Source organism: Mytilus californianus, unplaced genomic scaffold (genome assembly GCF_021869535.1).
Source record: "Mytilus californianus isolate M0D057914Y unplaced genomic scaffold, xbMytCali1.0.p SCAF_8, whole genome shotgun sequence".
In the NCBI taxonomy this organism is placed as follows: Eukaryota; Metazoa; Mollusca; class Bivalvia; order Mytilida; family Mytilidae; genus Mytilus; species Mytilus californianus.
This window is the reverse complement of record NW_026262734.1, coordinates 36,539,634-36,607,256: the sequence shown is the minus strand read 5'-3', so window position 1 is coordinate 36,607,256 and position 67,623 is coordinate 36,539,634. Positions and strand designations below refer to the sequence as shown.

Sequence of the window (67,623 nt, the reverse complement as noted above, 5' to 3'; positions counted from 1 at the left end):
GTTGCATACCAATGCATATGCTTCATTTTATGGGCACTATAAATCATAACTTAGAAAGCAAAAAATGATCTATGTAGTCTAAAAGAGAACATTTTTCCACGTTTTTGCTATTTACTAAAAATCGGTTTCTAAAGCGGCAATTACATGTAGAACAATGGTTGCCAATCGGAAATATTGATTTAAGAATTAAAACAAAAATGTAGAATTCCTTATATAAACATGATATAAGCTTATTATTACCCTTGTACATTGTGTATATGAACAACACGTCTCAAAATGGTTAAGGAGGAAATAAAAATTAAAAAAATAAATCCTCCCACCCGCCCCATTTTTTTCAAAAATCTGGATGAAAATCTTCTTATTAATTTTAGTTGGCCTAATGGTATCATTGTTATCTTTGCCATATAAACAAATATACCTGGTAAAATTTGTTCATTAGAGGAAACTTTAATTACAAATATCTATTCACATTAAATTTAGATGATTTTTTTACCAATTTTTTAATTTTAAAAATAAATCAATTGTTTTTATTCTGTGGGATTCAAAATGTTTTGCCATTTATGATAATCTATTTATTTTGAATAGTCTGAAATACATTTCATGAAAATTTCAAATTCAAAATAAGGCCTCTACAGTGCATACTCCATCACAAATTGAGGTAATGTTAGTATTGATTCTGAGGTAAAGGAGTAGGGGCATTAAGGCCCAGTTTTGGCACAAGAAAATAAAATGTTTGACAACTTTTTCAAATTGGCACATAATGTTTGGAAATGCATTGAGTGAAGAAATATAAATGAAAAACATAAGATTGTTTATATGATGACGTCACAGTTACGTCATAATATGTACCGTTTTCATGAAAAAGATGAAAAATGCAGAATTTTCGCAATTTTTCATCGTTATTTCCATTACGGAAACATCGTGCGCAGCCAAGAAACAACAAAATAATTTAAGAGAAGCTTTATTATAACTATTGAAATAATCTCACCAAATATAAAGTTGTTTCTTGGGTGCGCACATACTTTGCCAATCTTAAATATACTTAGAATTTGATGAAAAACAAGGAAATTCAAGAAATTTTATAAAATATACAAATTTCGTCATGGTTTGTTGCCATGGTAGCTCGTTTAATGTGAAATTTGTTTTTATTTTCTGAAAACCTTGTACCTTAGTCTAGTTAGGACAAATTTAAGGATATGTATGATAACTTTTAAATTTGCAGTAATATTTGGGCCAAATAAGGGGCTTATTGCCCCTGCTCCTTTGTTGCATTTATTATTTTAATGCGGTCAACATATTGCTAGGTCATCATATTAGTGTGTCCAGCATATCGTGGATTCATGAACAGTAATGAGTGCAAATTAGCATAAATATGTGGTCAATTTATGCTGAGACTACATAATTTTTTATTTTGGTTATTATTATTATTATCCACAGTTGTTGTGCATCATAAATTTTTAGAAATGTCTTCTTATAACAGCATTTTAACAAAAACTTATATATAGATGTATTAAGATAAATTTAGTAACTTGTATTAGGACGTCAGCAAAAATTGATAAATAATATAGGCCTATTATGTATTCCATGGGACAGATTTTGTTTTAGTCCATTTTTGTATAAATGTTGCACCTTTATTTTATCTTTTTCTAGATTTTATATGTGGCTCCACTCCTCACCCATTGACATGCTGGTTAAAAAGTAAAGAACACTATATATATATGAATATTTCAGCAAATTATGGTGGCAAATCTGTTAATTTTTTTAGAATAGTCATAAATTTTGCCAAATTATGCAAAAAATATTGTTTTAACAAAAACCTTACAGCCTATATATAAGAACCACAGACAATACTTACAGACTGTATATAAGTACCACAGACAATACTAACAGACTGTATCTTAGAACCACAGACAATACTGACAGACCGAATGTAAGAACCAAAGACAATACTGACAGACTGTATGTAAGAACCAAAGACAATACTTACAGACTGTATTTAAGTACTTCAGACAATACTAAGATTGTTTTTAAGAACCACAGACAATACTTACAGACTGTATCTAGGAATCACAGACAATACTTACAGACTGAATCTAAGAACCAAAGACTATACTTACAGACTATATATAAGAACCACAGACAATACTTACAGACTGTATATAAGTACCACAGACAATACTAACAGACTGTATCTTAGAACCACAGACAATACTGACAGACCGAATGTAAGAACCAAAGACAATACTGACAGACTGTATGTAAGAACCAAAGACAATACTTACAGACTGTATCTAAGTACCTCAGACAATACTAACAGATTGTTTTTAAGAACCACAGACAATACTTACAGACTGTATCTAGGAATCACAGACAATACTTACAGACTGTACGTAAGAACCAAAGACAAAACTTACAGTCTATATATAAGAACCACAGACAATACTTACAGACCATATATAAGAACCACAGACAATACTTACAGACTGTATGTAAGAACCAAAGACAATACTTACAGACCATATATAAGTACCACAGACAATACTTACAGACCATATATAAGAACCACAGACAATACTTACATACCATATATAAGAACCACAGACAATACTTACAGACTGTATGTAAGAACCAAAGACAGTACTTACAGACTATATATAACAAGAGTGCACACGCTGAAATGTCTCACCTTTTTTACTAATCATTGATATTATGTTGATAGTCCTAAATATAAAGCTTTACTACAACTATCACATAAACTTAACATGATCCAAGAAAATGAGGTCAAGGTTATATAAACCAAACAAGAAAAACATGTACACCTTACAATCATTCAATACACTAAATATAGTTGACCTATTGCTTATAGTTTCTAAGATACAGACTTAACCAAGAAAACTAAACATTGACCAATGAACCATGAAAACGAGGTCAAGGTCAGATGAACCATGCCAGGCAGACATGTACAGCTTGCAATTCTTCCATACAACAAATATTGTTGACCTATTGCTTATAGCTTAAGAAAAACAGACCAAAACACAAAAACTTAACACTGAGCAATGAACCGTGAAAATGAGGTCAAGGTCAAATAAAACCTGCAGGACTGACATATAGATCATAAAATATTTCCATACACCAAATATAGTTGAACTATTGCATAAAGTATTAGATAAAAAGACCAAAACTCAAAAACTTAACTTTGAACACTGAACCATGAAAATGAGGTCAAGGTCAGATGACACCTGCAAGCTAGACATGTACATCTTACAATTATTCCATACACCAAATATAGTAGACCTATTGCATACATTTTAAGAAAAACAGACCAAAACACAAAAACTTAATTATAACCACTGAACCATGCAAATGAGGTCAAGGTCAGATGACACCTGCCAGTTGGACATGTACACCTTACAGTCCTTCCATACACCAAATATACTAGACTTATTGCTTATAGTATCCGAGATATGGACTTGACCACCAAAACTTAACCTTGTTCACTGATCCATGAAATGAGGTCGAGGTCAAGTGAAAACTGTCTGACAGGCATGAGGACCTTGCAAGGTACGCACATACCAAATATAGTTATCCTATTACTTATAATAAGAGAGAATTTAACATTACAAAAAATCTAAACTTTTTTTTCAAGTAGTAACTGAACCATGAAAATGAGGTCAAGGACATTGGACATGTGACTGACGGAAACTTCGTAACATGAGGCATCTATATACAAAGTATGAAGCATCCAGGTCTTCCACCTTCTAAAATATAAAGCTTCTAAGAAGCTAGCTAACGCCGCGGCCGCCGGATCACTATCCCTTTGTCGAGCTTTCTGCGACAAAAGTTGCAGGCTCGACAAAAACCACAGACAATACTGACAGACTGTATGTAAGAACCAAAGACAATACTTACAGACTGTATCTAAGTACCTAAGACAATACTAACAGACTTTTTTTAAGAACCACAGACAATACTTACTGGTTGTATCTAAAAACCACAGATAATACTTACAGACTGAATCTAAGAATCACAGACAATACTTACAGACTGTATCTAAGAACCACAGACAATAATGACAGACTGTATGTAAGAACCTTAGTCAATACTTACAGACTGTATCTAAGTACAACAGACAATACTAACAGACTGTATCTTAAAACCACAGACAATACTTACAGACTGTATCTAGGAACCACAGAAAATACTTACTGACTTTATCTAAGAACCACAGACAAAACTTACAGACTGAATCTAGGAACCACAGACAATACTTTCAGACTGTATCCAAGTACCACAGACAATACTTTCAAACTGTATCTAAGTACCACAGACACTACTTACAGGCTGTATTTAGGAACCACAGACAATACTGACAGAATGTATATTAGAAACTCAGACAATGCATACCAAGGTTTGCTGTGGGTAAATTATTTCAATTTGCCTTACATATTTTATCATCTATATTTCATAACTCATTGTCTCGTGTACATGCTTATATCTTTCATTATCTATATTTTACTGATTGTTTCATGTACATTTGCCTTATATCTTTCATAATCTATATTTAACTAAATTAGACTAATGCCTTTGTTTTTCTGCTTGTATAGGTACAGTAAAAGTACATTTCAAAGGCAAAACATCATATTTGACTTCTAAAAACACACAAGAGTGCACACACTGAAATGTCTCACCTGCTTTACTGACCTTTGATTTTATGAGTCTTATAGATTAAGGTTTCACTACAAGTATCACAGACAATTCACATTTTAGATAAATCCTGTCAGACACACATGCACACCTTACAATAATTCCATATACCAAATATAGTTGATCTATTGCTTATGTAGTACTTGAAAAAAAGACTAAAACACAAACAAGAGGCTCTCAAGAACCTGAATCGCTCACCTGTTTTTTTTTGCTTAAAATCTTTCCACAATGATAATTTTGCTTTTCAATATATATTAATGAGTGTAGTAAAAATTCCATTAAAATGTTCTTTGTATCTGTCATATCTTCAAAAGCGAAAAAAATGCATTTTACCCCCTATGTACCATTTTAGTCATATGTTTCTTGACGTACAAGGAAATAAAATAAAAAATTTATACTAGATATTCTGAAACTCATTCAGCCTATGTTTTGCTGAAATTGATTCAGCAGTTTTAAAGCAAGCAAACTAGATGAACAAATTCAGAAAAATTGTCTTTAAAGGGCAGTAACTCCTTAAGGGGTCAATTGAAAATTTTGGTCATTAAACTTTTTTGTAGATCTTATTTTGCTGAACATTTTTGCTGTTTACAGTTTATCTTTATTATTAATAATATTCAAGATAATAACTAAAAACTTCAAAATTTCCTTAAAATTACCAATTCAGTGGCAGCAACCCAACAATGGGTTGTTAGATTCATCTGAAAATTTCATGGCTGATAGAACTTGACCTAATGAACAATTTTACTTCCTATCAGATTTGCTCTAAATGCTTTAGTGTTTGAGATATAAGCCAACTAGAGGCTCTAAAGAGCCTGTGTCGCTCACCTTGGTCTATGTGCAAATTAAACAAAGGACACAGATGGATTCATGACAAAATTGTGTTTTGGTGATGGTGATGTGTTTGTAGATCTTACTTTACTGAACATTCTTGATGCTTACAATTATCTCTATCTATAATGAACTTGGCCCAGTAGTTTCAGTGGAAATTATTTTGTAAAAATTTACAAAAATTATGAAAATTGTTAAAAATTGATTATAAAGGGCAATAACTCCTTAAGGGGTCAATTGACCATTTTGGTCATCTTGACTTATTTGTAGGTCTTACTTTGCTGTACATTATTGCTGTTTACAGATTATCTCTATCTATAATAATATTCAAGATAATAACCAAAAGCTGAAAAAATTTCTAAAAATTACCAATTCAGGGGCAGCAACCCAACAACGGGTTGCCTGAATGGTCTGAAAATTTAAGGGCAGATAGATCTTGACCTAATGAACAGTTTTGTTTTTGAAAGATTTGCTCGAAATGCTTTGGGTTTAGATATATGAGTAAAAAACTGCATTTTACCCTATGTACTATTATTAGCCATGTCGGCCATCTTGGTTCGCAGGCGGGGCCATCAGACACAATTTTTAAACTACATACCCTAATGATGATTGTTTACAACTTTGGTTAAATTCATCTTAGTAGTTTCAGAGAAGATTTTTGTAAAAGATAACAAAAATTTACGAAAAATTGACTATATAAGGGCAATAACTCCTTAAGGGGTCAACTGCCCATTTTGGTCATGTTGACTTATTTGTAGAACTTACTTTGCTGAACATTATTGCTGTTTACAGTTTATCTCTATCTATAATAATATTCAAGATAATAACCAAATATGGCAAAATTTCCTTAAAATTACTAATTCAGGGGCAGCAACCTAACAACGGGTAGTCCAATTCATCTGAAAATTTGAGGGCAGATAGACCTTGACCTGATAAACATTTTTACCCAATGCCAGATTTGCTCTCAATGCTTTGGTTTCATAGATATAAGCCAAAATCTACATTTTACCCCTATGTTCTATTTTTAGCCATGGCGGCCATCTTGGTTGGTTGGCCTGGTCACCGGACACATTTTTTAAACTAGATACCCTAATGATGATTGTGGCCAAGTTTGGTTAAATTTGGCCCAGTAGTTTCAGAGGAGAAGATTTTTGTAAAAGTTTACGGACGACAGACGCCAAGTGATGAGAAAAGCTCACTTGGCCCTTTGGGCCAGGTGAGCTAATAACTGCATTTTACCCCTATGTTCAATTTTACCCATGGCGGTGGCGGCCATGTTTTTTGACGAAACAGAAAATAAAACATGGACTTTATTATAGATACCCTCAGAATCATTCAGCTTAAGTTTGGTTGGAATTGGTTTAATAGTTTCAGAGGAGAAGATTTTTTAAAGTAAGATAACATGATAAACAAATTGTGAAAAATTTTCCTCAAAATGCAATAACTCCTTAAGGGGTCAATTGACAATTTTGGTCATATCAACTTATTTGTAGATCTTACTTTGCTGAACATTTTTGCTGTTAAGTTTATCTTTATCATTAATAATATTCAAAATAATAACCAAAAACTGCAAAATTTCCTTAAAATTACCAATTTAGTGGCAGCAACCCAACAATGGGTTATCAGATTCATCTCAAAATTTCGAGGCTGATAGAACTTGACCTAATGAACACTTTTACCCCATGTCAGATTTGCTCTAAATGCTTTGGTTTTTGAGATAGAAGCCAAAAACTGCATTTTACCCCTATGTTCTATTTTTAGCCATGGCGGCCATGTTTTTAGACGAAACAAAAAATAAAACACAAACTTTATTCTAGATACCCTAAGGATCATTCAGCTAAAGTTTGGTAGGAATTGGTTCAGTAGTTTCAAAGGAGAAGATGTTTGAAATATTTTACACCAGACGGACGACGACGACGACAACAGACGACGACAACAGACGCCAAGTGATGGCAAAAGCTCACAGTTCCTTTGGAACAGTGAGCTAAAAACTTAACATTGACCAGTGAATCATGAAAATTAGATCAAGGTCAGATGAAACCTGCTGGACTGACATGTACCCCTTACAATCATTACATACACAACCTATAATTGACATAATGCTTCCAGTATTTTAGAAATGGATCAGATCACATAACTTTAACATAAAATGAGGTCAAGGTCAGAAGAACCCTGTCTGACTGAAATGTAGACATTGCAAGGAACCCATATACCAAATAAAGTTATCCTATTACTCATAGTATGTAAAAAATTCACATGACAAACATTGTTTTTCTTTAAGCAGATGCTGAACCATGAAAATGAGGCTGAGGACAATGGACATTTGACAGAGGGAAATTTCGTAACATATGGTATCTGCAGCATCTAGGTCTTCTAACTTTTGAAATATAAAGCTTTATACAGACAAAAACTGAAATGAAAGGTGTTTTAAGAAAAATGATCCTGTAACATGATAAAGCCATGTATCATAATTTAAAACCATTACATATTGCATAGACTGTATCTAAGAACCATAGAAACAGCATACACGCTGCATGTTTGAATATTGGAAAAATACATTCAGACTAGATCTTGGAACTAGACATAACATACTGAGAATATCTAAGAATCACTGACAATACATACATGTATACATGTAGACCCTTTCTAAGAAACCCACATAATTCACACAGATTGTACCCTGATCTAGTTTTACTTAGTTAAAATAGTAGTCATCATTTAATAAAAAATCATTTCAAACATGCTTAGCTACAATACTAAGTCCAATGCAGGCTTTATATTGCATTCCTTCTGTAAACAGGAAATGTGAATTTGAATATGACAGTACAACCCTCTTGAAGCAATTTTCTCTCTTGTTTTCTATCTTTTGCAGTTTTATTTTCTATATCATGCAAGTTATATTTAAACACCATATCTATTATTGGAACAGCTTTCCTTTTAATATACATATTGGATAAAAAATCAATCAAAAAATGTTTTAATTAGTTTTGTTCTTTATTATAAAACTTTTAATTTTTCTAAATTTGTTTATAGGTAAATGAATACATTACCATAAATACCTAAATAAAGTTTACACAACATTTAAAGAAAATTATCTATACATTAGTGACATGCATAAAGCACAAATTATATTTATCATGCATAATATTATGGTATAAAACAAAATAGACAAAAAAGTAACCAATTAAAAAATATAGAGCAAGAGGTCACTATGTGGTTTTGAGAGATTTTTTTTTTAATAGGAAGACTAATTCAATTGACATTTTAATCTTTTATAATTTATAGACCAAACACATTATTAACAAATTTACCATTTTCAAAAATTAATAATGCACAAGCAATTTATCTTAGAAAGAGACAATATTTAATGCATTTCCTTTTATACATTTAAATAATTGTAAATTAATAAATTGTGATTTTTTGACTTTCTGTCTTGTAACTCTTAGTCCTTTGACTTCTTTCTGTTTTTCAACACATAATGTCAACAATCAACGAGCATAAAATGTGAATAGTCAATTCCAGTTTAAATATTCATCATAATTTAAAGTAAAATAATTTGTAATAATGAAGTATTTAAAGTAAAATTATTTGCAATAATGAAGTATTAGCATATCATAATCATTATGTATGTTTTTCTGTATTTACAACATTTAAAAATCACATTGTGAGGTATATTAAACTAGATGATAAATGCATCCTCTATACAATGAAGAAAATCCCCAATGAAAAATGAGATTTAGAACTAACCTGAATTATACAAAAAGAATCACTGGTGTGACACTTTCCAAAGTTTTTTTGTATGGAGTCTTCATAATTTTTTTTTTAGAAATTTGTATTTAATGTATGCCAAGATTCTCTTATCTTTATTTAGAGAGGCATCCATAGTGGACAGTCCTTATGGTATATATATTTTTTTCAAAACTAAACATAATTGGGGCGGGGGGGATTTATACTACACATATCAAGAAGAAAAAAAACCAGTTCATACCTACAAAATATTAGGTATTCAAGAATGACATCTTAATATTAGGAAATAAAAAAATTAAAGAAAGTAGTTGTCAATGGTACTCAAGTAGGAAAAGGTATAAAAAAACATCTAACACATTTCTAATAAACTGCTTCGCTGAGCGCAGCTGGATACGCCCGCAGAGGTCCAACCCTGAACAGCTGGGGCAAAAATAGACACAATATTCAAGCTTGATACAGGTCTGAATTTGGATTGTAATTAAATATTTGACATATTATAGGTTTCTGAATAAATGTAGTCAAAGAACTTGAAATTGGTTATATGAATTAAATTTATATTCAATTAAAGATTTCTTGCTGTTGTGCAATACACTGTGCTGTTGAGCAATACTTAGTAAATCTTTTGTCAGACTATAAACAAACAATAACTTCTCAATGTTATATCAGAAATTTATAAAAACCTAAAGGGAGGTTATCTTAATAGATATAAATCAGTCATCAAAGTTTAATGAAAACTGCTATAAGCAGTTTAAGGATATTGTCCAAAAACTTGAAAATCACCCCTTTTTTATGAATAAAATCTTATAACTTGGAAACGTAAAATCTTAAATTTATAATAATCAAAAGGGAGCTTACAACAATAGATATAAACAATTTACCATAGATTCATAAAAAATGCTGAAAGCATTTTTGAGTTATTGTCAGAAAACTGGAAAATCCCCCTTTTTGTAATGAATAAAACCCCATAAATCAGAAACGTCTAGTCTAAAATTTATAAAAATCAAAAGGGAGCTCATGTCGATAGAAATAAACAATTCACCAAAGTTTCTTGCAAATTGGTGAAATTGTTTTTGAGTTATTGTCCAAAAACCGGAAAATTCCCCCTTTTTTAATGAATAAAACCCACAAAACTCGGAAACGGTAAATCCAAAATTTATAAAAAATGAAAGGGAGCTCACGTGAATAGATATAAACAATTCACCAAAGTTTCATGCATATTGGTTAAGGCATTTTTGAGTTAATGTCCGACATGTTGACTACGGACGGACGGACGGACAGACGGTCAATGGTATACCATAATACGTCCCGTAAACGGGCATATGAAAAGGAGAAATTATAAAACAGATATATCAGAACAATACATTTCCTGAATGTTACATTACTCTATCATAGTGGTAAAATATAAAACAAAAACTCAAAACTAAGTGCAATAAAACAAGTCTTCTCTGTTCTTTAAAATTGTTCTTGCCCTTCACTCTTTGACACTTGTATGGCAAGCACTAAGATTAGTCTTGATAAACCTAAAATGAAATGGCTTTCAAGTAAAATTCACAAAATCTGGTTCAATTATAGAAATAAACATTCATTCTAAATGAAAAAAAATAAGTTTAAACTGTTTTGATCACATTTCCACAAGATGACCTGGCTTTTCTTTTGATATATTAAACTCAATTTGGAATGGTGTCTTCGTTTCTGATCTTCCAGTTTGGACATGTTGCAAAAAATACCTTTTTTGGTTTAAAAATATTTTATCAAGTATAATTCATTATACGACTGGAACATCTTTAGCTTGAAAGGTAGATCAAACTATCAAAAAATTAAGTGTGATTAAGCGTATCTAAATTTTTTAGAAAAAAAAAACTATTAAAATCAAGGGCAGATAATTACATTGATTTGATAGGACAATTTGTTTTGTTTTTATGGGCGGATAGACAGACAGGGTGATACCTATTATTTAATCACCTCAAAAACTTTGTGGGGTGTATAATAAGATGGATAAAGTACAAGATTATATCATGGCAGGAGGTTTTAAACAATAATCTTCAATAGAATTAGCATACAGTACAGTGTAACAATTATATCAGAATTATTTATTTTTTTTTATTTTGGATCTGGAAAATTAAAACTGTACCAGTAAGGTCTCTTCTTATTTTGAAATTAAAGGGAAAAAAAACTAAAAAAAAAAATAATTTGAGAAGACAGTAAAAGTTGATTTTTTGTTCAGGTCTTTAAATAATTCAATTTCTGAATTGATCAAATGTTTAATTAATCCCATGGAAACTGTTTGTAGCAGCATGTCCAGTCTGCCTTACTTCACCAGAGTACTAACCAGATTTTCCATTGGTCAATAAAACATAAAATTTCCATGAAAATTATGGTAAAGATGAATTTAAACATTATCCAATACGCCTGAATTATTAAATGGGTTTTAATGAAGTTGTTAATAGATATAAGAAGTTGTGGTATGAGTGCCAATGAGTTAAGTTTATATGTCTCAAATTAAAAGTATTTTTTTCAGATCAAATAATCCTAAATAAATTTCAGTCTCAAACATAGCATTTTTTTGGGGTGATTGATACCATTGTAGGTCCTGGATTTCTTTCAACATCACCAAATAGCACCTGCTCGCTAAAACCTTCACTGTTGTTAAGGCAGATGTTCTTTTGGTTAAAATACTACTCTCAACTTCATTACACTCTGAAACAATATACACATAGATATATATTTATATTATTAGATACAGAACAGAGATAAAGAGTTTTCAGTTGCATTATATACACACTCTTTAACTTGATTGACTTAGTCAGATAAATGAAAAAAGGTAAAAAACTTGAAAAAATTACAATTTCAACAACTAAAGATTGCTTAAACATGTTAAAAGTACATTAATAGTGAATGATTAACTGCAATAATTTATATAATATAAAAAGAACTTTTTACAAACACAAATCACCATGTTTAAGATTTTTTTATATATTTATACATAAACTATATTCAAAAGTAAGACTTTTAAAGAGGCAGTATATGCAGAAATAGCACTTTTCTTGAAAGAAATCAAACCTATCAACATATTTGTTTGTGCAAATGTAAATACATGTAATGCCTATTTAAACTTAATTTAAAATTCAAGTCTGTTGTCAGATTGAAAATGGTGACAATAATGTATACAAAAATATTGTTATTTACTGTATCCAATTAAAAAAAAATATCATCTATTATACACTACCAAATGCTCTTTGTGTATCATTCTCATCACAGAAACTCCCCTGTTCCTCAACAGCATTTTCTTTATTTGGTATCTAATAAAAAGAAAAAGCAAATTATATTGAAATTGACCACTCACACTACATATATGATGTATTTAAAAATAAATGGGGAATGTGTCCATGGGACACAGATGGACACAGATGATGCCCCCGCTTGCACATCATATAAAGTTATAAAGGGACATAACTGAAGAACGGTAAAAGTGAACCATTTGGTTGAGGCAAACTAAAGTTAGAGAACAGAAGCCAATTAACTTTGGGACGTACCAACGGACAAGGGTAAAACTTAATGACCCCTCCACTACGGCGGGCATAAAAAAAGAATTAAATGCTTGTTGATACCTGTATGTCCTTTTATTCCACGGGTTCAAATTCACTTTAGGCAAAGGAAGGTCCAGCCTGACCTTTGACCAATTATACTTAAAGGTCAACCCGTCACGAGGGTAAAGAATGTAAGTAACCACATAAGTTCCCTTTCAGTATAGTTGCATATATTAAGATCATTTTAATACTAAATTTTCATATTTTTGCTCAATATGTTTTTGTAATTTTTTTAAACTGCAAATATATTAAAGTACATCGGGTGTAACTAACTACCGGTGGGAAGGTCCAAACCAGTAAATGGAAGGTCATGGACCTCGGACCAACACCAATTTGAACACCTGTTTTCTATAAATCTTCCCCAAGTTCAAATATAAATAACACCATACAGCAGAATTAAATCCATATTAATTAAAGATGTTTGCTAGTCAGGTTTTTAAATTATTGTCAGATTTTGGAATTCCTCTAGTTCTGTCCATTTGAAAACCAAAATTTATTTTTGCCACTTCACTCATTTTTCTTTTCATAAATCTTTATTATGCCGGAGAGAAGCCATTTGTAAAAATCTTATCAAATTCTTGTAATTTTAGCATCCTAGCATTTTGTAATAGTGTTTGTGAAGTAAGATTTGTCAATGATAAAGATATCATAATTCAAGAGAGAATTTTTCCCTGAAAATTTTCAATAGCTTATATCTCAAAAACAAGCATAAACAACAGAGTCCTTTAAGTATTTTAGCTCTTTTAGTTGTGAGTGAGTGAGTGAGTGAGTTTATTAATCTCCTATCAATATTTACCACTGTTCTGAAAAGCTTGATATTTTGAAACTGAGTAGAAAACATCCTTTAAGTAATTTACCATATTGTCAAATGGTGTGATGTATTCTGAATGTATATATAACTAACCTGAAATGACGAATCTCTGTCTGTCTGAATTCTGCCTACAAAATAAATGAAGGCATAAGAACATAAATTCTTATTTATTTTTTGCTTATAACAATCATATAATAGTGCACATTAAAGACCCATTGGTGGCCTTGGGCTGTTTTCTACTCTTTGGTTGAGTTGTTGTCTCTTTGACACATTACCCGTTTCCATTCTTTATTCTATGTTGATCATTTTATAAATGTGTCAAGCCTTAGAAAATTAAATCTATTTTCTCATGTTTATAGCATGTTGTCTATTTCTCACATTAAGAGATATTTCTTGAATTACACTGCAAGGAGTGAATAAAAAATTGCATGAATATGATTGACTGGGAAATGATGGTGTAACATTCCAATTGGTTATATGATAAAAAGTACATGTATCCATAGTTACCTATTCAATTGTGTAATACACGCTTTCTTTTTTTCAAATGTCATGTACACACTTTTTAAATATTTACAAGCATTTTCTTACGTGATAGTTATTGGTTATGAGTTGTTTTTCGGTTCAACGTCCTTGAGTCCTTGAGTTCTTTGAATCGCTAATCTATCAAATGTTTCATTTTTGTTTTGGGAAGATGCCGAGTGTTTGAATGAAGGCTGTAGTTTCATGTAATATATGACATTATCAATCAAACCTTTTTTTATTTTTTTAGTATGGCCAAAATAACATGATCTATCAAAAAGTCTTCTTTTAAGCACATCACTGGACAAACAGGACAATTAAAGGTGCTCTGCAACAATAATCACCATGAATTTAATTAAATGATCAACTATTGCATATATCCCATATCTCTGAACACAAAAAAGTTTCCTACTACGATGGCTTCAGTGAAAGTGGAAATATTAACACACATCTCTGAATACAAAAAAGTTTCATACTACGATGGCTTAATTCGGTGAAAGTGGAAATATATACCAAGAATAGCATTAAACAAGAACTCTGAACTAAAAAAATAACATACTTTAATATGTAATGCTTTGCATTATGAATTGGGCAGAAATGTTTAAAATAAATAAAATGTGTACCTTTTCTTCTTTCTTCATCACACACATTTTCTTCGTAGGCTGCATTGATATGGGTTCAAGCAGTTGCTTTTTTATGTGAGTCTATATTAAGTTAAAACAATCTATTACTATAAATCAGATTTTTCAGCATTAAGACAATAGTTTATGAGCAAACTATGATAATTGATGCTGAAGAACATTTTAATATTATCAAACCTGAAGTTAATATTACATAGTTAAATAAATGCATTCAAGATACATTGTAATGTAGTCCAAATATATTCTTTATATGATTTTGTCTTTTGGTTTTGAAGTAACACTATTAATGGATGGAAATGCAGAGATCTGATATATTTATGCAGTTCAATATATATATTTATATATATCAGCACAAGTCATTAAATATATGTTAGACTCAGATTGACGTCCGGTCTCTAATCGACGTCCAAATTTGACGTCACGTTCTAAAATCAGTGTCCAATATTTTAACCCTCTAATTGACGTCCAATGTGACGTTATGAATCACAAAAACGACGTCTGATCGATGAGAGTCTCCTCTCATCGCAATGTCTATAAATTTCATTGAATCATTTATTTTCAAATTGATCTTTGTTTATATTATCTGTATCTTTTTGTCTTTTTGTGAAAATAAATGAAAACAACACGTTATAAATTTAATGTGTACGAAGCACTTTTCTTGATTTACCTTCATCAAAAACTAGTAGCTTACCGAAACAATTACTGTTTTCTTTTATTGGTATCAAAACTAGAAGCTCTCAAGAGCCTGTTTCGCTCACCTGATTCTACTTTGGTTTTGGAAATCATGTTAAAATAGATTAAAATCATAACAGATACCCTAATAATGAGTGAGGCCAAATTTGGTTTAATATTGGCCCTGTAATTTAATAAAAAATCCTGGTGGCCATCTTGAACAGTAAATCAGCAACAAAGTAGCAACACTTCATCAGCACCTCATAAGAAACATTTATGCCATGTTTGGTTTCATTCCATTCAGTGCACCTCTAGAAGAAGCATTTGTATGTATTTCCAATAGGGTCTTATGTCAAAGGAAGTCCCCCCGCTGGCGGCCATCGTGGATGAAGGATCAACTTCAAAGTAACAACACTTAGTCGGCACCTCATAAGGAACATTCATGCCATGTTTGGTTTCAATCCATTCAGTGGTTCTCTAAAAGAAGACATTTGTATGTATTGTCCATAGGGTCCTTTGTTAAACACTGTTCCTAGCTGGTGGCCATCTTGGATCATGGATCGGCTTCAAAGTAACAACACTTGGTCAGCACTTCATAAGGAACATTCATGCCATGTTTGGTTTCATTCCATTCAGTGGTTCTCTAAAAGAAGTGGTTCTTTAAAAGAAGACATTTGTATGTATTTCCCATAGGGTCCAATGTTAAACTAAGTCCCCCGCTGGCGGCCATCTTGGATGATGGATCAACACTTGGTCAGCACCTCATAAGGAACATTCAAGCCATGTTTGGTTTCATTCCATTCAGTGGTTCTCTAAAAGAAGACATTTGTAAATATTTCCCATAGGGTCCTATGTTAAACTAAGTCCCCAGCAGGTGGCCATCTTGGATTATGGATCGGCTTCAAAGTAGCAACACTTGGTCAACACATCATAAGGAACATTCATGCCATGTTTGGTTTCATTCCATTCAGTGGTTCTCTAAAAGAAGACATTTGTATGTATTTCCCATAGGGTCCTATGTTAAACTAAGTCCCCCGCTGCGGCCATCTTGGATGATGGATCGGCTTCAAAGTAACAACACTTGGTCAGCACCTCATAAGAAACATTCATGCCATGTTTGGTTTCATTCCATTCTGTGGTTCTCTAGAAGAAGTTCAAAATGAAAAAAGTTAACGACGACGACAGACGCCAAGTGATGAGAAAAGCTCACTTGGTCCTTCGGGCTAGGTGAGCTAATAAAAGGACAAATTTAACATCAGAAAATGACAATAAGACGATCACAGACATCATTATTACTTTACATGTACATGCATAATAATATTTTGGTGAAAGACCTTCATATTCTTGACCTACGTTGTCGTTTTCTTTTATTGTTCATATAAACAAATACATGTGGGTATACATTGTACGACAATGAGACAACAACCCAAAGACAAAGATAATCAAAAGATATCTAGAGGGCAGTACATCTATACAGACTCAAACAATAGAAAGAATAAAAACGTACGGCAAATTGTTGAAAAGTATTATAATTTGGTTATATTTTTCAACAACCGTTTTGAGTTATAGGTTCAACCCACCTTTGATAAAGATGAGATTTCACTGCGACATGTCCATAAAACGGACGTCAATTAGAGAAGCCAAAAAATTGACGTGGATTTGAGAACAACAAAAAAGACGTCGATTAGAGGGACATAAAATTGGTCGTCGATTTGGAATGTTATTTTATTGTGACGTCAGATTTGGACGTCGATTTGAGGAACGGACATCAATTAGAGACTGGACGTCGATCTGAGTCTTACATATATACAACAATACCTGATAAAAACTATGTTCCAGTAAAGCTTTGTTTGGTAGGACTACAGCCACATCCTCTGTGACCCCAAATACTAGATCACTTGTCTTTACCCTGTATCTATTAAAAATGCACTATATTAAATATGAAATGAAAGTAACTAAAAAATTAAACAGTCTTAAACTAAAAGAAAAGGGATTTCAGTAGTTGTACAATCATTAAGTAATATTGTTGGTAGGTTTTAATTTTTTTCAGCTCATGTGTAAGTGAGTCCACTTCAAAATTATATCAATGGCCATTCATTATCTCTTTTTAGTTTTTTTTTGTATCAGTGCTGTATCAAATAGACACAATTCATAATCTCTCCATGCATTATAGTGACCAAAGCATAATACCGTGCAGTTACTTTTGTGCATGATGATTAGGTCAATTGCCTTGTTTCTAACGATCTTATTATTCTTTAAATACGGTTTTACTAAAAAAAGCTATAAAACCAGGTTAAATCCATAATTTCCTTCATAAAAAATGCCTGTACCAAGTCAGGAATATGACAGTTGTTTTCTGATTCGCTTCATGTATTTGAGCTTTTGATTTTGCCATTTGATAACAGACTTTACATTTTGATTTTTCCTCGGAGTTCAGTATTTTTGTTACTTTACTTTTTACATGTAACTTGCATATCTATCTTATCTAAATATCATTTAATTCCTCTTGAAAGAAGATGTATCATGTGTAATAGGGCCATGTTTCTAGATGTTCAAAACAATAACACCATGCATTCTTGTAAGAGATTTACCAGGAAAAAGTACAAACGGGTTCAGAAATACACATTTTAAGGTTTAATGGCAAAATAATTATCATTCTTATGTAGGTATCTTAAAATAAATATGTAGTTCCAACTCAAACACCTTTGTATTTTTTTTCTGCAGAAGCCCTTTGTAAAATTGTTAACAAATAAAATAATGCATAGTGGAGCAAAACAAAAGATAAACAAATAAAGAGTTATGCAACAATGACCAACCCTGTTTCATAAGTGCCACTTCTTCATCTGTGAGACTACATTAAGAATTAAGAATTTTAAGTTTTATTTTTTGGGGATTAATTATTTAACATTTGATATTTATGAATAAAAAATACAGCATTTATTTTCCATCATAGATTTTATAAACACTTTATTTTGGAAAATGTATATAACATTTATCATGCATGTACCTGGTATAAATCGAAAAGAAAATTTTGATTTCATTCATGTCAATGTTGGATTTATCAGCCAAATAAAAAAAAACATTAAATGTACAAAATACTATCTGATGTTCTGCTATGTTCTCCGGCCATCATTTATGGTATAATATTATTAATGACTATATATATATATATATATATATATACTATTATAAATGGCCATTTGTAGTCATACTATTCAAAATAATATGCTAACTGTTTTTTCTTTTTTTCTACCAATCTCAACTGAAGACACACTCCTCCTTTTGAATGTAGGGACTCCAATTGATTTCTTCATTTCCATACACTGTTATCAAAATTAAAAAAAAAATAACTTTATTAACCAATAACAAAAAATATGATATTTTTTAAAATATTAGCTTTTATTTTTGTGATATGTACACTTCACATAAAAACTGGATTTACAAATATAAAATGTGTGTTACCTGAATAAACTAGCACTTTGAGTCAACTCACACAAGGAAATCCCCCATCCAGCACTGCTATTTTTATATTTATTATAAATCTTTATTGCAATTAAGTTAAAAGTCGAGTTGCTTGAAAACGGGGAAAACTTTCTTAATTTTTTGGTGTACCTCTTTAACATTTTTGAATGATGATTCCTTTATTATTCCTTATAGAATTGTATAACAGTATTGTTGATTCTTTATGTTACAAAAATGTAATCTCTGCACAAAGTATGGTTATTTTCTGAAGAAACAGATAGCCTTTTGAAATACTGTGGATTCATTATTATTCGTTGGATACCAATTTCCGTGGATTTCGTGGGTACAGGTAAACCACGAAATTAAATGTTCAACGAATAACATATTTTCAATAAGGGTTTGTGAAGACTTTTGCAAAACCACGAAATCAAATATCCACGAAAATGCAAGTTTTTCCGCAATCCACGAAAATTGGTACCCACGAAAATAAGTGAATCCACAGTACAGCAGATGGCTTGTAGTTTAATTATTATTAAATTTCACAGCCAGCACCGTCATATTAAACGTAAAGGGAGATAGTAACTAAACTATAGTACATATATGTAAAAGACCCTTTCTGCAAATTTCGTTAAGAATGGGCTCTTTGGGGCAGCTGTAGAGGCAATATTTGTTCGGGCAATTTCCAAGTATATTTCATTTGTCTACATGATTTATTTTCTTACGCTTGATTTGTTCAGTACAGTATACATTTTGTCTTGTATCTACAGTGTATCCTGTTTTATTTTAGAAAATGAACAATGTGTCACTCTCATAAAAGAATTTTAAGCGTGCATGACTTTCCAACATATAGACTATTATAAATAAGTATCGCATAACTTTTTCAAATCCTGCAATCAAAATACCGGGACCCTTTCTCATGCAGTGTATAACTTAAGTTCGAGTACATCTACATGTATGCTGTTCATTAAATGTAAAGTAAATCTGAAAATTCTGTTTAAAAAATCAGACGACACGACCGTTTAAATATGTGACTGTTTATATATATATAATTCTTAAGAAATAGGAGAAATATAATATTTTTGTTTATGTATCTCCCAAAACTTTGTTTGTAGGGTGTATAAAAACAAAAAGTGACAGACATTCCTCCGGCATATTTTCCATTCATTCTTATAATATTAGACATTATTTTCATACCTTAATATCAAACGTGGTTTTAGTTTGGTCTGACCTGTTGCATGCACAGGAAGTCTCACCACTTCAGCATAGGTCATCTTTGATGAACTAGATGCTGTATGAGATGGTGAAGTTGCAACCCCAGTTATGCACAGTGTTCTAATGGGGGCTTCCATCAATTCCATTGGTACAACTTGCTTCAGGTTGGAATTCCCTAGAATTAAAATGCTTCTCAACCTTTTCTGAAGTTTGTAAATCATATCTAAATAAATAAAATCGGTATACAACAGTTTGTCGGATCCACCACAGATTTGGCAATTTTTTCCATTTAATAATAAAGGAGCATAAATACATGTAACTCAAGAACGGTTACAGTGACGGGAGTCAAATTCAAACTTGATCTGTGTTTTGTGGTAATAAGTAGTGTATAAGTTTTATAACATTTGTTAGGACAAACTTAAGTTAGAGACTAGAAAAGAAAGATTCAGCAATTTTTGCGTTAATAAAGGGGCATAACTCACGAACGGTCAAAGTGATGCCACTCAAATTCGAATAAATTGATCTGTGTTCTGTGAAAAAAATAATTGAGTGCAAATAAAGTAAGAAAATGGAAACCAATTTCTGTACAGACAGACATATGTATGGATGGACATCATGACAACAGTAAAAGTTAATGCCCCTTCAACTAGCAGTTGGGCATAACAAAAAAGTTATAATTATATTATTCATTCTGTCTAAGGATTCAGTTAATTTTCCAGATATTTTTTTTTAACTTCAATCTATTTATATAGTTTGATTGGTGATTCATTCAGTGGTAAAATAATAAAAAAATCACACCAGATACATCATCTCATACAGGAATAGATAATTGTCACTAAATACTTGTGGCAAACTATTTTTTTTAGACCAGATACATTATCCAATACGAAAATAGATTGTCACTAAATACTTAGCTCTGTAGAGAACAGATATAACGTAACAGTACCCAAATTGCACTGAGTACACAAATTGCACATATTCAACAAAAACAGCTGTGGAAATCTTACAAGTTTTCTTTAAGAATAAACACTTAGTATTTTTATGATTTGACATTACACATGTCTTTTAACATAGCTGAATATATTTAAATATACACAAAACGTTCACAGTAAATATCAACAGATGAAGCTTTCACTGGAAAAAGTAAATCTACGTAATCGTCGTCATGCGAAGTTCTCAAAAAGTCATCATTTCTTATTAAATGGATAGTAAGCATGGACTAATGTCAAATTGTTCTAAATATTTGAAGAAATGGAACAAAACATCTAGCTGTTATTCAATTCTTAAGGATGTGAGTTTAAGAATGGCCGGCTGGCCGATGCAATTTGGGTACTCCTCGTAATGGAATCCTGGATCGTTTGGAGGTCGGTTCATACTCATTTTTCAATGATTCAATATGGATTCAAAATTAAATAGGTGTAACTATATAGTAAACAAGTATACATCTACAAAATAAACACAGATTGGAAACTTTTGTCTGCATCATAAAAAAACGTAGGTGAAAAAACTGTCAAAATAGGTGCAATTTGGGTACCGTCATGTTAGTTCTTAAATGTCTTCTCTAATGAAGAATTTGTGCGTTAGCAGGTCCATGTATCTGTATCTTTATATTTTCTGCCAATCTGTATCTTGTTATATAGCTTCTGCCAATGTAGGCACACCTCTTCCGAGTAGTGTATTTAACAACATGAATAAAAATATCTTCCACCAATATCACTGTACATTATTTACATTCTTGACGATAAAATTGGGCTTAATGTCAATTTAGACTGCATCAACACTTTAAAATCTAAAATATCTATCTAAAGATATCACTGTTTAAGAGTAGACATCAATTAATCACTTAAGGGTTTATATAAAGTTATTATCTACTTCTACTTCAATATAGGCACACCTTCAGTATGATGCCATTTGATGGTGTTTTCAGTTTGGCAAGCCGCAATCCCGGTAAAGGTTTTTTTTTCTACACCGAACAAATTTTATTTGTTAATTCTAGAATTTGATTGCACTTTTATGTAAATATGACAATCTTGCAATAGGTACTAATATTAGCTGCCTGTTTTTTTTATATATAGCGTATTTCAAAAGAGAGAAAAAAAGAAACTTTGTTTTTGTTTACCTTTTCTACCTCACACGTAGAGAGCTAAAATAAAATATAAAACGGAATCAAAATCGGAATTCTTCCGGAGTAATCTCGTTTAATCAATCAATTTTTTAAATAAAATCTTTTTACACGTTGGCGTTTATGTTGTTTTCTCACTTTTGCAAGCATTTTATACACCGTTCAAGTTAATGTCTTTAATGAAATTGAAGGATACGGCGTTGCAAACAGCACTGTATGTAAAACCGAGTACATCTGGAAAACTTGTGTCGACTCGTTTAACATTTTCTAAAAATGATTTCATTACCCTCAATATCATTACCAGCTGATTACTATGACCAATCTGAATGTCATGTGAATATTTCTGTTTTGTTTCTTCTTTCAATGCTGTCTGTGCCTGACTAGTTGACGTTACTTCCTGAGTTGTGACGCCGATATTTCTAACTCACGGCTTATCATTTTTTACCCGAAAAGGATCAGACAGCAAAGCCCTTCTTTTACCTCTTCTCGTGTATTGTGTGACTGATTTGGAAATTTTTCCTTATGAAAATCATGTTGGTGCCATTCAACACGCAATTTTCTTTGAATCAAAACAACCCTTGTCATGATTTTTGATGTCCCCGAATTGAACATATTTTGTTATAACTACCAGCAGGTAACATCTATACTGTACAGTATAAAAGTATACTGTTGTTAGTGTTACTAGCAGACTAATTTTACTAATAGATTCCCACTAATAGTGGCTAATATTGCAGGATCGGGTGGCGAATCACATGACTTTGACATAATCAATAATATATTACAGTAAATACGAGCGAAAAATATCTTTATAAGTAAAGAATTGTCGCATAAAAATTAAATACACGGCCGGGTAATGGCAAAGTTCACGAAGTCTAGTCTGATTAATCATTTTACAAAAAAAAAAAAAAAAAGTTCATGCAAAGGGGGGGGGGGGCGTACGCCCTCTACGCCCCCCTCTGGATCCGCCACTGGGTAAATATTTTTTTTAAAGTTGTTATCTATCTATTACAGTTTTCAAGATAAATGGCAAAAAGGCAAACAAAATATTAATAAATAATTAGCAATTATAACTCTAATAAAAAGTCGACGGACGATTTCTGCTATGTTAAATTACTTGTAGATCTTGTCTTGCCGATCATTTTTGCTTTTAGTGTCCCTCTCGGTCTATAATAGTTTTCAAGATAATAGGCAAAAACGCAATTATTGGTAAAATTCTTAATTTTAGGACAATCACTCTAAGGCTATAAAAATTTGTCTGCGTGTTATGATGTAAACAGAAAATAGGTAGAGCTATAGTGGCCAAGTTTGGTTAAATTTGGTTCTGTAGTTTCAGGGGAGCAGATTTTTGTAAACGTTAACGGACAACAGACGACGACGACGACGACAGACGACGGACGCCAAGTTATGGAATAAGCAAGCACCAACAGGTTGAGTGGAGCTCAAAATCTAGACATTTGTTTAACTATTATAATAAGTAGCTTATTTCTCTCAGTCAGTGGTGGAGCTTTTATTCAAATTGAATTGCTGGTGCAACATAATCTATGTTATGTCAGGAACATGTATATACTGTTCCCAGGTTATGTGTTTAAATTGTCCAACACAATGACACACGTGCATTCGATACGCCAAATACAGTTGACATTTTGCTTATAGAAATTGACTAATAATCCATGAAATAAGGTCAAGGTCAATTAAGCCCTGCCAGACAGACATGCATACCTTAACATCATCCCTTACATCAAACATAGTTGACGTTTCGCTTATAGTATTCGAGAAACAGATGACAAGTTAAAGTTGACAAGTGAACCCTGAAATCGAGGAAAAGGTCAAATGAACCCCTATAGTAAGACGTGCAGACCTTACAGTCATTCAGTACACCGTCCAAATTAAGTTGTCATACTGCTTTACCATATTAAAAACTGACTTAACCATGAAAACTTAACGCTGATTCCTGAAATATGAAATGATGTCTTTGACAATGTCAGATGAACCTTATTTGGCGATCATGTAGACACTCAAGGACGTATAACTAACACTAATATACGTCCTTGAGACACTGCAATGATTCTATACAACAAATATGGTTATGCTTTTCCTAACAATAAGTGAGAAATCATGTGATCAGAAAAAAAGTTTGAGGCATACGTCTAGGACAACACATATACAACACAGACATTTCAGAATGTAAGGTTAACAAGACACGAAGTATCAGGGTGTTCTACCTACTGAAATATAAAGCTGTTTACAAATAGTTTATGGTGTCTCTAGAAGGATCTCCCATCCTGTGACTATTGTTGCAGGTTAAGACAAACAAATCTTAAAATAACCCCCCAAAAAAGGAAGAAAAAAGGAACAGAGTTCCAATGTCCCTTGCATTGAACATATTTTACCTATATAAGGGCAATAACTATAAAACTAATAATTTTTTTTTCTTAAACTTTTTATAAATATGCTGGAAAGCACTTACAATGCAATTTTCATATATTAATTAATATTTCCAAGGGGCACAACTCTTTTAAAAATAGTTGATTAGCTCTGATTTTCGAATTAGTCCTAGACATTGTTGAAATAAACCTTTGATATAAGTTTTAAAAAAATTGGCAAAAATTGTACACTTTAGAGTGCTTACAATACAATTTTCCACATAATTAATGATTCCAAGGGGCATAACTTTTTACAAATATTTGATTGGCACTAATTTTCAAACTCATCTGAGACATTGCTGACATAAATTTCTGATATAAATCTGAAAAGAATTGTACACATCATAGCGCTTACAAGTTACAAGGCTGAATGGAAGGACGGATGCACACACAGACTATGACAAGTTTTTCTGTGTCGCGAGGGAAGAACAAGAATATGTGTCCATAGGACACCATGCCCTGCTCACACGATCACATTTCCATGTTCAGTGAACCATAATATCATGGTAAAAACCCTGACTTGGCATACTGTAAACCAAACTATTTATGATACTTTCTTTCCTATATAGCCCTTTCTAGCTGACTTAGTAACTTAATGATGATATATTTTCGTGATTTTATAAGTTTGTTGATGTACTCATATGTGAGAAAATCTAAGTTAAATCTATTCATTACGATTTATATTTGCGTTATTTTTCTACTCGCCATAGCCACAAAAATAAATCGCTGACAAAAATTTGTAAGTTTAAAGTAATTATTAAACATTTAACTAAGTTTCATGTTTATGTGACCACAAACTACCTAAAACCAAAACTTTTACGTACCTTAAATACAAACTTTAACATAAAGGATGGATGAACTATGGACAGACGGAGCGACAGATGTACAGACAGGAAAACATTAATGCCCCTCTATTATTGTAGGCGGGGCATAAACACAGGAGAAATAAATTCTCCTTCTGTTTGCTTGCTAGTTATAGGTGCATTTCTCCAATCAATATATAGCTTTTGTACTGTTGTATTTTTATATAGTAACCCATGCACAACAGTAGAATCTATATTAAAATGTTGATAAGAAATATCACTTAACATGCTTGAATTCCAGGCTTATTGTTGATTAAATCAAATACAAACTTCGTAATTTTAATAAAAGATAAAGAATTGAATATGATATACAAAATATAGTAAAACAAATAATATCACAGTTCAAGTTGATACAGACCTTCTAAAATTCAAACTGACCATTATTCCGTGCGTTCATCGTGTATCGTGCGTGTTGCGTGCGTGTATCGTGCGTGTATCGTGCGTGTACCAATCGTTCGCTCATCATTCATCGTTCCGTGTATTTTCCGTGTAACGTGCGTGCATCGTGTATTCTTAATCGTGTATGGTGCGTGTATCGTGCGTGTATCGTGCGTTCATCAATCATTCATTCTTAACCGTGTATCGTGCGTTCGTCAATCGTGTATAACTGTGTACATCAGATAACGTGCATTTGTCAAACGTTCATCTCTAATCGGGTAACGTTCATTCATTGCGGTTTTTATATGATAGTCGGTTATAGAGCTCATCACAGCTTATATTTTATCTCACGGTTAAAGTGTATATATATGTTCCGACTTTAAATAAAATTTACATTCATACTTACTTTCTTGTGAACACTTAATTAACTTCAACGTACATAACGTTCATACAGATTCATGAATTTTTGTGTAAAATTTATTTATCATCTGTAAACATTTCGTGGTTATTCAGTGAATCTTGGCTGGGACTGACACATTTTAATATAATGATACATGTTCTACGTACAAACAATAACATGATAACATTTCTACGACAGTACAGTTAAAATTGGAATTTCTATTCAACTGAGCGAAATGGGCTTAAAAATATACTGTTGGCCAACTGTTATTTGTTAAAAAATATTCCGCCAATTAAATACAACAGTGCTTTTGCAAAATTTAGATGTGGGGTAGCTCCACTAAAAATAGAAACTGGAAAGTATGAAAGAAAAGAAGTCCACGAGATGACATGTGTTGTAGTTCTACTATTGAAGATGAACTTCATGTCATTTTAAAATGCCCATTATATGTAGATTTAAGACAAATTATGATACATTAAGCTAAACATTTTAATGAACATTTTAACCTTTAATTATCAGATAGCGAAAAATTTATATTTTTTTTTAATAACGGCAATGTTGCTGCTATAGTTGCCAAAAACATCAACAATATTTCATTGAAAAGAAACGTCATTTTATTTCCTAGTTCTCAAAGAAAAAATGTATTATTTTCATATAGTACACTCTCAGGTGGACAATGTTAATTTTAAATGTAAATGAGTAAATATATTGTGTCTTAAAAGTCTCTCATTATTATTTTTAAGATTGGTACATACAATGCAAATGTTTTAATGTTTTATGTTTATTTCTGTGATTCTCATTTTATTTTTGTATGTGGTGAGACTATAATAAAATATTGAATCAGTATTAACATGATTAATGTTCAACTTGAGTCATTTCTCCAATGTTGAACAATGCAAGATTATAATTCTTCGCTTATTTGGCAAATTCATATTCTACTAAATATTCAAACATTTAAGTTTTGATAAATACCATTACAAATATAATTTTTGTCTTCGTTTCTGATGGTCACGTGCAGGTAAGGTTATTCCATTGAGAAAATACAATATACAAGATTGTCGGGTAAATGTGGATTGCGGATTAAGATTTTAGATGTCAAACTTGAATTAACAAATTAAACTGAGGCGAATTTAACACGAATATGTATTTTCTCTTCAAAAGTGTTTTTATTCTCTGTTCTTTATTTTCATTTAAAATAAGCTAAATATGTTTTGTGGAAAATTGAATACAAATAAACATATGTATTTGAAGGCATTTTTTTAATTAAACAAGTATAAGATCACGCAAATATATCCCGTATTCCTTAAGAAGGATTTTAAATTGAGGAACTTTTTAAACTTGAAATTGTGTTTACGAGTTTAAGATATTCTTTTTTATTTAATTTTTTTTGATAAAATAGTTAAATATAGTATCATAACAAGTCTTTATTTAAATGGAATAAACATGGAACACTTTCACAGATTCACTTTTCATTGTGTTCATGGTTGCATATCAAGGACACCGTTTTTAATGTATGTCTAAAAGATTAATATCGGAAAAAATAATTCACAATAATACTTTGTATTAAAGAATGACGGATTATTTTACCATGGGGGTATTTTTTTTTCCGTTACTGGGGACATTTTTTTGTCCTTTATGAATCCATATGACAAATTTGACTCCAATAAGGATACATTTTTTCTTATAGAAAAATCGGTAGTTTTTATCCGATAAATTTTGTGTTCATCTTTATCGGATATAAAAGATTGAAAAATACAAACAATTAATTGAAGTTTCGTGTGCATCTATCACGATCCAGCAACTTTTGACTAGTATAAAGGGTTGCCTTGGTTTTATAGCTCAAAACGGTATCATTTGTTTTGCTTTACATTGGGTTAAATAATGAAATGTATGTTTCAGAAATTTACACAAGTTTGATTTCGGCTTTGACTCCCGGGGACACTGTCGTTTACAGTAAAAGACGAAAATCTACACATGTATGTTCTTATAAAAAAGAAGTTGTGGTATGATTGCCAATGTTCATCATTATATCATAATTATTGTACTCCCCCTAATAATGAATCTATAATATATGCCACTGGACGTTAAACGATCAACTATTAATTCATCCATCTTATCCTTTTAGTTTTGTGATAATTTGCATATCAAATACATGAAACAACAGGGGCGGATCCAGCCATTTTTTAAAGGGGGGTTCCCAACCCAGGGCAAAAAGGGGGGGGGGGGGGTTCCAACTATATGTCCCCATTCAAATGTATTGATCGTCCAAAAAAGGGGGGTTCCAACCCCCTGAACCCTCCCCCTGGATCCGTCACTGAACAACTGCAGAGTTTCACTAAAGTTAGAAGGCCGATATTATTGCACATATAAAACAGACATTAACATCGATCCCTACGTTTTGATCCCCTCACAAAACAACACTTTATAAATTTCATGCATCTATAACGCTTTTCTGGATTTACTTTCACTAGGAACGCTCAATGCTAAATATTTGAAAGCCAAAGAATGTATAAAATAGATAGGAGTGTATAGCTATATGACCAATAAAGGGCCTATACACATTCAAAACATAGAAATAAAGAAGGCCGTTAGTTTGCTCAATTGAATTGTTTCATATTTTTTTCATGTCGGGGCGGGGCCTTTGATAACCGACTTTACAGTTCCCGTATTTTTTCATTATTGAAGGTCGTATAGATATAACTGCTAGCATTCCTCTTGATTTGAACTTTCTTGAATAGTTGACTCACTAGCAATTATACCACATTTTCTTATTTTTACATAAGCCTGCAATCCATCAAAAGCCAATTTAGTCTGCTGTAGCTGAAACCTACGTTTCTTAAAAAAAATCCAAATTTATATACTAACAATTTAAGAAATGTTTGTCATAGATATAAGTATCAAAATATTTTAGCTATGAAGATGTGTAAACCCTTAAATAAACCCTATTTCTTTGGGCAATACCTACGGGAATTAAAATAATAAAAACCATTCTTAGAAAATCGGAATATATATGTGTGTATGACTCGGAGGTGCAATGGAGATCATAAAGTTTGATGGCCACGCGTGAAGTGCGCTGGTCTGCGCCGAAGTGCGATGAGCTGTTCGATGGTTTGTGATGGTTTATATAACGCGGGATACCTAGATTAAGTCTACAGATGTGTAATTATTATGAGCAGTATATTTGTTTCAATGTCAGTATATAAAGCATTTACTAGTGTTATTGTCTATGAATGTAATAGTTAAAGTTCCCGCGTACTAATTTAGAGATCGTCCTATTTGATGTTTTGCATGTGGAAATTATTCTTGCTTCAACATGTATCTTTACTTAATTTGTTCCTCTAATGAGATCATCATTTACCGTTATATAATCATAAGAATAGTTTCACGGTGGACCCGTATGTATTGAGGGAATGACACTTCATCGTACGTAAAAACAAATCTTTCGTATATTTCCCGTTTCACAGTCCTACATGTATATTGAATTTTACCCACAACTCAGAAAGTTGACCAGCGCGGGGTATGCTTAAACCTCTTATTCTAGATGTCAGGTAACTTACTCGTGTTTATGTTTGATTGCTGTCTGATTGACGAATATCCGTCATTTTATATATAACAAACAAATTTAAATTATATATATATATATATATAAAGAAAAGTTAAGTAGAATCCGTATGCTGGTAACATATAAGAAAATTAATAAAAGATAATAACGGTTTCAATTCATCACTTTTACTAGCGCTTTCACTGCTTTTACAGATCTTCAGGTAATATATGTATATTTAAATTTGTTTTTAGGGATGCATCCAGTTGCACCTTTTCATTTAAAATATATTTCCGTGAAGTAATCTCAAAAGATTACTCACTTCAATAAAAAATAAATAAGGGAAATGAAACCTCTTCTCGCATGTTGCACTTTGTGTAATTGTTCTCTTCGACAAAATACTGCCTTGAACTCAATTTTGGTATAAATATAAAGAAGCCACATTTGGTTCTTAAATGGATATTTTTTAAACACCTAAAGCTAGGTAAAGCCTATCTCTTGATATAGGCTCTAAAATTCGGCAACTTTTAGAGACCGACCGTGCTTGGGCTGTATAGCCAGTCAAGGTCGCTAAACTCTCATTATCCGTTTAGAGATTTTCTGAAAATACGATGGTTACTGTCTCATTAGAAACTAAAACCTTATCAAATATGGTACCTTCGGCTGTCATCTGCTCTTTTCGGGTTGTTGTCTCTTTGACATATTCATCATTTCCATCATCTCAATTTTAAAATAACTTAAAATATGATAAACAGTTGTCAGATCAATATTCATTTTACAAGCCAGTGCGTTGATACAGGTTATATTCTTCTGAATTATTATTACGTAATTATATAAGTCCCATGTCCAGGTAAAAATAACAATTTGTGGTTTGTATGTCAGGTGAAAGTGACAACGGGTGGTATGTATACTAAAATGTTTATCGTCTTTCATTATACATGAGGGTGTGGATGGGGGTTTATAGAATAGAAAATTATTGACCAAAAAATAAAGAATACAAAAAATAACCAGACAAATATATAGAAAAGAAAATGATGAGGTACTAGAATATATGGAATAAAGAATGTTCGACAAAAGGTATAACGATTAGAAAAAAATGCCTAAAATGATAGAATACAGAAATAATGAATCCCTATTCAGACCCTCATAATCTGACGATGACATTTAGCTTTAGGACAATTATGGGCATGTGATACAGTTTTAGAACCACAGTGGTTTTTTTTTTACAAAACTTCACATATACAGTATACAAGCTAATTTTTACAAAATCAATTCGTATATGTAATTAAAATTATATCTTCATGTGCTAAATTTAAAAGACAAATGGGTTTGAATTATTCGACATTAAAAAATTTTACTTATAACATTTCGGTTTCTTGGACATTTTTGTCCTTTGAACAGACATCCTTAACTTTTTTGTTTCAAGAGATAAAGATATGCGGATTTCGGTAAAGAGATTAGGAATATCTTCGTTATAAAAAGGAATATCTTCGTTATAAAATTGGGCTCTACATTTGTGTAACAATTCTTTGTTAATATTTAATTTTTGTGAAAAGAAATTGATACAAGAAGAAAAAACGGTATTTTTGTTGTATATTTATCTAGTTAAAAAAAAGTCGGTTATTTCTTCATAAAAGTTGCAAAGAATAATCTTCATACAGTATCAAGCAAAATGTCATGTCTAAAATGAGGGGGCCATAACTGATAACACTTTTTCCTTAAAAAAATGAAAAAATAATTATTTGGAAAAGAAAATAACCCAGATATTTAGATATATTAGAATAAAAATATTTTTTTGAATTTTTTAAAAATCATTTAATATTCATCGGTTTATGATTAAATGAAAAATATAGAAAACTGTTAAGTTGTTCTTAAGGAAGGAAAATAATGTTTGTCCCGAGAAAAAAGCCCCCCCCCCCTATAAATGATCATTAATTTACCTAAGTGGGGGCTTAAATTTGGAGACCGATCGCGAGGCCTGACTGCCATAAACAACAGATAACGAACAGCAAACAGTGGATACACCAATTGATATGTATGAAAGACAACGGCGGACACAAAATGATTGCACTGAATAATTTCAACTACCATTGAGATCGTTTTTTTTTTCAAATCTCCTTATCAAATTAGAAATGCATTTTAAAAAACCTTGGGATATCTTTTACAGTTTGGAATTGGAATTGGAATTAAAAATTGCATTTCCCAAAGAGTTTCAGGTAAAACCCCGAGAATCTCACCTCCTAGAAATTTGAAGTGCCAGGATGTTTGAAAATATATATGAATTTTATTACATACTTGAAATTGTATAAGGAATATAAAAAGATTCAGTATGTTTACTGTATAAACAAACAACAGACACCAAGTGATGGATACAATTGTGGCTTATATTGTTTAATTCATTTTTACTGAGAGCAAAATTTGATTGATTGATTATTCAGTGGTTGTTTAAACGTCCAGTGGCAAAAATTTCATGCATATTCAGGACGAAAAGTCGTTTCAGAAGTATATTATGAAGTATTTGGTATTACAAATGTTTAAATTTTCTCATTATTTGGTAAATTTCATTTTCTTAGCTATTTCTAATTAATTTGTACGAATCAGATTTTTCTGACAAATTATATATTTTGCTCTAAATTAACTCATACGATTCTGATAGTATAAGGAACATTGTAACTTAAGTAAGAAAAAAGAGATTATGATTGTTTAATCAGTTTTTATGTAAGTTCGCTCATGTCAGTCGGATCACTGATTTTCGGCAATATCAAGGAAAAACCGGCACGTTCCAAATATTGTTCAACTACTCATTTAATGGTGATTCTTTTTCTTTAAAAATTGGAATTTATGTAATAAAAATCTATCTATCTCTACCATAGTATGAAAACAGAGTACAAGTAACACGTCCTTTCTAGTCCTTAGTGGCATATTATAAGTCCTTAGCAGTGTTTAGACGTACAGGCAGAAAACAGTCGAAGGCCACCAATGGGTAGAAAATCCCGCACCGAAGGCGTTTTTCAGCTGGTCCCTAAACAAAAATGAATTTTAGTTGAGTGATAATGGACATCATACTAAACTTCGAAACACACAAACATTTCCTTAATTTCGGAACGTAAACATATGATAATTAATTAGTTAAGGTTACAAATTTAGGCAGATAAAAATAAGGGGGGGGGGGGGGGGGGGGGTCAATGCATTTGAATGGGGACATATGGTTAAAACCACCCCTTTTATCCTGGGTTGAGAACCCTCTTTTTAAAAATGGCTGGAATCGCCACTCTTTAAAACGTAGCAATTTATAAATTATTTATATTAAGTAGAATTATAAAATCGATGAGTTTTATAATTTGACAACACTCATTGATATTGGAAATACTATACTACAATTAATTTATTTAATACATGGAGTGTTTAGTAAAACTGTCCACCAATCAACACAGAAAGCGAGATATCTAAAATTTGTATACCCTTATAGATTTTCATTATCATACATCAATTTTAAATGCAATTCCAAATAAAATGGCTTTGAGAACCGTGTATTAAGCGCTTATCGTTCATTCGTCAATGAATTATTCACCGTGCGTGTATCGTGCGTGTATCGTGTGTTCATCATTCATCGTGCATCGTGCGTGTATCGCGCGTTCATCATTCATCATTCATTTTTCGTTAATCCTCCGTGTAACGCTCATCGCTCATCGTGCGTGTATCGTGTATCGTGCATTCACCGTGCGTGTATCGTGCATTCACTGTGCGTGTATCGTGCGTGCGTGTATCGTGCGTGTGGTCAGTTTGAATTTTAGAAGGTCTGTACAGTTCATAAACAATAATATGTCTGTTGGTCTTGTAAATTTTGGTATACTGTTAATTCAGAAATTATTGAGAGGTCTTTATTAATGCAATAATGCGATTGAGTGAGTATTGCAATAATAAGAACTTGCATTCTGATATCTGATACATATATCTGTATGCAGGTTTTCCTGGAATCGCAATAGTTAATCTCGCATTTTTGTCCACTTTTAAAAAATCGCAATAATAAATGCAAGCAATATATTCTGAATTTACAGTACCTAGAATGTTAACTTGTATATAAAAAAAGACATCTAGTTATAGTAGCTGCTTCAGTTAATGTGAGTAAGGTTTTCCTCAATAAAAGGTCCAACATTTTTTGGCAGATTTATAGAAATGTAGTTTATGAATGATGAAAGAAAGAAACAAAGTCATTCAAAGGTTTTACCATTCCCACACCAACATCTGGGTCCATACTAATAAAATCATTTATATTATTGTCACATTCTGAAATTAGAAAAAAACACAAAAAATATCAAAATCATATAACTTATTTAAAATCTGCAATGACTTTATATAATCCTCTTTTGGGACGCACAAGATTGTTTTACCAATTGCGTCACCTTCAATGACACAAAAAATACAAAATATTACAACATTAAAACTTGAGCTTCTAATTAATGTTATACATTCTTACAGCTAATTAGTGGCTCCAAGGAGCACAAATGCAATCATCTAGGTCTCTGAGGAATATCAAAGCCAATTTTCATGATTTTACATATATTAAGTATTTACAGAAAAAATGGACAAAGAAGAGCAAAAGCTCCTTCAACTGGTCAACTGATGATTTCAGCCATGTTGACTTGTTTGTAGATACTGTCTAGCTAATAATTTCTATAATTTAAAAGGTATAACTATAAGGAATCGACCAAAGATTTCATTCATATTGACTTATTTGTAGATCTTATTTTGCTGATCATTTATGCTGTTTACAGTTTCTCTCAATCTACTATAATTTCTGCAGAAGAAAAACACAAATGGGTTAAAATGGCATTAAAGGGCAATAACTACTATAAGAAGTGGACTGACCATTACAGTGGAACATTATTAAGTCGAAGTTGAAGGGACCAGACAAAAGTATTCGACTTATCCGAGGTTCGGCTCATCTAAGGTCGAGTGTGACATCAAAAATTTGGAATGCATGAAATACAGTGAGATTTGTGTAAACTAGAGTTTTTGAACACTGTGCATTTTTTTATATGACAATTATGATTGTGTATTCAAGCTATGATATAGATGCACGCAATGATTTCTGAATTTACAGTTTGAGTTCAGAATGGTTATCTAATTTCATTCTTACTTTAGTTTTTATTAAAAGGTTGTTGAGCTTTTGTTTTGTTTTGTTTTTTGCTCAACAGAAGCCATATTTACGAACTATTTTATCATGTCCTTTCTACAATTTACAATAAACTAGCTTTCATCATAACGCTTGTACATTTGTAATGGAAAGAGCCACTGTACCTTTGGTTTTAATACATTGATATGTTGGTGGAGGATGTAGGTAGTTTCCTTCCTCATTTAACATGTGACTCCTGTCTGATGCAAACGTCTGCATGTATATTGGTGCTGAGATTACTCGGAAAAATCTAAAGGTAAAAAAAAGATGTTTATTCTGTTAAACCTTTCTGACAGAAATATCACATAAATAGAGAAAAAGTAATAAAATATTCAAGGATCCACACCTGATGATTTCACAATGCATTTAATGCATGAAAAAAACTTGCACACTTGCTGTGTGAATCAATTTTTTTCTTGCACACTTGCTGTGTGAATCAATTTTTTTCTTGCACACTTCAAATGTTATAATGGAAATATGCTTTGGAATCAGGTGATTTGGATTTTACCACTGAATCATGTGGATTATTATTTTTTGCCAAAAAAATTAATTTAAAACTTAACATAAATGCACTTTATAAAACAATAGACTATTTTTCTATTACAGGCTTTTGACTCCGGAGTTTATATATTTTTTAAACAGGCTACCTACTCTGTGGTAGGACATACTTGTACTTGGTCAGGTAAGAGCAGCTTAAAGCTTTCAAGTGGTACAATTTTGGAGGAAATTAACTGTTTTATTTTTTCTATACACAACAAAATCATCGGAAAACAGTAAACTTTCCCACCAAATTACACCAATTGTATGTTTGATTTTACTTCTTTTGGTTTCTCTTACTTGACTGAGTACCAGGATGTCCTACCACAGAGTAGGTAACCTGTCGAAAAATTATATACTGCATAGTTCAAAAGTCAGTAATATGAAAATTGTCCATTAGGATGATTGTACAAGACTCAATGTCTTATGATAATAAAGTAACTTGTCCTAACATATCATAGGTCAAGGTAAAAAAATGCATATCTGACCAGCACATGCTTAAAATTTAGTAATTTCACAATTAGGTACCTAATAGGTAAATATTATGTGTCAGATATGACAGTGCAATGCACCTTGTTTATGTTGAAACACCAACACACAACATTATTCTCTATTCTTTATTTTTGTTGGTCTATTTTTCTGTAGTCTTGGGCTATTATTGTCTTTAGAGTAATCCCATCCAGACCCTCATTTATAGCTGTTATAAAATGTTTTAGAACATAACTTTTCTTAATTTGTTTCCAGTAAGTATGCTCTAAGTCAGTCAGGGGTACTACTTGTACAAGTTATTTTTATTTAGTTGAAGAAGTAAATAAAAATATACTTATATAAGTAAGTTTGTTATATTCATATTTTCTTAAAAGTTTGAATAATCTCCCCTTAATTTTCTCTAAAAATTTACTTGTATAAGTAATTTTTTTTTACAATCCCGAAAATTCTCAAGTTTTGGGATGTAAAAACATGCCTTAAACAATTTTTCTCTGGTTAGCTCATAATTTTTTATTAGAGTTCAATGTTTCATCTCATTAATTCAACAGAGAAACTAATTGCCCAAAGATCTTAAGTAATTGCGCAAGGTCTTCAAAAATTGCCCCTTGGAGGCTTGTAAATGAGCAGTGTTTAGAAGATCACAGACAAATTGAGATTTTCATTGTCCATGAAATTACACTTCAATGATTAGTAAAGACATCTGCAAAGGACAGACAAATAAAAATTCTATTAGAGCAAAGAAGCCCTGAGTAAATCAAGAAAAGAAGATAGTATGACTTTTTTACTTGTATAAGTAAAAAATTCTGAATGTCTAAGGGACATAACTTAGCCATTAAAATAATTTACCTATACAAGTAAATAAAATACACTTCTTACAAATTTACTTATATAAGTATATTAATATTTACTTCTTCAAGTAAATAAAAATAACTTGCACAAGTAGTACCCCTGACTGTAAGTATAACTACTGTATATTTTTGAATCAATTTTAAAATTTTAAATACATGAATATAAATAAAAGGAGATGTGGTATGAATGTTAATAAAACAACTAACCACAAGACATCAAATGATGAGGATGTTATCATTAAGTTTATGAGATACAAATCATGGAACTTGCATATCATCCACAAAACTAGATATAAATGAGGGTGTGGATGGGTGTTTACAGAATAGAGAAAAATGGACAAAAAAATAAAGAATAGAGAATAATGAAGTGCTAAAAAAATAAAGAATAGAGAATAATGAGGTGCTAAAATATAAAGCATAGAGAATAATAGGCAAAAAGTATAAAGAATGAGAAAAATGGCCTAAAAAATTAAAGAATACAGAAATGAAGGACCCCCCATCCAGACCCTCATAGATATGCAATATGCAGTATTCTTACCAAAATTTTTAATAATATCTTACATTGTCTTATATTGTACATACCTATGGAATTGTGGTTGTAAGGTTTGATTAGATCTTATTCCCTCTAAAAAGTATGTTTTGAAGTCACATGGGAATGGTAAGGACGTATCAAGGTCATATACTAATGACTCTTTCTCAGACTGTTTATATATAAATATCACATGGTAATCCTACAAAAAAATAACAGCATTAGTATTTAAACTCTTAATAAAGTATTCAATCTAAAAAAAAACATATTTAAAGTGAAGTTATGATAAAAAATAAGTGCAATATTAAAACAGACAACTGTCTTGTTGGTGTTCACTGTGAAATAGGGTGACTGGTGGTTGAAAGATGGATAGATGATGGCTGTTTAACGTCCAGTGGCAGATTAAATGCATATTCAGGACAAGAACATGATTATGTGATATGAAATATTAACCTGCTATGTATTAGACCGAAATGCTGAGCCAGATTTTTAACGTGCTAGTAATAATAATCACAATAAAACAGTCCTCAGGAAGATATGTCATCTTTATATAGCTGGACAAATTATTCTGACTCAGAGCTGACCAGTCTTTGCTCTCTCTGCTAATTTCGGAAAAGCAGTAAATACCAATTTTAAAGTTTTTGGTTTGACCTAGCTTGGGTTTGCACCCATGACCTCCCCCACTTCAGGCAAGCACGCTACCACCATTGACCACAAGACCACCAAGGCAGTTGATGGTTGTAAGGGGTGATAACAATCTTGTGTATATATAGGATCCTGTTATTAAGTACAGGCTATAGAACTTACAGAGAGATATTTCAGGACAATCACCTACAATTACTAGCATCCACTGAGAAAGTTCACTAGAAAGAGAAATATTTAACTGAATCATCTTATTTGCACTGTATGTGTTTTAGTTAGCAGCAATATATATTTCACAAGGATTCAGCTGAGCAAATTTGAGATAATTTTATAGTGAATTTGACTCTTATGACGATGAGATAAATTTATGGGTTTTATTATGTAAAATGGGAAATTTTTGGGAGGGGCTTATTATCCAAAATTAACAATGATTATCAAATTGTTAAACTATCCCTTTGACTTAACTTGGATAATAACAGATTATTGGTGTCTAACACTACTTTCACCACACTTGGCTACATCATGGTGGTGATTTTTTATTTGTTGAAGGAAGCCATAGTACTTAGATGGAATCGGGACTTTCAGCAGGATAACTTGCAATCCTAGTCAATGAAGATCTGAGTCAAACAGACCAAATGCCATGAGTGGGTTTCGAACTCACAACCTGATTAGTGCTGACAAGCTTGTGATCCCTATAGTGGAATTACTTATACCACTCAATTACTGAGGGCTAGCTACAGACTAAACATGATCTTTACAAAAGATCAAGATTAAGATCAGAAAAACGTCAAAATAGAACTTCACGAGCATATGAGGCCCTATTAAAGAATGGTATAGTTTAAACTCCAACAAAGAGGAATGAAATAAGATTTAAATTCTAGATAAGACATTTTTTTAAGGTGGTTCAAAGTAATATCCAACTAACCCATATCACAAGAGTATCTTCTCTTTGACTTGACTTCTGCTGCCATAATGGTATCTGTAAATAGTATATAAAAGAACACTAGTAATAACTTATATATACAGTAGCACTATAATTACTAATATTTTCATTTGGAATCTATTTTTCACACATATTAGCATCAGAAGTGGTTTACAAAGCTCTCTAAAACATACAAACATTGTTTTTTTTTATCATTATAAGTACCATTATTACATTTTTTAACTGTTTAAATTATAATTCATTTATTCATGCAGTAAAACGATTAAACCCACTGCAATTGTTTGCATCTGTCCTAAGTCAGGAATCTGATGTTCAGTAGTTGTCGTTTGTTGATGTGGTTCATAAGTGTTTCTCGTTTCTCATTTTTTATATAGATTAGACCGTTGGTTTTCCCGTTTGAATGGTTTTACACTAGTAATTTTTGGGGCCCTTTATAGCTTGCTGTTCGGTGTGAGCCAAGGCTCTGTGTTGAAGACCGTACTTTGACCTATAATGGTTTACTTTTATAAATTTTGACTTGGATGGAGAGTTGTCTCATTGGCACTCATACTGTTATAAGCTGCTTTGGAAAATTATTCACTTCTATTTTGAATTCACGATTGAATAAATTTTCTGATGATTTTTGTTTATTATGCCAAAATCAAGCTGGTTTCAGAGAAAGTTATTCAACTACAGATAACTTATTTGTTATTTAGGTCAGATTGGTTGAAATACGTTAAAGATACATTAGATAGATGTGGATACAGCAATATATGGTTGTCACAAGGAAATTTTAATCCTAAATGGTTGGGTATTAGTTTAAAACAAAGGTTATTTGATCAGTTTCAACAGAAATGAAGAGCAGATATTGACTGTTCATCAAAAGGTTTGGCCTACAAATTGTTTAAACAAAAATTTGAATATGAAGAATATCTGAATATTTTAAGTGATAAAGATAGAATAACGTATTGTAGATTTAGAACGGGAAACCACAAGTTACCCATCGAAACTGGTAGATGGAATAAAATTGAACGTAACTACAGATATTGTAATTTATGTCATTGTAACGAGATTGGGGATGAATTTCATTACATTTTGCAGTGTAGTTCTTTGACAAACTTTCGAGCACAATATTTGGATACTTTTTTCTTGCACAGAAGTAATATACTAAAGTTTGGAAAACTATTTCAGTTAAAATTAAAAAATAAGTTAAAAAAGCTGTGCAAACTTATCAGGGTTATAACTTTTCAAGCAAGTCTTCCTGGTTAATCACCACTCTTCGCCACTACTGTGTTATTTTGTTTTATTTTATTTTTTCTTCTCATCTTGTCATGTGTGTTTATGTTATGTTATAACTTTTGATGAATTTCTTTGTACCATTGTAACTATATGGTGTTTGAGAAATAAAGAATCTTACTATATCTTCTTATATCTAGTAGCTGCTATGCTTTAAATTTTGTATTTATAATAGAGAATCATGGTTATTTTTTCTGTGAAAAGTTAAACTAGGATAAAAAGCATGTTTTTTACCTAATATATTTTCATTACAGGTGCATGCTGTTTAATTCTATTAATAAACAATAAACTGTATTGTTAGACTTTTTCCAGTATCATTCAGATATAAAAAAATAAATTTTGTATTCAACATTTTTTTGGGACACTAAATTAATTTTACTACATACCGCTTTGTCTTTGTTTGATATGAATACACAGTAACAGTTATCTAGTACATCAGTATGGTGATCTTTCACATATTCACACACCTTCCAAACATTTTCTTCACTGAAAAAATAAATGCACTGGTATCATTTTTACTGACGGCTTTGGCTAGATCTTATATGTGCAGTCATTATTTGATATGAAAGAGTTTTATTCATAAAGTTATTATTTTTCTAATTCTACTTTGTATTATGACCCCCTTCAACAGGTTAAAGTTTATGTCAGGCTTAGTGGAAAGGTAGTGACATGATTGACAGTAAAATTAATTTGAGATTTATGAACAAAACTAATTGTAAGATTTTTACATATTTTTATTTTGTTTTTCATATTATAAAGATAAAACTATTTACATATGATAAATTACTGATCATAGATGTAAGATGAGAATGATGAGATAGATGTTTTAAACAACTCTACAGAGTCGCTCATCACAATACTCAGTGGAAGGCTGTTCCACAACTCTACAGAGTCGCTCATGACATCACAATGCTCAGTGGAAGGCTGTTCCACAACTCTACAGAGTCGCTCATCACAATGCTCAGTGGAAGGCTGTTCCACAACTCTACAGAGTCGCTCATCACAATGCTCAGTGGAAGGCTGTTCCACAACTCTACAGAGTCGCTCATCACAATGCTCAGTGGAAGGCTGTTCCACAACTCTACAGAGTCGCTCATCACAATGCTCAGTGGAAGGCTGTTCCACAACTCTACAGAGTTGCTCATCACAATGCTCAGTGGAAGGCTGTTCCACAACTCTACAGAGTTGCTCATCACAATGCTCAGTGGAAGGCTGTTCCACAACTCTACAGAGTTGCTCATCACAATGCTCAGTGGAAGGCTGTTCCAGGTTTCAAAAGTTCAAGGGACAAAAAGATTGTTTGTTTGTGTAATTGTGTTCTGTAAGATGGAATTTGGTATCTATGAGAGTGTGTGCATGTTCCGGGACTGTCTGATTGGTTGTTTTAGTCTCTCTGTTTTTGTGATGGCAATCAGACATGTCAGATGACATGAAATTTTTATAGCACATGACAAGGCATGAATCTGTTCTTGTGTGTGCAAGGTCTCTCTCCGTTTTAGAGGATTTATCTTTGTCACTAACACCTGAGATGTTTCTAAGTCGGTTAGTGACAAATCTAGCAGCCCTTCTTTGTACTTTTTCTCACTTATTCATGTCCTCAGTAAAATAAGGGTCCCTGACTGAACAGGCATATTCTAGTGATGATTTGAATAAAGATTTATATGCCTGTTACTTCACTGAGGTTAAGATTCCTACGGAGAAAACCAAATGTGCTTAGTAGCTGTTAGCCTTATTATATATGTTGTTTATGTGATTGTGCCATTTTATTTCTGATTAAATTGTCATGCCTAGGTATTTAGCCCTTTCAGCATGTTCAAGGATGTGGTCATGTAAAGTGTAATCGTATACAAACATGACAAATGGATAAAATTTGAAAGAAACAGGGAATGTGTCAAAGAGACAACATAACAACCAAAGAGCAAAAAATACCCCAAGGCCACCAATGGGTCTTCAACACAGCCAGAAAATCCTGCACCAGGAGGCGGGCTTCAGCTGGCCCCTAAACAATAATGTATACCAGTTAAGCAAAATTGGACTTCACACTAAACCCTGAAACATATATGAAATTGACCTTTATTTTGGCTGATGGACAGAACATATGGAGTAATTGCTTGTGAAGATGAAAGGCCATAATTTTGTGCATGTATTTTTGTATAATGTACTGTTATCATACCACCTACGCTGAATCATTTCTATCAGGAATAAATAGATTAGCAAGTATGATCTTTTGATGAGGTTAAATGCAATTTTATCATGCAGATTTTTTTTTGTTTTCAGTCAAATTTTCACAGTATATACATGATATAAGTCAAAAGGGTTATTTTACAAAGTAGAACATGGAAGGTGATCGGAAAGTAAACATTTTTTCCCTTCGCATAAAAATATTATTGTTAAGTACCAATAACACTTTGTGTATACGCATTTTTCTTTAGATAATGGTAATTCTGGGTTCTTCGCAAATTCGTGTTCGTTGTCAGCCATACTTTCGATTACCCTTTCTACTTTCACTTTCAAAAATAAAAGCGTTTTAGTGATCTAGAAAAGATAAGCGTTTAAATGATTTTGTTTGGTTCTACCAGTAACCCAAAAATATAGATTACCAAAAATAGAACAACAACGTATAGTTTTTTGAGGAGATCCGCTGAATCCGGATGATCCTTTTTGCTAGAGACCCCGCAGTGTATAATTCACTGTATATTGTATATATAGAATGTTTATTATCATTAAAAAGATGCCAAACCAAGCCACGTAAAATCTATAAATATAAAAATGCAAACTGGCAAAAAAATAAAAGAGGATATAGATCAAACATATCAAAAGATCATGCATAAAAAGGATAGTGAAGATACAAATACACTTTGGTTAATATTTAAAAACTCATTACAAAACACTATCTCTGAGAACATACCACAGAAAATGATGAGAAACAGCAAAATTCTACCTTGGATAACAGACAGTCTTAGAAGACAAATAAAAAAGTACAAGAAAAAATATCAAAAGTACAAATTGAAAGGCAAAGGGAAACAAGACCAACTCAAAAAATTAAAACATGAAATACAGAAACAACAAAGAACATCTTATTGGAATTATATTGAAAATATGATATGTGGTATACCAGTTGATGACAACCCTACTACTATATCAAAGAGCTTCCCCAAAAATCTGTTCAGTTATATAAAAACACAAAAGTCTGAAAGCTCTAACATACCACCACTCCGAAAAGAGGGCTCACTTACATCTGATTCAAAAGCAAAAGCTAATATTTTAAATGAGCAGTTCAAAAAAGCATTCACACCTGTAACAGATGATCCAATACCAGATAAGGGCGTCAGTAAACATCCACAGATGCCTGATATTAAAATACAAAAACAGGGCATAGAAAAACTTCTAAATAACATCAATATCAACAAAGCAGCTGGGCCTGATCTCATCCATGGAAAAATTTTAAAAGAGTGTAAGACATCTATCACTCCCATCTTGTCAATCATATTCCAAACATCACTGAAATCTGGAAAGATCCCAGATGACTGGCGTCACGCAAGTGTATGTCCAGCATTCAAAAAAGGCGACAAACACGACCCTATAAACTATCGCCCCATATCATTGACTTGCATCTGCTGCAAACTATTAGAACATGTTGTAGCTAGTAATATAATGAAACATCTGGAAAAAAATAAAATTCTATATGACTTACAACATGGTTTTCGATCATCTCGCTCCTGTGAAACTCAGCTAATATCATTTATTCAAGATCTTGCAAATTCAAATAATAAAAACATTCAAACAGACATCATAATAATGGATTTTGCAAAAGCATTTGATAAAGTTTCACACCACCATCTCATGTATAAAATCGGTTTCTACGGTATAAATTGCAATGCATTACATTGGATTCAAGATTTTTTAACAAACAGAACACAAACAGTAGTCCTTGAAGGTGAAACATCAAATAAAATTCCTGTAACATCTGGGGTACCTCAAGGCACAGTGCTTGGTCCAATTTTATTCTGAATATTTATAAATGATTTGGCAGAATATATTGAACATAGTACATTAAGATTGTTCGCAGATGACAGTATTATTTATAGGGAAATTAAAAAACCAGATGACACATATAAATTACAGTCTGACTTGGAAGCGGCCGGCAGATGGGAGCAGGACTGGCTCATGCATTTTCACCCTGATAAGTGCAACATTCTCAGTGTAACTCAAAAACGCAAACCTTTAGACTTCACTTATAAATTACACAATCACTCTCTAGAAAAAGTTGACTCTACAAAATATTTAGGCCTAACTCTTCAATCAAATTTAAAATGGGACAAACATATCAATAACATGACATCAAAAGCAAATCAGTCTCTTGGATTTATTCGTAGAAACCTTAAAATAGCCTCACCTAAAGTTAAAGCACATGCATTTAAAGCTCTTGTCCGACCAAAACTAGAGTACTGCTCAACTATTTGGGATCCACATCAAAAACAGCAAATTTCACAAATTGAAAAAGTTCAGAGAAGAGCAGCGCGCTTCTCATGCAACCGCTTCTATAACACCAGCTCAGTTACTGAAATGATGACAGACTTAAATTGGTACCCACTTGAAATTAGGCGTTTACGATACAGACTTGTCTTCTTCTACAAAATTATACATGAAATTGTTGCAGTCCCTACATATAACCTTTTGATCCCACTAGACAATAGAACTAGACATAGCAATCCACACTCATTTAGGCAAATACAAACATCTAAAGACAGTTATAAATATTCATTTTATCCACGAACAGTTATAGATTGGAATCTTCTGCCACAACAAATAGTATCATGCAGTACAGTACAGGGATTCAAGAGTATGATCTCAGAATCTGCTCTCATCCCCATTTTCTATCCCTAACTATTTTGTTATCAAATGTATATAGTTTTATCTAAATGAAATTTTACAAATGCACATACATTATTTTGATTTTTTGATTTTGTTTCTTTTTATTTTTCTTGCTACAATGTAAATTATAAAATTTTATAGTCGACGCCCGGCGAATAATCTTCAGTAATTGAAGGATCGCTAGAAACTTAAAGAAGAAGAAGACTGTTTCGAAATAAATATCGGTGATGATATGCTGCCGTTTACAATGATGCAATGCTAGAGGTTTAAAATTGCGCAATGTAATCGTGCCTAGATATATAATTTTTATCACATTTTTATTAAAAGGTAATGGGGACGTCTGCAATATGTTTGTAATGACATTGATATAGAAGTCACTGAGTCACGTTGCACTTTGTATCATTTGGTTAATTTAAAAGGTGTATTATGTTTCGCAATAACAATTATCCTCCACAGTGTAATAAAACCTTGAAATTTCTTAACGATTCAGTGCTATGGCTACCACCAATTTTCTTTTAATACTAATAAAGCTATGAAATTTAACACTGAATAACCATTTTGTATGTGTCAATTGATAATTCCTTTGTAGTTTTGGTAAATGATAACCTATATAACAGGGTATTAAACTGAATAATCTGAATGTAAGAACTTGATGATAGCTATTGTTTATAACCATCGTGCTGTTGAAATAACGAGTTTAAAGACATAAAATAATTGAATTTTGGTATAAATCTATATAAATCAATTGATATTTGTTTTGAAGCTAATTTCATAATGTTAGAACAGTTCTTTTTTTCCATAATGTTACCATGACATCCATCTTTTATATTTTTCAATGAGAGAAAAAGTCATTGAGTATTATAGCGATCATATAGATTCATCATAGATCCGCGGTGCATTTCATATGAATCATGCATGCCGGTTGACACATATATATCATGATTGCACACATATTCTCAATCGGCAGTAACTTAAAATTTATTAGCGAATGTATATGTGACTATATGAAGAATAATTTTTTTATGTGACAACAAACGTCGTCGTGATATTCTCTTATAGGATGCCAAACATCACTTTAAAACAACCAAGCAAAAAAAAAAAAAAAGAAACGTTAGGATGTTTCAAATTAAATCGTAGCAAACAAATTAAATTTTATAGTTTGTTTTTCTACTGGTGAGCTATAACACCATAGTGGGGGATTCTCAGATTAAAGGAGGATGGAACGCTCACAATATAAAAATAAGGAGATGTAGTATGATTGCCAGTGAGAGAACTATCCAGCAGAGTTTAAATGAAGTAGACATAAGAAACTATCTAGGTCACTATACGGCCTTCAAAAACGAGAAAACCTATAGTGTATAGTCGTCTTTTGAAGGCCACGACATGCAAAATGGGAATTCAAACGAGAAAAGTAACGGCCTAAATTATAACAAAACAATTTACGAAAAATAAATTTGACAGACAATGACAACCATGTGCTGAACAATAGACTAATGAAATGGGACAGGTACATAAAGAATGTGGTGGGGTTAAACATGTTTGTGAGCGCTCACCCCCCCCCCCTTCCCCCCCCAATCCCACCCCAACCCGGGCGAGAGGTGTAACAGTACAACATAAGAACAAACTGTAAAAATCAAATGCAATTGGTTTATTTTAATAGATCGGCACAAAGCACAAAAACATCTAACCAATATACTCGAAGTTACTGTTCTTTCAGACTAAAGTTGCAATCAGTGCACATCCAACGGATGTAGGATGTAGTGTAAAGACGTCATAAACAGTCTGAGAAACGCATGTGACCTTGTGCGATGTCAAAATATAAGTAAACTGTATCGACATGCAGTATGTATGGGATGACGAGTTTTCATATAATTGTACATATGTTTATCTAGGTTTAACTTTTTCAAAAACGAAATCAATGACTTAATTATGTTGTAAAATTTGTACACCGCACGAAGGTGCCAATAAAACGTACATCACCGTCCAAAAAGGATAAAATGAGCAATTGGGAACGAAAATGGTCTCTTTTGTCATAAAATTGTTTAAAGAGTTTCCCGTGCAAAACTGTCATATCCAAATCTGGAAAAGGACAATTATTGCTGTCTGTATTAGATTTATTTAAAGTGAATTCCTTTGAGTAAATTTTCGCAGTAAAAATTGTTGATTCCTGAATGTTTAAAGCAAACATATCATCTAAGTTACGGTAAGTGTTTTTGAATTTAACAGTTAAATGTAAATTTAGACGAATCTTTACTAAGTTTGGCCATAAACGGTGGTTCATAACAATACAGGAACAAGTCTGTTATTAAAGGGTGTAATTGATACACATAGGAATGCCTATACAGCCTGTCGATAAACTGTGCTGCCGAAAAGTACAAAGATGTTGTAAAGGAGACAATTTATAGCTTTAATCATCTCATCACAGTTCCCGTGAGTAAGTATGTCTAGCATATTTTCCTTTTTCATTACAGAAGAATGCTTTATGAGTTGCAGCAAATAAACAAGCATGCTAAAACCTTCTTTCAAGGATGTGCATATGTGCATCTTTTCCGTGGCAGGAGTCTGTAATTCAGGGGCTGCGGTTGGTTGTTGCGTGTCATATTTTTTTAGCATTTAAATCTAGCATATATATAGTTGTTCACATCCTCGATCCTTGGTTTCTGGTGGATAGTTGTCTCATTTGGCATTAAAAATATGGTGATGTGGTATAAATTTGCATATTTTTTATATGCTTTAGTCATATATAGTATTATCACAGCAACTGTTGTCCCTCATGTGTAAGAGTCATTTAGCATTGAATCTGTACATTAAAATTCATTTATACTAACAGGTTATATATATAGGTGTATCGAATTATCAAAGCCATCTGTTGGATACCAAAAATTATGGTTTAGATTTTTACTACAATAGTAAACCGTGAACCGGTTAATATACAGATCTAGAAATGTAATGTATAAGCTTAAATTTTCATTAACATAACAATGATAACATTAGAATATCTTACAGTAAATTTTGTTACCAAAACCAAAGAAATAACTGAATGATATATCTAAAATGAGTTAAAGAATTTGAATGGTTGGAGGAAGTAACTTATTTTGGTAATTGTCTTGCACTGACGGGTAATTACCAATTTTGATACGCAACAAGAAAACAAGAACCATGCTCTCTGTCCACTTGTGTGGTCTTTTTTTCCTGATTACAAAAAGTATTCAGTGTAAACTAAATGTTTTCACGAGGGAACCGGCCTCAAATATTATTTGAAATCATCATCCGGCTTAGGTTTTTCTTTTACCATATGCATAATTGATCTTACTACATATATATAATCCATATAAAATAATGAAAGAGGAAGGACCAATTTCCCGTGAATGTATTTCAAACTTTTCTTTTTATTTCAACTTTTGAAATCAAGACCATCTTTGAAAAAACTGTCGCATTTGACAGAAAAAAAAATAGCAATTCTTTAAATAAGTCAGTTCACAATGAGACTACGTACTATAACACGCATGTTCAATAGTAGCCTCAGATTCAATATCATATATAGTATATATACTTTAAAACGATGCCATCATGATTTTTGAACCACAAACTTTCCGGGTTTTTCTTTACCCTTCCTATATGTGTTGTTTTTATTTTTACTATAAATCTTGACGAAAATCTACGAAAGCCTATTAGGGTCACAAAAAAAAAATATTTATCTCGTAATTACGAGATAAATATCTCGTAATTACGAGAAACTATCGCGTAATTACGAGATAATTATCGCGTAATTACGAGATAAGATTTTTATCTCGTAATTACGAGATAAGCATAGTTTTATCTCGTAATTACGATATACTTATCTCGTAATTACGAGATAATTATCGCGTAATTACGAGAAAACTATCGCGTAATTACGAGATAAGAAGTTTTTTATCTCGTAATTACGAGATAATTATCTCATAATTACGAGATAACTATCGCGTAAATACGAGATAATTATCGCGTAATTACGAGAAAACTATCGCGTAATTACGAGATAAGAAGTTTTTTTATCTCGTAATTACGAGATAACTATCGCGTAAATACGAGATAATTATCGCGTAATTACGAGAAAACTATCGCGTAATTACGAGATAAGAAGTCTTTTTATCTCGTAATTACGAGATAACTATCGCGTAATTACGAGATAATTATCGCGTAATTACGAGTAAACTATCTCGTAATTACGAGATAAAAATTCATTTGGCCAAGTAGATTAAGAGGAGGAAGATTTTTGTAAAAGGTTAAAAAAATTTACTTAATTGCAGAAATGACTTTAAATGGCAATAACTCCTTAAGTGGTCAATTGACAATTTAGGTCTTTTGACTTATTTGTAGATCTTACTTGGCTAAGCATTTTTGCTCCTACAGTTTATATCTTTCTATTATAATATTCAAGATAATAACCAAAAACTGAAAAATAATCATTAAAATTACCAATTCAGGGGCAGCATTCCAACAACGGGAAGTCTGATTCGTCTGAAAATTTTTACCCTGTCATATTTGCTCTAAATGCTTTAGTTTCATTAATATAAACCATAAACTACATTTTACCCCCCCCCCCCCCCCCATGTTCGGTTTTTAGCCATGGTGGCTATCTTGGTTGGTGGGCGGGGTCTTTGGATACATTTTTTTTAAACTAGAAACCCTAAGATGATTAAGGCCAAGTTTGGTTCAATTTGGCCAAGTGGTTTCAGAGGAGAAGATTTTTGTAAAAGTTAACGGACGACGACGGACGACGGACGCCATGTGATGGGAAAAGATCACTTGACCCTTTGGGTCAGTTGAGCTAATAAAAACGGGCGTTTTATCAGGTGTCCCGGAAGGGTAATTATGATCTGTAAATCTATATATAATTTTATCTCGTAATTACGAGATAGTTTTCTCGTAATTACGAGATAGTTTTCTCGTAATTACGCGATAGTTATCTCGTAATTACGCGATAATTATCTCGTAATTACGAGATAAAAAATGACTATCTCGTAATTACGCGATAGTTTTCTCGTAATTACGCGATAATTATCTCGTAATTACGAGATATTTATCTCGTAATTACGAGATAAATATTATTTTTTTTTGTGACCCTAATAGGCTTTCGTAAAAATCCGACCTTTCATGGAATAATAATTCTTTAATACAATGTTATTTACATGTTTTATGAATTTGAGATTTTCAAACTTGGCCTTTGATCACAAGTGTACCCAGAAACACGTGTTGTTAACAAGAAAATCATATCATGGCTTTTTGTAATTCTTTTTCGTTTTTCAGTGAATAATACGTATACGAAAGTTTTATTTTGATTCGGTTAAAGTATAACGATCTTGAGAGCTTTTTACCGAATATAAATAACATAAACATTATTTAACATATAAAGACAGAGAGCAAACAGATAAGAGGACGGTTATCAAGTTAAACAGATACACCACAGGATTATTGCATTACATATAAACACTACTATAAAAGTTTAAGCACACCTACACATGCTAAAATTGAACTTGCACAACTAAAAATTAAGCAAAACTTAAACAGTGAGCACAACATTAGGCAAAACTAATATAAAGCACATGCACTATCTATCAAAAAAGTAAAACACATAACCTTTTAAAGCATAGTGCAGAATTAAGCATATAGGTTTTCAATTTAAATAACCAGCGCTATATCTAAACAGAGACAAATAATACAATATATTATCATGTCTCCGATTTTAAGCAAGAAGACAAGTTTTTTAGTACATTTTCGCCCTTTGTGATACGTATCATTTTTAAATTTCCAAACAGTTTTAGATGTATCCTGGTCATGTGACTACGAATTCGTACAAAATGGCAACACGACGCCTTGGGAATCTTTGTGCCGATAAAACTGTATTTTTCTTATGTGACATGCAAGAACGATTTCGTAATGCTATTAAATATTTTCCAGAAATTACAGAAGTAGCCTCAAGACTTGTAAGTATTTCAAAAGAAGCAAGATATATGATATTAAGGTTACATGTAGTTTCCTCCTCTATCAAGCGCACATAAGACCACCAGTGTCAGTGATGTACATTTTTGTAGCAAAGTAATCCACTTTATACAGGTCACAATCACAACTCAACTTCGCCTGTTTAAAAAATATAAGGGATTTTTTCTGATGAACATTATTAAACAACACTAAAACATATCTACACTACAGTTTATGGACAGGACCAGATGACCAGAGTTCTATGAAAACAACGAAAACACAAAAGCCCACAAGAGTTCACTCATAAAATTTATTGTATTATCAATGCTTTGCACTGATTTGAGAGTAAGCTAAATCATGCATTCAAACCTTAAATCCTTCTTTTCAAACAGAAGAATTAAAAATATAAAAATACTGACTTGACAGTTTCATTTTTATGCCCCACCTACATGACCTAGGTCTAGGTCATGTAGGTTAGTTTGTTTGTTGGTCCGTCCCTAATCAGGTTAAATTTTTTTGGTAAGATTAAGTTAACATGAAGCTGTGTTCATGGTGTTCAAATCAACATGAAAGTTACTCATTAATCATGTAATATGTGAGGCAGATGCTGAATGATGAGCCCCTAAAGGTTATTGGTGCTAATTGTTTCTTTTTACCTATCGTTATACTTTTTAGTAATGAGATTTATAGATTTGCAGGAAATCGTATGCTTCTTCATCATGTTAATGATGTTTTATGAAAAATCCTAAATAAAGAAAAAAAAACAGGAAAGAAGATTCCTGCCATGGTGTTGAAGCTTTTTTAGCATGATTATGATAGTGCTACCCTACTTTAGACCAAATTTACCCTTTTGCCATTTATGCTCCCAAATATATGATGTGAACTTTTTAAAATTATGTGAAGGATCAGATTGTTTTGATGCAAGATTAAATCCTGAGAACCAAATTAAGAAACAATTACCTTTATGACCTCAAAGATGAAAAAACACACAGAATACTGAAAAGAAAATGTTTGACAGTGTAATAATGAGTTCCAGTACACACTCATTTATTGAATAGAAGACAATAATAAAATACATCCATGACATCTCTAGAGTTCATTTAATAAACTACAAAACATTCTGATATTTCATATCTATTTCAATACAAAATAAATGGCACTTTATTAAAGACTACATTTTGTTAAATCAAACACCATGCAACAGAATGCTTGAATTTGCATCCCCCTTCAACCCTTTGCCTTACCTGTCAGGGCTTTGGGCCCTTTTGGCTATTTAGAAATAGTTAAAGGCTTATAAAGGGAAACCTTGAAAATATTGAAATTGAATGAAAAAATTATGTGTTAAGTGGAATCTGTGTGATTGATTTAGCCTATCCCTGATTCATGTGATTAAGGGGATTAAGGTAGATTAACTGTATACCGTCATCTTCGTTTGTAAAATAGTAGTTCTCAATAGGTTTAATTCTTTGCTTAAATCTGCAAATTTTGAGACAGATTGGCAGTTAATGGGTTAAACTGTTTATTGGAACATGTGGAATAAAGAAAAATAAGTGATTTATTGCATTATACAGACTGAATTATCAAATGTCAAATGTTTGTGTTTGTTCCAATCAAATTGTCAACTTAGCCATTTAAGGGGAAATAACTCAAATAGTAAAATTTTTATAAAGGATTGATGGAGAAATTTTCAATTTTTACTTGTAACAAGAAAACAAGGTCGGTTACATCATTTATTCTTTTTATTTACATACAGCATATTTTTAAACCTATCTTCATATATTTTATTTTAAAATTCTGTCTCATAGATTTCTTTTTATTCACAAAAAAGTGCTTTTTTCATGAACACTCTATGCAAATTTGGGCAATTTTGCATGAGTTGTAGCTTGAAAAATAGCATGGTGTTCCATACTTTTTATTATATTTTTGAAAAAAGCATGGGAAAATCTACATTCTGGCAAAGTATAAGAAAATTCTATTTGAGGAAATATATACCAATGATCCACCTTAATGTCCTGACTACTTTACTGACCTATACAACCCCTGAAAACTATGAAAATAACAATCAAATGGAGTATCTGGTAGAATGCATTAAGAATTAGGAAGCTATAGAAACCTGTAAACTGAAAGATATGAACTGAGTTTTACCCCCGGTAGATAGAAAAAGAACTTTTTTTTCAAAATTGTCTTAAGCAGTGTTCAGTCCAATTACTGTTTACTTTTGAAAGATTTGCTTGATGAAATTTTGATGAAAGTATTTTTCATTTGAATTTAAGATTTGGGAACACAGTTATCGTCCTTTGATTTTCGTTGTCTACAAATAAAGTCCCTAGTGTTTTCATACCCCTTCCTCAATTTATTAGGGCCCTGCCTAGTGGTGGGTCGCCCTATAGTGATCAGTCTGTCCGTCCGTAACAAATTGTGTCCGCTCTATATCTAGAGAACCGTTATAATTTCATACTTTATACTTGACATGTATATTAACCAACACCAGAGGGTGTGTCATAATGTTTGTACAACTTCCTAGGTCAAAGTTCAAGGTCAGTGAGCCCACAGAGATAGCTCCCATCTCAATGATGTCTAGTTTCCTGATGTTTTATATAAAAGGTTCTTATCAGCAATGTCTTGGACAAGTTAAAAAATAAGTGCCTATTAACTTGTCTTTAAGGAGTTTTGCCCCTTCGAAATAGAAATTTATATAAAAAATTGTATTGTAAGTGCTCTCACTCCTATATTTCTTGTAGTTTAAAAAATTTTTATACATGAGGGTTTATATCAGCAATAGTTTTTTACAGGAGTTATGTTCCTTTGAAATGTAAATTCTATGGAAAATTGCAGATTTGTGAGTGTTCTGTAGTCTACATTCCTTGTCAGATTAGAACTTTTTATCAGCAATTCTTGTATAATTTCAAAAATTAGTACCAATTAACTATTTTTTCAGGAAATATGTCTCTTTTAAATGTTAATGATATGAAAAATTGCATTGCAATCTGTCTCACGCCTTATTTATTAAAAAGTTAACAAAAAACAAATATTTGAGTTATTACCCTTGAACAGATAAAATATTTTCATTGGAAGGGTACATTTGAACTCTGTTCTAATACTACAGTTATTGTAATTAAATACTGCATCAGATGCATTTGGCTGTTAGTCCAGACCATAATCATGATACTGCAGTAAATAAACTTGATTGGCTATCATTCAGCAAAAAAGTAACTTACAAATAACACATTATAACAAAATACGAAACAAACAATATCGTCAAAGACTATTGTGTATTGAATGGATTTGTCAAGACCATATACAGATTGGCTGGGTGAACATCAGCTAAAAATACAGTAAATATAAAAATACGGAGATGTGGTATGATTGCCAATGAGACAACTATCCACCAAAGTTCAAATGAAGTGAATGTAAGCAATTATAGTCAACCGTATGGCCTTCAACAATGAGAAAAACCCATGCTGTATAGTTGGCTATGAAAGTTTGATATTATCTGATGATTTGTTGTGTACTGTACATGTTACAATTATTATGCATATAAAATGTGCAAATTTTGAAACTCAAACTAAAATGTTACATGTGTTACTTTTTTTAACGTTTTACTTTTACCTTCAGGTACAAGCTTCAAAGCTCTTGAATATTCCATTGATAGTGACTGAACAGGTAATATATGATAGATTGTATATTGTTATGGGAAAATACTCTGAACTTAGCAAAACATTTATTTATGGGGGAAATACTCTGAACGCAGCAAAAGTTTAATATATTGATATGGGAATATACTCTGAACTTTGCAAAAGTTCAAACATGCATATTGTTTTTGGGAAAGACCCTGAACTTAGCAAAAGTTAAATACCAGGTATATTGTTATGGGATAATACTCTGAACTTTGCAAACATTTAATATATTGTTTTGGGAAAATACTCTGCACTTAGCAAAAGTTAAATATATTGTTATGGGGGAAATACTCTGACCTTTGCAAACTTTTAATATATAATTTATTTATGCGAAAATACTCTGAACCAAGGATTTTTATAGTTAGACAAATACTATACAAATCCTTGTCTGAACTAAGCAAAAGTTAAATATATTGCTATTTGAACAATGTTGAAAATACTTTGAATTTAGCAAAAGTTAAATATATTGCTATTTGAAAATACTTTGAATTTAGCAAAAGTTTATTATATTGTTATGGGAATAGTTTAATAATAACAAAGTAATAAAACATAATACATGTAATTTGAAATAAAGTACAAAAAACAAAAAACAGATTTATAAAAAAATAAATACATACAAAAAATCATACATGTCGAAAATTAAATGTAAATTTTTATCTACTGATTGTTGCTTGCTTTAATTCAGATAATGTAGATATATAGGAATTTTTTAGGGTAACGCGTAATGCCCCCTATCACGTGTAGGTGAAGGGGGCATTACGCGTTACCTTAATGACAGTCTGTTCTTCCTGTCTTTCCGTCTTTCTGTCCTTCCATCTTTCTGTCTTTCCGTCTGTCTGATCATCCCATTTTTGTTGCAAAGCTTGAGCGGGGGTATACGCATCCTCAGACACATTCTTCTTATATTTTTTGTATAATGTTTATAGATACTTTTTGTTTTTTTGGTGATATAAACATGATTTAGACAAGTATTAACATGATTTAGACAAGTATAAACATGATTTAGACAAGCATTAACATGATTTAGACAAGTATTAACATGATTCAGACAAGTATTAACATGATTTAGACAAGTATTAACATGATTTAGACATGTATTAACATGATTTAGACATGTATTAACATGATTAATGGTCATAGTAGTTTACCTATAGTGATCACTGGCCTATCAACACTGAGGTCAAAAGTTCAAACTCTGCTATGACATATAACAGGCTATTATTTGAACTTGGAATTATTTTTAATTATGGAATTTGCATAATTTCATGTATTTGAAATTTTTGATAAATTCCATGTTTATTAAGTATTATTATGTTTTGAGCGGTGCATAACACTTTCCACACAATGTATTTTGTATAGATAGTGTTGTGCGCGGCACAGTACATTCTATTGAAAATGTGCTATCTTCTTTGTAATAGAATGTGTTGTGCGCAGCACAGAACATTATAATACAGAATAAACATGGAATTCATAAAAAATTTCAAGCACAAGAAATAATGCAAATTCCATAATTTAAAATAATTCCAAGTTCAAATAATAGCCTGTTATATGTGTTTTCAACTCTAATCTTGATTGAGTATGACTGCCAGATTTCTTCTTGAAGGTTGACTGTTCTTTTTGGGTACACCAGCTTTCTCCATTATAAAAACTGGACACTACGATATAGCCAAGAAAGGCTCAAAGTGGCATTAAACACCAACAATCAGTCATTTGAAAATGACAGTTGTCATGGTTATTATTTCGAATTTTATCAGCAAACATCTTATATCAGTGGAAGAGACAACTTAATTCAGTCTAATAATTAAAAATAAGTCTAATTTTTAATTATTAATTACATTTCAGTATCCAAAAGGACTAGGGAACACTGTATCAGAATTAGATATTTCACATGCTGCAGGAACATTTGCCAAAACCAAGTTTAGTATGGTTGTACCAGATGTAGAGAAACAACTAGAGAACTTATGTTCTAACAATGTTAAACATATTGTACTATTTGGTATTGAGGTAACAGTCTAATAACTTCGTTTTTCATAAGTTACTTTCCATCACTTCAAGTGACTATTAATCATTTCAAAAGTTTTTTTTTTGAAGAATTTACACTAAAATTAGTATTGCCTTCAAGCATGTCAAATGTTATTGGCATTTTGATTTATTTGTCATGCATAATGTAATCTTAATGAGTTTGTTTTTCTATAATTCTAAATTCCTCTGAGAGTCAATACCAGACAATTTATTTTCTAAATTAAGAAATATATTATTTCTAAGAATAAACTGCACATAGATATTCTTTAGGGATATTATGGCATTGTCAAAATGATTAATATTCATGTATTGTCAGTTATTAAATAAAATTCAGGAAAAGAAAAGAATCAAATATTCACAGTAGAGAAACAGGGGAGATAATTTGAAATTTGTTTTAATGATGTGTGAAGAAAATGAACACATTTTCTCATTAAATTGGATATCATACTTGAGAGATTTTTGTATACTGTTTTTTGTTAATTCATTTGAAATTTATTACCATTGAGAAAGCAATTGTATAGATTCTCTATTTTCCACTGACTAGATAGCAAAACTGGTAGCCATTTAAGTATCTTCATGCTGAAACTCCTAGGCCAGTGAAAATCACATATCTGTCTCTAAAGAGCTCAGTTTTGGTTTGTGATCATACTTATAGATGGATTTGGCTTTTTTTGGGGGGCCCTTTTTGGTCATATAGCTCTTTCAACTCTTTCGGTTGTTATACATCCTTGGCTTTCAAATATTCTGCTTTGAACATTCCTGATGAGGGTACATCCAGAAAAGCACTTTGGATGCATGAAAATAATAAAGTTTTGTTTCCATATTTTATAAAACTTTAAAAAATGTTTCCAATTTTTATACGACCGCAAAAAAATTTTGCGGTTGTATATTGGTATGACGTTGGCGTCATCGTCGTCCGAAGACACATTGGTTTTCGCACTCTAATTTTAATTAAAGTGAATGGATCTCTATGAAATTTTACCATAAGGTTCAATACCACAAAAGGAAGGTTGGGATTGATTTTGGGGGTTTTGTTACCAACAGTTAAGGAATTAGGGGCCAAAAGGGGCCAAAAATAAGCATTTTTGTAACTTCCAGACATAACTTGTGTGTTAGTGTATGGATCTCTCTGACATTGTACCACAAGGTTCCATATCACAAAGGAAATGCTGGGATTGATTTTGGGGGTAATTGCCTCAAAATTATAGGAATTAGGGGCCAAAAAAGGGGAAAAAACAAGCATTTTTCTAGTTACATGATAATAACTTGTGTGTAAGTGTATGGATCTTTCTGAAATTGTACTACAAGGTTCCATATCACAAAGGGAAAGCTGGGTTTGAGTTTGGGGGTAATTGCCCTAAACATTTAGGAATTTGGGGCCAAAAAAGGGCCTAAAAACAAGCATTTTTCTAGTTTCCAGACAATAACTCATGTTCAAGTGTATGGATCTCTCTGAAATTGTACTGCAAGGTACCATACCACAAAGGGAAGGTTGGGATTGAGTTTGGGGGGTGATGAATCATAAGGGGGTTCAAAAAATTTGGAAGAGAGATTTTTTTTATGCCCCCGCCGTAGTGGAGGGGGCATTAAGTTTTACCCTTGTCCGTCTGTCATACGTACGTACATATGTACAAACGAACGTACGTCCCAAAATTGGTTTCCTTTGTCTAACTTGAGTTTACCTCAACCAAATGTTATAAAACTTATACACAATGCTTATTACCACAAAATCATCAAGTTTGAATTTTGGTGGCGTCACTTTAACTGTTCTAGAGTTTTGCTCCTTTATAAATGGAAAAATTGCAAAATTTTTATTTTCTTCTAAATATCAAGTAATTTTTAAAATTGGAGTTATCTTCCTTTGTCCATGATTATAGTTGAATCAACTACAATCAATGCTTTATACAATGCAATGTTTAATTTTGACTTCCACTTATAAAACACAGATCAAGTTGAATTTGAGTAGTGTCACTTTAACCATTATTGAGTTATGCCCCTTTATAAATTGAAAGATTGCAAAATTTTTCGTTTCCGTTCTCTTACTTTAGTTTGTCTCAACAAAATGTTATAAAACTTATACACAACCGTTCTAGAGTTATGTTTTTTACAAATAGAAAAATTGCTGAATTTTTAGTTTCTGTTCTCTACTTAAATTAGCCTCAACCAAATGTTATGAGACTTACAAACAAATGACAATGCTTATTACCACAAAACTCAGATCAAGTTCAAATTTGGGTAGCGTCACTTTTACCGTTCTTCAGTTATGTCCCTTTATAACTATATGATATGCAAGCGGGGGCATCATCTGTGTCCACATTTATTTTCCTTTTTTTTTCTTTAAAATTTTCCGTTTTAAATTGGTTATTTCTGATTTATATATAAAAGTAAATAACAATGATATGGTTTGAATAGGTAAATTAAAATTTTTTAAGTTCTTAGACCACATTCATTCTGTGTCAGAAACCTATGCTGTGTCAAATATTTAATCACAATCCAAATTCAGTGCTGTATCAAGCTTGAATGTTGTGTCCATACTTGCCCCAACTGTTCAGGGTTCGACCTCTGCGGTCGTATCAAGCTGTGCCCAGCGGAGCATTTTATTATTTATTCTTTCTATATTATATATATTTACTAAAAATAAAAAAATCTTAATTTTACATTTTTATCTTATTTTATTTTCTGACCATATTGTAGACTCATGTATGTATCCAACAAACTGTGATTGATCTACTGAATAAAAATTATGAAGTGCATATAGTAGCAGATGCCTGTTCATCAAGATCACAAACAGACAGAGTATTTGCATTAGAGGTAAGTTTGTGTAGAATGTAAAAGAATAGATAACCTTCAAGCCATCTCATGACCTTTACAGTTGACAAAGTTACTGTGTTCAAAGGCTCTCCTGGCAAGGATTTAGTGGTTTATATGAAGAAACAACAGATATTCTGACCCTTTATTGGAGATAGGACCTTTAAGTAACTTTCTTTAACACATGTTATAGTGTTTACCTATTATAAACTGTTAAATGCAAAATGATTAAGAATATAAGTTTAATTATCTATTGATTGAAATTTTTTTTTATGTGGAATTACTCTTCAATCACAATTTCTGACCAATGTTGACCTTATATGAGTATTATCTTGAAAAGTTTTATACTATAAATAACAGAAACTGTAAACAGTATAAATGATTAACAAGACAGGATCTACAAAAATACCAATATGATTTTAATCTTCAATTGGCTCCTTTTAAAAGAGACTGACTGATTCCTTGTCAAGGTTATATGCTGTACTTTTTTGTGTTTTTCAATTTTATATGAGCTCTTCAGTGTTTGTATTAGGTTTTAAATTTTCAAATACTTTGGCCTCAGCCATCATTGATGAAACATCATTTGTCCAAATGCACATCTTGTGCAAAAAATTTGGTAGCTTTTAATTTTATTGTGGTACTTATTACCCTTAAATCACAGGCACTTGTCTCTGAAAAAAAACTATATACTTTAATATAACACAAGGTATCTAACTCATATATTTGAGAAATGTCACATAGTTGGGAACTTCTGTTATATTTTGATTTTGCGGTTGATTATCCCACTGAAACTTGTTATCCCGTAAATCTACAAATGGGCTGTGAGAAGACGGAAATAATTACGGTTGACATACTTGTGCTGCGTGCTATGAATGATTGCTACAACAAAGGTAGACATGTCTTATGATGACTGCTGTAAACAAAAAGACCAATTTATTGACCTGAATTTAAATTGAATGCACTCTAAAAAGCTGTATTTATGAAAACTAATATTCTGTTTTACCAGAAATGTATGTACATATAATATAATCAGACAATCAGTTAAAAGATATGCATATGCTTGGCACCACAAAGTAGGTCACATGTATTTTCTGAATTTCCTATAAAAGAAACTTGAAAGTGCCTTACTACTTAATTTCATTTTAGCTCACCTGCTCCAAAAGGGCCAAGTGAGCTTTTCTCATCACATTGCGGCTGTCGTCCATCGTCCTGTCGTCTTCCGTAGTCATCCGTTAACTTTTACAAAAATCTTCTCCTCTAAAAATACAGGGCCAAATAAAACCAAACTTGGCCTAAATCATCCTTAGGGTATTTAGTTTAAAAAATGTATCCGAAGACTCCACCCATCAGCCAAGATGGCCACCATGGCTAAAACTAGAACATGGGGTAAAATGCAGATTTTGGCTTATATCTCTGAAACTAAAGCATTTAGAGCAAATCTCACATGGGGTAAAAATGTTCATCAGGTCAAGATCTATCTGCTGAAATAATTTTCAGATGCATCAGACAACCCGTTGTTGGGTTGCTGCCCCTGAATTGGTAATTTTAAGGAAATTTTGCAGTTTTTGGTTATTATCTTGAATATTATATTAGATAGAGATAAACTGTAAACAGCAAAATTGTTCATGAAGGTAAGATCTACAAATAAGTACACATGACCAAAATTGTCAATGACCCCATAAAGAGTTATTGCCCTTTAAATCAAATTTTCACAATTTTTCGTAAATTTTTGTAATCTTTTACAAAAATTTTCTCCTCTGAAACTACTGGGCCAAATTTAACCAATCTTGGCCTAAATCATCCTTAGGGTAACTTGTTTAAAAATTAGTCTGATGACCCGCCTGCCAACCAACATGGCCTACATGGTTTAAAATAGATCATAGAGGTAAAATGCAAGTTTTGTCTATTATTATGAAAACCGATATGAATAGAGAAAATCTGACAGGGCAAAAATGTTCAGAATGTTGAGCTCTACCAACTGTCCATTTACGTCAAAATTGTCAGACGACTTCTTATAGGAGTTATTACCAAATGACAAATTTTACCATTTTTTTTCATTTTTGCCTATTATCTTGAAAACTATAATAGATACAGAGAAACATGAAATTGCAAAAATGATCAGCAAGACAAGTTCTACAAATAAGTTCACATTGTCGAAATCATCAGCCTACTCCTTATGAGAGTTATTGCCCTTTGATGATGATTTTTACAATATTTTGCGTTTTTGCCTTATTTCTTAAAAATTATAATAGATAGATAGAAACTTAAATAGGCAAAAATGATCTGCAAGACAAGATCTACAATTAAGACAATATAGAGGAAATTGTCCAATCTACTAACAAGTCACATTTTGCTGATAAAGGTAGTAGGCTGTCACTCTTTATAGGAGTGATTGCCCAGCCCCTTAAATAAGGATTTTTTTTACCCTCTTTTGTGTTTTGAGCAAAAACTAAAGAAGATAGAGAGAAACTAAACAGACTAAATGATCAGCAATACAAGATAAAAAAACAGAGATTTTTCTTATGAATTCTATTCTTGTCTTCAATGTTGGAGAGTGTCCTTTGTTGAATATGCACATAGACCAAGGTGAGCGACACAGGCTCTTTAGAGCCTCTAGTTTTATCTTATTAATTAAGGCAATAATAAGCACCATAGTTACATCAGAATAATTTGTGCTTTCCTAGTCATGATTTTACATATACATAAACTTGGTCATTCACGGCTCAGGGAAGCTTAGATAATATATTAAAAATATTGACAAAGACATGTAGCTAATTCTTGTAAATATTTGATCATGTATAAGTGCAATGAAGCCCACCTTTGGGTGCTGGATATTCTCGCTGCATTGAAGACCAATTGGTGGCCTTAGGATGTTTTCTGCTCTTTGGTTGGGTTGTTGCCTCTTTGACACATTCCCCATTTCCATTCTCAATTCTAACTAACTCTATATTCCTTATTGAATATTTTCTGTAGATATTCAATAATCAACATACAGGGATATACTTAATTGAAATTGTTAACAGCAAATGTGCAATAAATAGTTTAATAAGAATAAAAAGGAATTGTTTCTGAAAAAAAGTTTGCAAGAAAGGATATGGGGTATCCATCCATGACACAAAATCAGTACATGCTGCATTTGTTCATCTCATTTATGATCATGGCTTCAATTAGCATAATATAGACTTTACTGTATTTTTACAACCTGATGGTTTTTCCATTAATATTTAATGTTTTTTTTCCTGGTCTGTCACCTGTTTGTTTCTTTCCAGAGATTTCGTCACATGGGTGCAACAGTAACAACAAGTGAAGCTGTACTTCTACAGTTAATAGGGGATAAAGATCATCCACAGTTTAAGGCAATTCAAAGTCTTATAATGAAAAGTGCTCCAGATACAGGACTTGTAAAACTTTAACATTAATCAACTAGGAACTTTTATATGTAGATTATTATGATTGTATAGGAAAAAAAGGTCATTTTGAACATTAATCTACAGATGTACACTGTGAATGAATACAGTGTATCCTTTTGTTGTAAGTTACTGTACTATTGTTGGTGATTTTACGACTTTTCTTTGAAATGCTTTTATATAGTTTACTTCAGAGTAATTGAAAACAAAAATGTTCAAAACATAAGAAGACAGTTTCACCAGCAATCATTCTATTTTAAATAATTGCTGACACAACAAAAAGTGATTTTGACAGCATAACTTTTTAATGGCATGTTGTGATGATCAAATTGACATGTAGAGAGTGAGACGAAAAGTGTGTGGAGTGTTTAATGTAGACATCATCAATTGATTTATTTTTTAACCTGTAGCAATTTATATAGACTTTTTTTATTACACACTGGATGTAATTCATTTCATGTGATAAATCATTTATAATAAATAAAAATGGTTTTGGCTAATATATTCCACACACACTAGTAAATACATATTTGAACAGGCTATGCCATAACAGTTATAAGGTAAATTGCTTTTCCTGCAATGATTTTTGGAACATGCTTGCCAGCTGCTTCAGAAATACTCAAATAGGTATTATTGCCCATATCCAGCAAAGCTGATAGGTCATTTACAAATACAAATGTAGTTACATATTTTTTATTGCTTTTTCTCCTGAAATATTAAAAATATAAGTTATAACTAAAATGAGATGAAATAACCATTGAACAACTACAAAATGACCAATGTTGTATAAAATATAGTGCTGATGTAGTCTAAAATTGACTGAAATCTTCTATGCTTTTTGTAGAAGATGATAAAAAAAATTCATATGAAATTGACTTTGGTGAAGCTTTTTGGTTTTTATAGTGCATTTGGTATTGTTTGCCTCTCTTTGTTGAGCATGTGAGGAAAGACATGGAGTAAGATTTATTTACCATTTATTCTGTCTTGGTGTCACAGCCATCTACATTTAAGTTCAGTCTGAGGTTAAAGTTTTCTTAGACATCAATTATAACTTTGTCAAACCTTCGTGGAATTTCGAAAAACTTTAACAGAAGCTTCTTTATTATCAAATGACAATATCCAGAGCAAAATTTTGAAAACATTTGTTTTCCCATTTTTTAGCTCACCTGGCCCACAGGGCCAATTGAGCTTTTCTCATCTCTTTTTAACTCTTTCTATCTTACCTTGCTCAGCTTTTGTCATCATGTGGTGTCTGTTGTCTCTTGTTGTCCCTTTACCTTTAAAAAGATCATCTCCTCAAATGAACAGAAATGATCAGCAAGACGAGATCTATAAATAAGTCCCATGGCTGAAATCGTCAGCTGACTCCTTATTGGAGTTATTGCCCTTTAATGATGATTTTTATCGTTTTTTGTACAATATCTTAAAAAACTATAATCAGCAAGACAAGATCTACAAGGAAGTCTAATATCCGGAATCGTCAGTCAATTCCATATTGGAGTAATTGTTCTTTATTGACGATTTTTAACAATTTTTAGGGCTTTTGCCTATTATCTTGAAAACTATAAAAGAAAGATCTACAAAAAAGTTAAATTTTGCCGAAATCGTTAGTAAATTATTTATAGGAGTGGTTTTGTTAACTCTTTTTAGCTCACCTGGCCCATAGTGCTAGTGTGAGCTTTTGCCATCACTTGGCCTACCTTTCTTTTCATCTGTCGTCAATTTACTTTTACAAAGATCATCTCCTCTGAAACTGCTGGGTCAAATTAAACCAAAGTATGCCACGATCATCAACGAGGTATCTTATTTAAATGTATCCGATAACCCCAATCAAACATGGTGGGCATGGCTAAAAATGGAATATATGGGTAAAATGCAATGTTTGTCTATTATTTTGAAAACTACTGTGGAAAGAGAAATCTGACAGGGGCAAAAATGTTTAGAATGATGAGATAAACCTACTGTCTATTGAAATCAAACTGTCAGACGACTTCTTAGAGGAGTTATTGCCCTTAACGATGAATTTTATCAATAAACAATATGCGTTAACATGACTGAAATTGTCAGTATACTCTTAATAGAGTTATTCCCCTTAACCCATAATTTTTCCTAAAATGTGACCTGTGTTGCAGATGCAGGTGACACTTGCTCTTTAAAGGCTCTAGTTTGTTTTTTGGGGAAGAAACCTAAGAAGATAGAGAGAAACTGTAAAAAAATTATCAGCAATACAAGTTCAACAAAAAAGATTTTTGTCATAAATTAATATTTTTCTAGTCTATAATGTTGGAGAGTGTCCATTGTTGAAGATGCGCATAGACCTACATGTAGCTGAGCAAAACAGACTCTTAATTAAGAGACTTTGGTTTCTGATGGACTGATGAACGGACTAAAATGTTGTTTTTTTTTCAGTTTACCGTTGGATATAGTCCTGGTTCAATTTTTTAAAAATTAATAATTTTATCAAATCTTCTTAGAAATTATTGGTATTTGAATAGAAGCTTTGTTAACATCCCAAACAAAATTTTAAAATATATATTTCATTTAAAGTATTTTACTGATATAAGTAGACATAGTTTTTCGCCAGCTACATTGATATGCATGCAGTTTAATTTTCAAGACATCAACCACTTTGTAAAATCGTCATGGAATGATACGAAATTTGGACAGAAGCTTGGAAGTTCTTCATGATCAAGAAATAGCATAAAAAATTATGAAGAAAAAGTTTACAATTTTGTTTCTTCTATTTTCTCGCAAGTTCCTGATAAACATGGGTATTAGATTTTAGGGTGAAGATTGTATTCGTGCTAATGAAACCCTTATGTAGCTTGTTTGATATTTATAAATTTTCCAGGCTTTATTATCGATCACAAAATTCTATGCAATCATGCATCCAGGGACTACTATAACACTATAGTAGTCTCAGAATCATCCGATCCATAAACATTTGAGGAAATTCACCAATGAAATATCTGGGACTATTATACTATAATAGTCCCAGGAAATATATACTCAGATATTCACATTACAAAATTATGTGTATGGGTATAACCATACTTGTCAAGAAAGTACATAGATTGTGCATGGTGAATGCATCTAGAATATATACTAAAAATATCATGACGTAATTGTTAAGGAGAGGCGAAAGATACCAGAGGGACATTCAAACTCACAAGTCGTAAACAAACTGACAACGCCATGGCAAAAAACGAAAAACAACGACAGACAAACAACAGTAAACATAAATAAACATAGAAAGCTAAAGACTGAGCAACACGAACCCTACCAAAACCCGAACGGAAGTGTTCTCAGGTGCTCCGGAAGGGTAAGCAGATCCTTCTCCATAACGTTGCACCCCTTGTGTTGCGCATGTAGGTAGAAAACCGTTGATATATACTGAGTCTAATTCGGTAGGCCACATTCGGGGAAAAGAGGGATTGTAGTTACGACAACTGGAACATATCTGTTAAACAGATATTCCGTAATGGTAAACCAAATCGTGATGGCGTCCATAACATACCGAAAGGATGATTCAACGTTACCTCTTGGAACTCTTGGTTTAATAGCTTCCTTGTAGGTACCAGTCTTGTATTACAACTCCAGTTTCTGGTGCATGTCAAAACATGGAGTGAAATAAAATAGTCCATTTTTTCGGAATTTTTTTCTGGACTCAATTTTTTCTGTTTGATTAAAAGTTTATGCTGAATTGAAACATCTATTTAGATTGAAAAAAATATTGCATGTTGTTGGGGATATCAGACCAGGAAAGTGGAAGGATATCGTGTTTACTTGAAGTGGTGCGGCCTAGTAAAAACAGCAAACAAAAAGTAGAAAAAAGTAGTTTTGACTTCAGGGTTTCATAACTTTTTATTCTTCGTGGCATGACCCACTTTTTTCCCATTAAATCACAATTTCACATTACTACATACATGATATGGATATGAACAAAATTTTCTATGTAGCATTTTATTTTAAAAAATTTTCAAAGATCAGCTGTTTTGCATGTAAGCCTATAGAGCAGTCAATTACAAGACTGCCACCTGTTAGCAAAAGTAATATTTGAATTGGAGTTATCTTCCTTTGATCTGTTTTAAAAATATCAATGATGTCATTGTTTAAAGTGATATTTAAAATTGGAGTTATCTTCCTTTGTCCATAAATGTAGTTGAACCATTGAACTATAGATTTCAAAGTACTCATTAAGTGAATGCACTCTTCACCGTTTAATACACACATGCACTTTGATTTTCAGAAAATATTGTTCATTTACACGGACAACAGCAATCCAGGCTTGCCACAGGGTTCTGCTTTACTATTCTATAAAATTTGTTCTATACTAGCTAGCTGTGCATTTGTTAAAGACTTTTTAGCTCATCTGCCCCAATTGTCAAATGAGTTATTTTCAATTATTGGCGTCCTTCGTCCGTCGTCCGTTAGTTTTTATGAAAATCTTTGTCTCAAAAATTATTGGTTCAATTTGAATCAAATTTGGTCACAATCATTCTTGGGGTATATAGATTAAAATAT

The 67,623-nt window shown here is 31.9% G+C and overlaps 2 protein-coding genes and 1 long non-coding RNA gene across 5 annotated transcripts; 1 reads left to right on the top strand and 2 right to left on the bottom strand.

Annotated features, from left to right (window-relative positions):
- Nucleotides 1-10,626: 10,626 nt before the first annotated feature.
- On the bottom strand, nt 10,627-21,330 carry LOC127710901 (uncharacterized). Of its 3 annotated transcripts, none has more exons than XR_007986389.1 (9): nt 20,166-21,330; nt 18,743-18,832; nt 18,326-18,360; nt 17,328-17,424; nt 14,820-14,900; nt 13,771-13,805; nt 12,506-12,578; nt 11,859-11,976; nt 10,627-10,799 (listed from the first exon to the last, which is right to left on the bottom strand). It is a non-coding gene; the product is annotated as an uncharacterized LOC127710901 (long non-coding RNA). The 3 variants fall into 3 exon arrangements; XR_007986388.1 differs by lacking the exon at nt 18,326-18,360 and adding an exon at nt 14,429-14,524; XR_007986387.1 differs by lacking the exon at nt 18,326-18,360.
- A 12,602-nt stretch (nt 21,331-33,932) lies between these two features.
- Nucleotides 33,933-42,857, bottom strand: LOC127711180 (protein N-terminal glutamine amidohydrolase-like). Its single transcript, XM_052217147.1, has 6 exons — nt 42,748-42,857; nt 40,736-40,835; nt 39,057-39,110; nt 37,543-37,691; nt 35,212-35,336; nt 33,933-34,197 (listed from the first exon to the last, which is right to left on the bottom strand). The coding sequence occupies exons 1-6, from the start codon at nt 42,828-42,830 to the stop codon at nt 34,094-34,096; spliced, it is 615 nt and encodes a 204-aa protein (XP_052073107.1). The 5' UTR covers nt 42,831-42,857; the 3' UTR covers nt 33,933-34,093.
- Nucleotides 42,858-51,046: 8,189 nt separating this feature from the next.
- LOC127711107 (isochorismatase domain-containing protein 1-like) lies at nt 51,047-63,311 on the top strand. Its single transcript, XM_052217055.1, has 5 exons — nt 51,047-51,190; nt 54,801-54,848; nt 56,705-56,866; nt 59,579-59,695; nt 62,962-63,311. The coding sequence occupies exons 1-5, from the start codon at nt 51,065-51,067 to the stop codon at nt 63,103-63,105; spliced, it is 597 nt and encodes a 198-aa protein (XP_052073015.1). The 5' UTR covers nt 51,047-51,064; the 3' UTR covers nt 63,106-63,311.
- The last annotated feature ends 4,312 nt before the right edge of the window (nt 63,312-67,623 follow it).

Excerpts from the sequence above, each read along its gene's own strand:
- LOC127711107 (XM_052217055.1), top strand. The coding sequence starts at position 51,065 with ATGGCAACACGACGCCTTGGGAATCTTTGTGCCGATAAAACTGTATTT. Across the intron at positions 54,849-56,704 it reads CATTGATAGTGACTGAACAG|TATCCAAAAGGACTAGGGAA; the intron begins GTAATATATGAT and ends ATTACATTTCAG. Across the intron at positions 56,867-59,578 it reads TTGTACTATTTGGTATTGAG|ACTCATGTATGTATCCAACA; the intron begins GTAACAGTCTAA and ends ACCATATTGTAG.
- LOC127711180 (XM_052217147.1), bottom strand. The coding sequence starts at position 42,830 with ATGGCTGACAACGAACACGAATTTGCGAAGAACCCAGAATTACCATTA. Across the intron at positions 39,111-40,735 it reads TATCAAACAAAGACAAAGCG|ATACCATTATGGCAGCAGAA; the intron begins GTATGTAGTAAA and ends TACTATTTACAG. Across the intron at positions 37,692-39,056 it reads AAGATACTCTTGTGATATGG|GATTACCATGTGATATTTAT; the intron begins GTTAGTTGGATA and ends ATTTTTTTGTAG.